Source organism: Vicia villosa, unplaced genomic scaffold (genome assembly GCF_029867415.1).
Source record: "Vicia villosa cultivar HV-30 ecotype Madison, WI unplaced genomic scaffold, Vvil1.0 ctg.000405F_1_1_3, whole genome shotgun sequence".
In the NCBI taxonomy this organism is placed as follows: Eukaryota; Viridiplantae; Streptophyta; class Magnoliopsida; order Fabales; family Fabaceae; genus Vicia; species Vicia villosa.
In genome coordinates, this window is record NW_026705183.1 from 194,713 (window position 1) to 266,801 (window position 72,089).

Below are 72,089 nucleotides of genomic sequence, written 5' to 3' on the forward strand. Positions count from 1 at the left end.
ATATTTTTTGTGTATTTTTTGGATTTTTAAAATTATTTAAACTTATTTTGCAGAGAAATTAAAATGAAAATAGAAAATAGAAAATAAAATAATCAGGTGTGGTATTTAAATGAGGTCCATGTTATGGAGAGTGTTTTGATGCGTTGGATTGAGAGTTAATGAGATCAGATGGCTCAGATATTGAGGACACATGGAAAGATGATGGAAAGTGCACATGGGAACCCAGGATTCAAAAATACTGGCGCGCGCGTTCTATCCAATGAGGTGAGGACACCTCATCATCTTCAACCTCCAGCCAGCACATTTAACGGCGTTTTTATGAGAAAAGCGCTATAATAGATGTGTTCTAAACTTGCAAAATAGCGAATAGGGTTAAACCATAACATAAATTTTTCGCGACATGCTCTTTTGACTGGGTTTTCTCTCCTGAATTCGAATATGGCCTTAGTTTCTTCTAATTTTGCTTGTAACGAAAATCCCTAAATAGGATCTAAGAACCCTAAAAATGGTAACCTCGTATACAAGCATCCAAAACTTAATTAAACTTCCAGAAATGATCAACACATCAAACTAAACTCAAATATATGTCTACATCTTGCTAAGCATGCGTGTATGATCAAATACGAGTTGATTTATGTTTGAACAAACCGTGGCTTGTGGGGCTCGATTTGTGAGGTTTTGATACTTTAAATTTACTTGGACAAGTTCAATGAAGTTCAGAGATGATGTTTGAATGCTTAGTTTGTATTGAAAATGACTTAAACTTAAAATTCGAATTTCAAGTTTCTTTGAATTTTTACAAGTTGTTACAAGAATGATATATGCCTATGGGAGCTTCTAAATTCGTCCTCTCTTTTTTGCTGAAGTGATATAGCCTTTATATAAGCATTGAAGTGCTTATAAACTAAGCTAAGAAGCATTTATGTCTTTGTTGAATTCTTCATTTCTTTAATATATCAAGCTTGAATTTTAAGCAACCATGGCTTAATTTTTCCACTCCTCTTGCCCTAGGCCTACTGTACTTGCTTCTTACTGCAGAATTGAGTCAATTGTGGAGGCTTTAGCTTAAGATTAAAGCTACATCATTATCCTTCCATTTTCCATTTTCAATTTAATTTTAAATGGGATAAAATTAAACCAAAAATGAATAAAAATGATGTGGGCTTTGTCTTGGTCGTGGGAGGCCCATTGTATCATGGTAAACATGTTTGAACTATGAAAACTTGGCCCCATTTGGAAAAAATACATTTTTGAGCAATGTTGGTTTTATGCATTTTCCCAAAATTTAGCCAACTTCAACAAGGTGTAAATACCTCAATTTTTGTCATATGAAGGAGATCTTGCACTTTTTGGAAACCTCAAAGAGTCCTCTAACCAATGTCTTTGGTCTCATGTCAAAATGATTTTTGATGCTCCTTGTGTATCCTTTTGAAAAAAGTGTCTTTTTGTTGACTTTGAAAATGACCTGTAATGTCTTTGTTCATATTTTTCAAATGGTGAACCTAATGACCATGGGACCAATTGCATTTGAAATATAATTGAATTTCCTTCAAAATGAGCTTTGGTTTGAATTTTTTGGATGAAGGATGAGAGAGTTATGACCAGTCAAAGTTCAGTTGACTTTTTAGGAGAAAACCCTAATTTTGAATCTTAGGGTTTTGTTGATTTTTGATCTTTCCTTGATGAATTATGATCATCCAATGATCAAATGATGAATCTTTTGACAAAATATGGATGTTGACAAAAAATTTCATTTTTGACTGTCTGTTGACTTTTTTGGTCAAACGGGTCGTCTGTTGACTGTTTGAGCTGCTGACGGTGCGTCTGAGTGAATTGAAGTTTGAAAATTTGTATGATGGTACTTTGAGATGTATGGAGGTCCATGAAATCCATTTGAGGTCTCAAAAACTTGTTTATCCTGAAAAAACAATAAACCCTAATCAGGGACTGTTTGTGTAGGAGACAGTTAAGCGTACCTGATTTTTGTGCAGTGCTGAGTCTCTGCTAATCATGTGATATTCAGAAGACTTCTAGGACAAAAATTTTGGAATTTTGAAATGCAAAAGTTTGATTTGATTGATGGTACAAAACACGGAGAATTGTACTGTCAGCAGTTTGACTGTCAACTGACTATTCAGGCATGTAACAGTTAGAGTGAAAAATCAACAGTCAAAGTTAATTTTCTTTTTGTTGTTTTTGTTTTATGTGAAAGATGAAAGTTTATTTACATGACTTGTTAAAAAACACAGACATAATAAATAATTATTATTTACTGTACGCGAGCAAAATTACCGATAATAACCCTAAAAATCATTTAATGCACAGAAACATAAATATTTGACTGGCAGAAAACACACAAAATATTATCTGAATAATTAAGCAACAATATGACAAATAGTACAACATTTAATACTGACAGTACAAACATTACATACTATAATGAACGGTACGACGAGTAAACGGTACATTTAAGAAAATAAGAGATGCGGCAAACTTTAAGAATGACGATTAATAACCCATGCTATGACCAACAGAAAATAGATGATCGGGAGTGTAACCATCGCAGGTCCACATTTTTCAGGACTATGCAGACAGAAGAAGGACATGATCACCGTAGCAATCGTGATGACCATAAGAAAACATGTTTCCATCCGCTTCGCCATTTTGCCGGGGAGGAAGAGAGAATGGATATGAAGTAGAAATTTGAGAAATGATTTAGAATTTGATGTGAGATTTTATGGAAAAAATGAGAGGTATTTATAGAATGAAAAGAAGGATAGAGACGTTGGGGAATGAAGTGATTCCGTACAAAAGGAAAATTTGAGTGGAAGTAAGATTTGAAAGAAAGTGTATGATAGTGTTGGGAAAAAGAGAGATGTGTAGAATAAAGTTAAGATTTGATTTTTGAAAAAGAGATTTGAAAAGAGATTTTGAAAATAATGGAATATAGTACAAAAGTTAGTGGGAAACAAAAATTAGTAATAATTTACTTGTTTACCAGTACAGTCTGAATCCCGGACTCTGCGCCTGCAAAAGATTTAACTCTGTACCAATTGTGTCAGTACTATTTATCTGTAAATAAATATCAAATAAATAGCGTGTGTGAAGTAATAAATAGTAACTGGCGTTTGCGTAAGAATAAATTCAACAGCAAGCCAAAATACTGTATAAGAAAAAATTCTAAAAATCAAGTATTCATAAATCAGGATGTGAAAATCCAAGATTATATGAAACTCTTAATTTTTAGATTGAAGTTTTCTTGAAAAAAGATGCGGGCAAATTTTGGGGTATAACAGTTGCCCCTATTCAATCTTCTTAAACCTGAAGAGATTGTCTGAAATCTGAAGGTGGAAGATGATTGAATATTTTAGATGCCCTGAAAATTTGCACTTACCTCCATCGGGAGTGATGTTGGAATTTGTCTTTGAATGTTGTCTGAGAAATGTGGTTGGAAGATTGAAACATTACCTGGGATGGGCTTTCAGATGCCCCCTGGCAAATGTGTTTGATGGTTTGTTCATCAGAATGAATCCATTGATTATATCTTGATGAAGGATTTGAAAGTCTTTGTGTTGACTGTTTCGGAACCGTCCAAGGTTACCGCTTTAAGTCTAGGAGGATGATTGTTATGGAACTGTCCAAAGTTTTTCCGCTTTAGATTTTGAAAGTTGATCGTTGTGGAACCGTCTGAGGTATCAGCTTTAGATCTTCGATGGTAGATCGTTCTAGAACCGTCTGAGGTATCAGCTTTAGATCTTCGATGGTAGATCGTTCTGGAACCGTCTGAGGTATCAGCTTTAGATCTTCGATGGTAGATCGTTCTGGAACCGTCTGAGGTATCAGCTTTAGATCTTTGATGGTAGATCGTTCTGGAACCGTCTGAGGTATCAGCTTTAGATCTTCGATGGTAGATCGTTCTGGAACCGTCTGAGGTATCAGCTTTAGATCTGCGTTGCTTGTTTTTTGAGTTGATAAGTAATTTGAAAAGGAGAGATCTCTTCAGAATGAATCCTTGGCTTGATTATATCTGAGAGGACTGCTTATTTAAATAGAGTTCAAGGGGAACATTGTATGTGATTGAGAACATCTTTGTTGAAGACATCCGTCTGCCTGAAAAATCAAGTTAGTGATATGCAATGGCATGATGTATGTAATGCATGAGATTCTCTAACTAAAGGAGAAATATGCATGTTATGTATGCGTTTGTCATGAAACATTATATGCTATGTATGAATATGCGTATGACGTATGATGTATGATGTATGATGTATGATGTATGATGTATGATGTATGATGTATGATGTATGATGTATGATTGGGAAAATAAATCCCAGCTAGTCAGTCATCTGGAGATGAAGGTATTGTGATTGTTGATGATCTTTTGAGTGGGAATGAGGAAGATGCATAATCCTCCGATGCACTATTTGACCAAGTCCTGGTGTGGAGACCACACCTTCTAGAGATAGTAATCTGGAACAGCCCTGCTGGGGGATAAGATTTCTCGAATCACTTCGTTTGGAGAGAAAAATCTTATCGAGGAATTTGCTGAGAAATGCATCTCTGTTGGAGATTTTCTTCTGATGCTGGTTTCGGGATGATGTCCAAATGATTGGGACATTACCTGAATGTTGTTCCTGTTTTTTTTTTTTTGGTAAACATCAATCATATTCAAATGCACATGTTCATTCAAAATTATCATTGGGACGTTTACATATTCAAAACAGAAAAAGTGAAAACGTTGATTTTGAGCCTAAGCCGCATTGATTTTTGAAAAAGAGCCATGATAGGCTGATTAGTTCAAGGAAACAAAAATCCTAGTAGTAGGAAATTGTCATAAAGCTTTGAAAAATATTTATAAAGTGAAATAGCTATGTGAAAACAATCCAGTCAAGTTTCAATTCTGCTATTGCCAATCTGTCTTCGAGCATCTCATCCCTCACTTGTTGGAAGAAAGTAATTGGACTGATCGGTGTCTTTGATGTGTTGAATCTTGAAGGTGAATAGGCAGCTATATAGAACATAGTTGTACGCTTTATTCCCTAACTTTTGCCTAGGCTGCCTTTTCAGGTTTTCAGCCTACCGGGATAGTATTATTTAGTCTCTAATTTTTGCTTGGACCACCCTTTCGGGTTTTCAATCCACCGAGACGTTCATTTTTTTGCCTAAGTTGCCCTTTCAGGTTTTCAACTTAGCGAGCTTTTCTTTTCAAGCGAAGTATTTTTTTGACTATGTCCGCATTCACAGGGTGTGGGAAATCCTCGCCATCCATGGTGGTAAGCAACATGGCACCGCCGGAGAATATTTTCTTGATTACAAATGGTCCCTCATAAGTGGGAGTCCATTTGCCCCTGGGATCACCTTGTGGTAAGATGATGCGTTTGACAACCAAGCCACCAGTTTGGTATGCTTGACTTTTGACTTTTTTTGTTGAAGGCTTTGATCATGCGCTTCTGGTACAATTGACCATGACAAATAGCTGCGAGCCTTTTCTCCTCAAGCAAGTTTATCTAGTCTAACCGGGTCTGAATCCAATCGTCTTCGTCTAGATCAGCTTCTTTCATAATCCTTAGGGAAGGAATCTGAATTTCAATTGGAAGAACTGCCTCCATACCATAGACTAAGAAGAATGGAGTTGCCCCTGTTGAAGTACGCGCAGATGTGCGATAACCATGAAGAGCAAAAGGTAACATCTCATGCCAGTCTTTGTAGGTTACTGTCATTTTTTGTATGATTTTCTTGATGTTTTTATTGGCAGCTTCCACTGCGCCATTCATCTTTGGTCGATATGGAGAAGAATTATGATGTTTGATCTTGAACTGTGTGCAAAGTTCAGTAATCATTCTGTTGTTTACATTTGTGCCATTGTCTGTGATGATCCGTTCAGGGATGCCATACCGACAAATGAGATTGTGCTTGATAAATCGGGCCACCACATTCTTGGTGACAGAAGCAAATGAAGCTGCTTCTACCCATTTTGTGAAGTAGTCAATGGCGACCAGGATAAAGCGATGTCCGTTGGAGGCAGTGGGCTTGATTTCTCCAATCATATCAATACCCCACATTGCAAAAGGCCAAGGAGCTGTAAGGACGTTTAACGGGACTGGAGGTACATGTACCTTGTCTGCATATATCTGACATTTGTGACAGGTTCGGGAATGATGATGATAGTCCGTCTCCATGGTAGACCAGTAATAACCTGCTCTGAGGATCTTTTTAGCCATTGTATGTCCACTTGAATGAGTACCAAAGGCACCATCGTGTATGTCTTCCATAATCTGTTCTGCTTCCTTCTTGTTTACACAACGATGTAAAGTCGAGTCATGGTTGCGTTTGTATAGGGTTCCATTACTTAGAAAGAATTTGGCGGCAAACCTCCTTAGAAACTTTCTGTCGTTGATGGACGCCCCTTCAGGGTACTCCTGAGTTTCGAGATATCTTTTTACTTCATGGAACCATGGTTTTTCTCCCGTTCCTTCGGCATTGATCTCATTGCAGTAGGATGGTTCATCTTGTCTGTAAATGGTGATCGTCGGCGCCTCATTGTCCCACCTGACTTTGAACATGGATGACATGGTAGCCAAGGCATCAGCTAGTTGATTTTCCTCGCGTGGGATGTGTTCAAAAGTGATTTCTTCGAAATAAGGAATCAGAATCAGCACATATTCCTTGTAAGGAATTAGATTTGGGTGCTTCGTGTCCCATTCCCCTTTGACTTGGTAAATTACAAAGGCCGAGTCTCCGTAGACCTTCAGGAACTTGATTCTTAGATCGATTGCAGCTTTGAGACCCAGAATACATGCTTCGTACTCGGCTATATTGTTAGTGCAGTTGAAGCATAATCTGGCAGTGAATGGTGTATAACCTCCTGCAGGAGAAATGATCACAGCTCCGATGCCATTGCCAAGTACGTTAGAAGCTCCGTCAAAAACCATAGTCCACCGGGATCCTGGCTCGGGTCCTTCTTCTGGTCCTGGTTGTTTGTAGTCATTGACTAGCATAATGTCCTCGTCTGGGAAGTCAAAGTTCAATGCTTGATAATCATCCACTGCTTGATGAGCCAGATGATCAGCTACCACACTTCCTTTGATTGCTTTTTGTGAAGTGTATTGAATGTCATATTCTGTTAGGATCATTTGCCATCTTGCTATTCTTCCAGAGAGAGCAGGTTTTTCGAACACGTACTTGATAGGATCCATTTTGGAGATTAGGAAAGTGGTGTGATTTAGCATATACTGTCTTAGTCGGCGAGCCGCCCATGCTAAGGCACAGCAAGTTTTTTCGAGTAGTGAGTATCTTGTTTCACAATCGGTAAACTTTTTGCTAAGATAGTAGATTGCATGCTCCTTTCGGCCGGACTCGTCATGTTGCCCTAGTACACACCCCATTGAATCTTCTAACACAGTTAGGTACATTATCAGGGGTCTTCCTTCCACAGGTGGTAGCAAGATTGGCGGTTTTTGGAGATACTCTTTGATTTTGTCAAAGGCTAACTGGCATTTGTCATTCCACCTTTCCACTTGATCTTTCTTCAACAGTTTGAAGATCGGCACACAAGTAGTAGTCATGTGGGCAATAAATCTGGCGATGTAATTCAGACGTCCCAAGAATCCTCTGACTTGTTTCTCGGTACGGGGTATAGGCATTTCTTGAATGGCTTTGACCTTGGCCGGATCAACCTCAATACCTTTGCTACTGACGATGAAACCTAAGAGTTTGCCGGATCTTACTCCAAAGGTACACTTATTTGGAATCAGTTGCAACCTGTATTTCTTGAGTCTGTCAAACAGCTTGTGTAGATGACCCAGATGTTCTTCTTCGGTGTTGGACTTTGCAATCATATCATCGACATACACCTCTATCTCCTGATGAATCATATCATGAAATAGAGCTACCATTGCACGTTGATAGGTTGCTCCTGCGTTCTTTAAACCAAAGGGCATTACTTTGTAACAAAAGGTTCCCCAGGGTGTTGTGAAGGTTGTTTTTTCCATGTCTTCGGGTGCCATCTTGATTTGATTGTACCCTGAGAATCCATCCATAAAGGAGAATACCTTGCATTGTGCGGTATTATCAACCAGTACATCGATGTGAGGTAAAGGGAAATCATCTTTGGGGCTTGCCCGGTTCAGATCTCTGTAGTCTACACACATTCTGACTTTCCCGTCTTTTTTAGGTACGGGCACGATGTTAGCTATCCAAGGAGGATAACTTACAACCTTCAGGAATCCGGCATTGAATTGCTTTTCAACCTCGTCTTTGATCTTTTTTGACATATCAGGCCTACTCCTTCGTAGTTTCTGCTTGACTGGAATGTTACCTTCTTTGATTGGCAGGCGATGAACCACAATGTCCGCGTCAAGGCCTCGCATATCTTCATAGGACCAGGTGAATATCTCGACGTAGTCTTGCAACATTTGAATCAGTCTTTGCTTGACACTGTGTTCTAAATCAGCCCCTATTTTGACTTCTTTCTTTTCTTCGTTGCTGCCCAAGTTGATAACCTTAATTGGTTCCTCATGAGGCTGTATAGCCTTCCCTTCTTGTTCTAGCAGCCTTGCAAGTTCTCTTGGTACTTCACAATCTTCCTCACTTTCGTCCTCAGTTTGGTAGATCGGATTTTCAAAGTCATGACGGGCAATAGCAGAATCGTTATCGACTGGATCCAACGTGAATGTGAATCTGCATTTTATTTATGTGAGTGTGTGTAAGAAAACATAGCTATTTGAAAAGAAAAGAATGAAAAAGGAACACAAAATTTGAATATGCAAACGTCCCATGATTTTATTGAATGCACATGCTCATGATATGATAAACCCTTATAAAAGGACCAGTGTGCTTCGGGCAAGGCACACGGCTTTCAAGCTCATGGTTCGATAGTACAGGAACCATTTTTATCTTTGCACAATATACACAAAGAAAATAGGAATTTGCATTTACTCCTGATCGAAGGAGATCACATCCTCAGTTTTCCAGTTGTTCAATCCATTGTTGTGAGCAGGGAGTATCCAGCTGTTCCAGTTGCAGTTGTCTTCTTCATCTCCCACAGCATTGATTTCATTGGTGGGGAAATGAGTCGGTGATCTTTCAGGATAAGTAGGATGATCTGTTGGATATGAGGATCCAGGTTGAGGTACCTCTGTTGGCTGAGCGAGATACTCGATAAGGCCGTCCCATCCAGTCGGGATGATGTCTTTGAGGGAGACTTGTGCAGTCTGCTGAGTAGTGTACTGTGACAGAAAGTAACCCTCGTTATTTGGTGTTTCCTTGGTGTTTTCAGGAGTAAAATTGTCATCATAATGTTCATCCCATCCAGTTGGGACAATGTCTTCCATGGCGATTTGTGAGCTCGGAGGAGCGGAATATTTCACCATAAAGTCATATTTGCCACTTGGCTCTCCTAGCGTATCCCAAACTTCTTTAGGTGGATTTTGATATTGCTGAGTGCTGGGACTTTTGTCATTTTCAAATTGATCACCCCATCCAGTCGGGGAAATATCTTCCATAGCAATAAAAGAATTCTGAGGTGCGGTATATTGATAATTATATCCGCCGCTTGGATCTCCCAAAGTATCCCACATTCCCATGGAAATGGGTGGAATTTCATCTGGATATGGCTGAATGATATGGTTCAAGAACACTCCATCGTCTTCAATGGCGTTTACTCCTTGGCTGATGAAATGTGACATTAATCCTCCAGAACAAGGACTTTGATCATTCTTTTGATTTCCACTATCATAGCCCAGGCCTAGCTTGTCGGACTTGTAAGGTATATCGAGGAGCTGTCCCCATACTGTGCAATCACCTTTTTCGATCACAGCTTTGGCATCTTTGAGAGAAGCCATAGTTGTAGTTGGAGTAGCAGAAATATGCTTGGTAGTAGAGACATCTGGAGAGACCACCTCAAAAGATTGGCAGGGAGTTTCGATGAATTCGTCATCCAACTCGACATATTTGGAATTGCTCAGGTGACTAACCACATATTCCTCTTCGCCATAAACTGTGACAATCTTTCCTTTTACTGGATATTTCAACTTCTGATGCAGGGTAGAAGTTACAGCATTTGCCCCATGTATCCAAGGGCGTCCTAGTAAACAGGAATATGCTGGGTGAATTTCCATTACGTAAAAGGTAGAATCAAAGATCTGAGAGCCCACTCTGATTGGGAGATTCACCTTTCCGTACACTGTTCTTGTTGACCCATCGAAGGCTCTTACCACAACATCGCTTGGTTGTAACACAACTCCTTCAAAGTCAAGCTTTTCCAGTACTGTTTTTGGTAATACGTTCAAAGAAGAACCGTTATCTACCAGCACATGAGATAGAGTGGTGCCATTACATTCAATGGAGATATGTTGGGCTTTATTGTGATTCATTCCAGCAGGGGTTAGATCAACATCAGAGAAACCGAGGCCATTGGTCACTGTTAGATTGGCGACACAATTTTAAAATTGATCGACTGAAATCTCTTGAGGCACATGCGCAGCTTTCAGGAACTTCATCAGAGCTTTGGCATGAGCTTCTGAATACTTTAACAGAGACAGCATTGAGATTTTTGAAGCAGTGTGCCCCAGTTGTTCGACAATATTGTAATCACTCTTGCAGATGATTTTCAATATTTCCTCCATTTCTTGCTTCGATGGATCTTCAACAGTGACCTCCACCGGTATTTGAACTGGCTCAACTTGTGGCTTTTTGCCTCGAGCGTCGATATCTTGATTAGGAACTGGGACCTGGACTGGACCAGTAGCAACATTTGGAGAAATTTCTGGTGAAAAGATCATTCCACTTCTCGTAATCTTACTGGTACCCACAATGTTATCAACAGTTGGAGCAGTTAACTTCGTGGCCTCTTCAGTCGAGGTACCTTACTTAACTCCATGGACATAAACATTAGTGTCGTAACCCCACGGGACAGCTTTATCTGAGGAGTATGGAAATGGAGTTGGACTAGCAATGATTACTGATGCCACTTTGAGTGTAGCGGAAATTTTGAAAGGAGCTTTGGCAGAGATTTTGAATGGTAAGCTGGAGATCACTGAGACATCCTCTATTCTCATCCCGTTTGCAAAGACTTCGCATAAAACGTCCATAGAAGGGAGCCTCTCAAACATAATGATACGGCGATCCATCCATTTTTGAATTCCCATTCTCAGATTTTCACAACCATTGGGCAGGTATGAGCAATAAAAGCAATCAGGGTCACAACCTGGAAAGTAGCCAGCTTGGATTAGCTTTCCTTTGACTTCAAGGAGCGGAGTTGACAACTCCCTCACATCATAGATGTAAACAGTGTCTATGATAGCATTGACGGTATTGTTGTGCTTCGGCATAGGTGCCGTGATGACATTTGGAGTTTCTGGAGGATCAAACTCAATTTCCCCAGCATCTATCATGTCATGTATTTTATTTTTCAGGGCCCAACAGTGATATGCGTCATGTCCTGGACAGTTTGAGTGATACGCACACGTTGCATCGGGGCGATAACTCGGAGAGGAAGTGTTGACATTCTTTGGAGGATCTTTTAATATGATCAGATCTGCTTTTAGCAAATGCTGCAATGCCTGAGAGATCGGCATATTGATTTTGGTGAAATATCTTCTTGGCGCATCTGGTCGACGCGTATATTTTGGCTGTTGATCTTTTTGAGGTGCAGATGTGGAGATCAGAACTGCCCCTACAGATTGGTGATGCTCATTCTTGCGACCTTTCTGAATTTGCATTGTATTGACCTCATTTCTCCCACTGATGGGCCTTTTTGTAGTACCAGAGGAGGAGCCTATTTGAATTTTTCCATTTTGAATGCCACTCTCGACACGTTCTCCAGTCAATATCAGGTCAGTGAAACCTGATGATGAGCTTCCTAGCAAATGACTATAGAAAGGGCCAGTTAAAGTGCCCATGAACATGTCGACCAGCTCGCGATCAGATAAGGGTGGTTGAACCCTTCCAGCCATATCTCTCCACTTTTGTGCATATCCTTTGAAACTTTCTTTTGGTCCCATGGACATGCCCCTTAGTTGAGTGCGGGTTGGTGCAAGATCAGCATTGTATTGATACTGTTTGTAAAAAACAGCAGCTAAATCTTCCCAGGTATGAACTTTGGTACTTTCCAGCTGGTAGTACCACTCGAGTTGTGTACCCGACAGACTTTCTTGGAAGAAGTGAATCCACAATTTGTTATCTGTTGTGTGAGGTTGTATCTTCCTTACATAGGACCTCAGATGTAGTTTTGGGCAAGAAACTCCATCATATTTTGCAAAGACAGGAACTTTGAACTTTGGACGGATAACAACATCTGAGACGAGTCCCAGATCATTGAAATCTAAGCCAGGTATTTTGTGTATCTCCATAGCTTTCATGCGTTCTTCCAACTGCTGGTATTTGTCATCATCCTGTTTGTCTCCAGAATTATAATCCTCTTCATTAGAAGAGAGAGAGGGTTTGGCAGAACCCTGGTTGCTGTGATTGTCTCCTTGTTCACCATCACCGACTATTTCAGGGATCGGTGGCTTTTTGAACTTTTTGGCTGGGATTTTGATCTTTCTTCTCAGTTGGCTCAAGCCTACAGATCCTTTGGGCTTCTTTTTCTTCTTGATCATCAGGGCTTTCAGTTCTTGTTGCCCCTTTGCTAGTTCCAGAATTGCCACTTGAACTTGGGCGTTCTGTGCTTCGAGATTCTTGATGCTTGTTTCAGATTCCATCTCTTCTGACTGAAATAAACAGCGAGGAGATGAGAAATCCGTCATGTGAACTTGTTATGCAATGTGTATGAATGCAATGTATATGCAATGAATGAAATGTATATGCAATGAATGAAATGTATATGCAATGTTTTCAAGGATATTAGAGTTTAGATTTGTTAAAACAAAAGAAAAACAAACATTTGTTAGTCAAACAATTTATTATTATTTTTTCTTCTCTTTTTTTTCTTTTTTTTTTGCCTCATTCGGGCTTACAAAACAGAAATAAATAAAGAAAATGAAGGATCCCTCAGGTCTCCCATGGACGCTTTCTCTTTGCACCCAGGAATGTGTTGATCTGCTGCTCTTCTTGGAGTTGTCCGGTGAGCTCCAATAATCTTCTCTCATAGTCTTGACAGTGTGCTTTGAAGGTATCTCTTTCCTCTTTTAGTTGAACCCAAGATTTTTGCAACTCTTCCAGGTCAGTTGGCATATCCGGATGTAGAATAACTTGAGGTTCGTCTCCTTCGGCTTCCGGCTCAATAGTCACAGGTAGAATAGCGGGATATGGCATGATGAGTTTCTGAGCATGAGCCCGAACCCATCTGAGGTAAGGTTCCATAGGAATAGAATTCCATTGTCCCAAAGTTTTGCTTTCTATTCTATAGACACTTCCCCACGCATGTATGAACCTTCGTCGATGTCTGTGGGAATCATCCTCGTAATCAAACACAATGCCACGGATAATCATGTCATGAGGACCGTTGCTCCGTGCATATCCGAATTGGGGTAAAGCTAAAGAGGGATTGTAAGTGATGCCCCCTTTGATGCCAAGTAGTGGCACATTAGGGTACTCTCCACAATGATCAATGATAGTAATGTCTCTTTGAAAGAAGTTGTTCCACCGGATATCTGAATGAGACAAAGACATAATCCTGCGAGACCATTGCATCCTTTGTTCATTTCTCAACACTGATCGGGGAAGATGAAATGTAAACCACCTAGCCAGTAGTGGTATACAGCACATAAGAGTTCCTCGTTTCTTCATGGTACGAGTGTGTAGAGAATGTAGAATGTCTCCCAGCAATGTTGGTACCGGGTTACGGGTTAGGAAAAGATTGATAATGTGTACACTTATGAACTGGTCGGGATTAGGGAATAAAACCAACCCATAGATCAAAAGAGCCACAACCTCCTCAAAAGCTGGGTAACTTTTGTTTTCTAGTAGTAATCGAGCCTTTTCCATTAAGAACTTAGCAAGCAAACCCTTAACTCCACTCTTTGTTTCCCAATTGGACTCGATTTTTGACTTTCGCAAATGTAAAGCAGCAGCAATGGTTTTAGGTTTTGGAATCCTTTCTAAACCAGTGAAAGGTAATTGATTTCGAACAGGTAATCCAATTAGTTCAGAGAACTCTTCCAAAGTGGGTACTAACTGGTAATCAGAAAAGGTGAAGCAATGATGTTCGGGGTCAAAGAACTGGAACAGGACCCGTATCATGTCTTCTTCAAATTTTGAGGTAACCAAATGGAGTAGGTGACCGTGCTTTTCGGTGAATTGAACATTCCTGGGGAATTCTGATACTAAGTTTTTCAGTTCAGATGGCACCGTTGAGATGTTGATTCGGATGTAATCTTTGGTGGCGGGAGCCATTACCTGCAATAACAAAACAAAGGTAAACTCTTTGATCCTTGAAATGATTAGTGAGAAAATGATATACTTATGATGCTTATGATGTTATGATGTCAAACATGTGGCACACAAAAACAAATCAAACAATAGCCTTAAGTTTAAAGGCTTGCATGAAGTCCATGGGTGATACCCTCCCCACTGAAGTTGAGTTGGTTAAAACCTGTCCTAGAATAGTATTCGGGTTCTATGATCCTTGGAGGTAACATCTCAATACGGCGCTCGGACGGCCGATCAAAATATTCCTCGAGGATAACTAACTTCGATCAACTTCAAAGCTAGCCACTTAATAGGCCACAAGTCAAGTTCAACTAAAAGGTTCTAAGACAAATTAGTGTTTAATGACATTTTGGAAGCCTAATATACTCCTTGATCATTTTCAAGGGACATCAGTATAAACCAAAGTATCGCACTAACGGTGACTACCAGATCAACCGTATCGGTACATGCCGTACAGTTTCCTTGGTTTATTGTCACATACTTAAGGTATCTCGAGATTCGGGTTAGAATCTTTCACACAAGCAAAATACCCAAACAACCTTTTGAAAAATAGAGTAATCAAGTCAAACAATTGAAAACATCGGAATGATCTATTCTCTAAAGGTAACCCCTTTTGAAAACATTTTGTTTTTAGAAAGTATCCCCAGCAGAGTCGCCAGTTCTGTCGCGCGCTCGGTTTTTTGCCATACCTCTCGTGGAGAGATACGCGAACTGACTCTTTTTTGTTTCTGCTTTTGTATTTTTGAAAATCAGAGAGTCGCCACCGACCTTTTATTTTATCCAATTAAGGAAAGGTTTATAAAAGAAACAGAAAAAAGACCTTTAAGAAATTCTGGGTAAGGGGGTAGGTTATACAAAGGGAAGGTGTTAACTTCGTAATGATCCTCGTTTGGATATATACAAAGTATTGTCTTTTTTTGAAAGTTTTATTTTGAAAAACAATGATATATGAGAGATTTGTTTGTTTTGATTTGAGCAAGCAAATTAGGAGATCTACCCTGAGTTATAAGGTCTTTATCCTATTTCCTTTAAAAATCTATCCTTTCACCGGATATAAACAAAATTTCGATTTTGCGTTTGAAATAATAGAATTTAATTTTGATTTTGAAAAGAATGAGAAAGGGATTACCCTAAGAGGTGCAAGTGTGATTGTGTTTGGATTCAAATATTTTATCTTTGAAGTTAGTGATCTAACGATTCAATTTTATCTTTGGCATACACGCAGTTTATATGTGCTGGAGTTTAAAATGCGGAAATGTAAAATGCGAAAAGTAAATCTACGCTATTACATCGATTGTGCAGGAAATGTAAACTACGCTATTTACATGAATTTGACAACCTATACATTTATCTAGGAATTTAAGTTGCAAGGAAATAAAAGAAATGTTTTTGGTTTTTTATGATTGTTTTTAATTATAATTAATGCATGATTAATTAAATTAAAATGAGGAAAAAAGATGAAAATAAATTTCAAACCTAAAAATTAAGTTCAAAATATGTTCAAAATGCTTGTTAATTAATTTTAAAACAAAACTAATTTTTTTGGGATTTTGAAATTGATTTGAAATTTATTAAGTTAATTAACACATAATTATATAAATAATTACACAAATAATTAAAACTTAAAGAGAAAATTATTCTAAATATGTACAAAATTAGCCTATAATATATAAACTATATTTAATATAAAGAACAAAATTTTTTATGATTTTTTGATTGGTTGAAATAATTAAAAAGCAAATATATAAATATAAACTAATTAATTATGCAAAATATTTAAATTATGAAGAAAAATAAAATATTTTTATATCAGAAAATAAAATATTATTTTAGAAGCCTAAAAATATTTTTTGTGTATTTTTTGGATTTTTTGAATTATTTAAACTAATTTTGCAAAGAAATTAAAATGAAAATAGAAAATAGAAAATAAAATAATCAGGTGTGGTATTTAAATGAGGTCCATGTTATGGAGAGTGTTTTGATGCGTTGGATTGAGAGTTAATGAGATCAGATGGCTCAGATATTGAGGGCACATGGAAAGATGATGGAAAGCGCACATGGGAACCCAGGATTCAAAAATACTGGCGCGCGCGTTCTATCCAATGAGGTGAGGACACCTCATCATCTTCAACCTCCAGCCAGCACATTTAACGGCGTTTTTATGAGAAAAGCGCTATAATAGATGTGTTCTAAACCTGCAAAATAACGAATAGGGTTAAACCATAACAAATTTTTCGCGACATGCTCTTTTGACTGGGTTTTCTCTCCTAAATTCGAATATGGCCTTAGTTTCTTCTAATTTTGCTTGTAACGAAAATCCCTAAATAGGATCTAAGAACCCTAAAAATGGTAACCTCGTATACAAGCATCCAAAACTTAATTAAACTTCCAGAAATGATCAACACATCAAACTAAACTCAAATATATGTCTACATCTTGCTAAGCATGCGTGTATGATCAAATAAGAGTTGATTTATGTTTGAACAAACCGTGGCTTGTGGGGCTCGATTTGTGAGGTTTTGATACTTTAAATTTACTTGGACAAGTTCAATGAAGTTCAGAGATGATGTTTGAATGCTTAGTTTGTATTGAAAATGACTAAAACTTAAAATTCAAATTTCAAGTTTCTTTGAATTTTTACAAGTTGTTACAAGAATGATATATGCCTCTTTTTTGCTGAAGTGATATAGCCTTTATATAAGCATTGAAGTGCTTATAAACTAAGCTAAGAAGCATTTATGTCTTTGTTGAATTTTTGATTTCTTTAATATATCAAGCTTGAATTTTAAGCAACCATGGCTTAATTTTTCCACTCCTCTTGCCCTAGGCCTGCTGTACTTGCTTCTTGCTGCAGAATTGAGTCAATTGTGGAGGCTTTAGCTTAAGATTAAAGCTACATCATTATCCTTCCATTTTCCATTTTCAATTTAATTTTAAATGGGATAAAATTAAACCAAAAATGAATAAAAATGATGTGGGCTTTGTCTTGGTCGTGGGAGGCCCATTGTATCATGGTAAACATGTTTGAACTATGAAAACTTGGCCCCATTTGGAAAAAATACATTTTTGAGCAATGTTGGTTTTATGCATTTTCCCAAAATTTAGCCAACTTCAACAAGGTGTAAATCCCTCAATTTTTGTCATATGAAGGAGATCTTGCACTTTTTGGAAACCTCAAAGAGTACTCTAACCAATGTCTTTGGTCTCATGTCAAAATGATTTTTGATGCTCCTTGTGTATCCTTTTGAAAAAAGTGTCTTTTTGTTGACTTTGAAAATGACCTGTAATGTCTTGGTTCATATTTTTCAAATGGTGAACCTAATAACCATGGGACCAATTGCATTTGAAAGATAATTGAATTTCCTTCAAAATGAGCTTTGGTTTGAATTTTTTGGATGAAGGATGAGAGAGTTATGACCAGTCAAAGTTCAGTTGACTTTTTAGGAGAAAACCCTAATTTTGAATCTTAGGGTTTTATTGATTTTTGATCTTTCCTTGATGAATTATGATCATCCAATGATCAAATGATGAATCCTTTGACAAAATATGGATGTTGACAAAAAATTTCATTTTTGACTGTCTGTTGACTTTTTTGGTCAAACGGGTCGTCTGTTGACTGTTTGAGCTGCTGACGGTGCGTCTGAGTGAATTGAAGTTTGAAAATTTGTATGATGGTACTTTGAGATGTATGGAGGTCCATGAAATCCATTTGAGGTCTCAAAAACTTGTTTATCCTGAAAAAACAATAAACCCTAATCAGGGACTGTTTGTGTAGGAGACAGTTAAGCGTACCTGATTTTTGTGCAGTGCTGAGTCTCTGCTAATCATGTGATATTCAGAAGACTTCTAGGACAAAAATCTTGGAATTTTGAAATGCAAAAGTTTGATTTGATTGATGGTACAAAACACGGAGAATTGTACTGTCAGCAGTTTGACTGTCAACTGACTATTCAGGCATGTAACAGTTAGAGTGAAAAATCAACAGTCAAAGTTAATTTACTTTTTGTTGTTTTTGTTTTATGTGAAAGATGAAAGTTTATTTACATGACTTGTTAAAAAACACAGACATAATAAATAATTATTATTTACTGTACGCGAGCAAAATTACCGATAATAACCCTAAAAATCATTTAATGCACAGAAACATAAATATTTGACTGGCAGAAAACACACAAAATATTATCTGAATAATTAAGCAACAATATGACAAATAGTACAACATTTAATACTGACAGTACAAACATTACATACTATAATGAACGGTACGACGAGTAAACGGTACATTTAAGAAAATAAGAGATACGGCAAACTTTAAGAATGACGATTAATAACCCATGCTATGACCAACAGAAAATAGATGATCGGGAGTGTAACCATCGCAGGTCCACATTTTTCAGGACTATGCAGACAGAAGAAGGACATGATCACCGTAGCAATCGTGATGACCATAAGAAAACATGTTTCCATCCGCTTCGCCATTTTGCCGGGGAGGAAGAGAGAATGGATATGAAGTAGAAATTTGAGAAATGATTTAGAATTTGATGTGAGATTTTATGGAAAAAATGAGAGGTATTTATAGAATGAAAAGAAGGATAGAGACGTTGGGGAATGAAGTGATTCCGTACAAAAGGAAAATTTGAGTGGAAGTAAGATTTGAAAGAAAGTGTATGATAGTGTTGGGAAAAAGAGAGATGTGTAGAATAAAGTTAAGATTTGATTTTTGAAAAAGAGATTTGAAAAGAGATTTTGAAAATAATGGAATATAGTACAAAAGCTAGTGGGAAACAAAAATTAGTAATAATTTACTTGTTTACCAGTACAGTCTGAATCCCGAACTCTGCGCCTGCAAAAGATTTAACTCTGTACCAATTGTGTCAGTACTATTTATCTGTAAATAAATATCAAATAAATAGCGTGTGTGAAGTAATAAACAGTAACTGGCGTTTGCGTAAGAATAAATTCAACAGCAAGCCAAAATACTGTATAAGAAAAAATTCTAAAAATCAAGTATTCATAAATCAGGATGTGAAAATCCAAGATTATATGAAACTCTTAATTTTTAGATTGAAGTTTTCTTGAAAAAAGATGTGGGCAAATTTTGGGGTATAACAGGTTGTATGTAGTTAGTGAGTATGTATTTGATGAAGTTAAGATGTTGAGTTGATACTATATGGCGCTATAATAATTTTGTTACCATTTTTAAGATGTTGTTATAGATTTCCGTAACATAGTGAAGAATGATACTCCATAAATGACGAAGTTGATTATGTTGGTTATGTGAATATGTTAACGTCAGTATAAGAATGACACGGCGGTGTGAATAGATTTGTTAATACTTTGTTGATAATTGACATGCATAGATATAAGAATAATATTGTGTATGAGCCTTGATGTCGAAGATGTGGTTAAGATAATAATTTGATGTTGTATATCCAAGGATAAGTGCATTAATGTTACTACTCTAAATGTTGATAAGTCGAAATATTGTTGAGTGTTTAATAAGTTGATAAAAATTAGATCGCGAATTCGTGGAATGATTGGCATATGTGTATTGGATTTGAATCGTATCGAGTTAGTGTTATGTCGGAAAATAGTGATCAAATTGTTGCAAAGCGCGACTTGGGAATCGGAAGGTTAGATGTGGAAGTGAATTTAAGTACGGTTGTGTCGGATAGATTTTCGAGGACGAAAATATCGTAAGTGGGGGGGAGTTATAACGCTCCGAATTTAATTAATTATTTAATTAAATTAATTAAGAATTTAATTATTGGAAATTGTCGAAGTTGGGATTTATCGGTATGGTTCTAAGAGGCGTAATTGGATTAATATGTTGATTGGAACTGTTAAGTTTAAAGTCGGATTATTTAGTCGATGAGTCAGAGAATTAATATTAGAAATAATATTATTATATTAGACTATTTATTTAATTAAAATGGATTTAGTTGTTGTGTGATAGATAGCAATTTGGAGGTGTTGATTAGTAGGCCCAATAAGACAATTAGAATAATAACAATAGTATTATTATTTTAATAAATAAGAGAAGGTGGAGGTTAGGTTTTTTGGTGATGTATCAGAAATAGGAAAAAAAAGAAAAGAGATATAAGAGCTTTGCCGTGAAGAGGAAAAATTGAAGAATTATGCAAAGACCGGGGAAGCTCGGATTCGACCGGAATCGGAGGAATAAATTTTAGAGCGGTCTCCAATCCAATGTTAGGGTTGGGTTCTTGCTCTATAAATAGGGATATGATGAACCGTTTTTTGGGTTTTGGGGTTATAATTTTCATCTCTTTGTTTGGTATAATTTTGGGTGTTTGTTATGCTGTACTTTTTCTGGAAATTTTCTAAGAACTGTTGTTGTGTTGAATATGAAATAATTGCATTGGTTTGTGATTTTGGTGAATGAAATTGTTATGAAAATTTCAATTGATGAATCTCTGTGATGAATGAATTTATGTGTTGTTAATTAGTCTGGAAAGTGAATGATTTTTGGAAATAATTGAATTGGGAATCGATTTTTTGAAAGAAGAATAATCTGGGCACGAACTAGTATCAGAGGAGAGAAATGAGGAAGAAGGAAAAAAGATATGGGGTGGGGGCCACACCATGAGGGTGTGCGACTCAGGTAAAAGAAAGAAAAAAAATAGGAAAATGAATATAGGACAGGGGCCCCATGGATTAGGGATGGGCGCCCCTAAAGCCTTATGAATAGGGGGTGGGTGCCATAGCAAGTGGGGACGGGAGCCACTAATTTTTCCCTTTTGTGGAAGTACGGTAGAATACCACTAACTCTTTTTAAGCACTGTAGCATAATTAATACTTGTTAATACCTCTTTTATTCAGTAGCAGTATAGCATTTAACTGGTATAAATTCCAACTACAGAGAGCATCAAATTAAATTAAATTAGTACATATAATGGATAAATTGGTATAACATGCTACAAATACTTGACATACTAGAAGGAATCTGAATTAGCAGGGTTAATCATTAAGCAGAATTTGAGTAGCACATTCAGTAACAGGTTTTGGAAATAGTACTCTGAACAACATAATATATACTCAATAGCAAAAGTGAAATAACAATATAGAGAGAGAGGTATGTTTGGCAGTGTAGATGTTAAAATGAATGGAGACATGTAGCAGAGAAATACCATACGTAATTCTAGTAATAGAAAGATAATATCAGTAATATAATTTTAGGACGGATCGTTTCGGGGAATATTCTGTTATGTCGCTATTTCTCTGTGCGATATATTGTGATATCGTGATGCTACTACCTTGTGAATATGTGAATTTGCAAGTGATGTGAGTTAGTCGAATTGCCTCTAATTAATGACAAGATAAAGTCATAGGTTTTATAGTTAGTGCTAATTGTCATTGTATTTTTTTTTATGATTTGTTATTGTTGTTGATTGAGTTGTTGTCGTTAATTTGTTGATGTGATGTGTTGATACAAGTTGAAGGCATATGGCCAGTGACGATGTGATGTTACTATTTAGTTGATATTGTGAAGTGAGGGAAATAAAGTGACGATGAATTACCTCTAACTATTGGTAATATTAGTGATATAGGCGTATGCCACGTGACGATTTTGTAGTGAATATATTTGTGATGTTGCATTCATCGAGTCGATATGATTGCATTTTTATGATGACCTGGATTGGAAAACAGTGACGAAGGCTTATGCCTGTTTTGATGCCTCTATTAGTTGGCAATTGGCGATGGGGGCTGAAGCCCTGGGTACCACATGCATATGTATTGTTAGTGTCGCATTCAACATTGCATAGCTGTGATTTATTGGTGATGTGTCGTGACTGGATGCATGACTTGAATTATGACTATGAAATTGTGTGACTTTGAATGTGAATTAAACCGTTTTGGTTGAAATAGCGAGGTGAATTGAACGATAACAATTATACTGTGAAGTGATGATTTTTATGACTCTTGACTCTAATATATTGTTTATCATAACTTTATTTATATGGTTTGATATCTCACCCTTTATTTGTTTCACCGTTACTTTTATACTAGTAACGTGCAGGTGATTTGCTGCGATGAGGATTTAGTTGTCGTGAGTTTGAGTTGGTATTGTCGCTCTGATACGTAGCACTCAGGGGGATGAACGATAAATGTTTAGGTGTTGCCTTTGTTTTACATTGCTGAATTTTGAGTTGAATTTTAATAAGTATCGTGATGTTTTCAAGTTGTCTCAGTTGAATAAAATAATATGTTATTTAAACTTGAATTTTGTGATTCCGCTGCATAATTAAAATAAAGTTGTTTGATGTCAAAGACTAAAGTATGACGTTATCGGTTCATTCGAATGTGAGGTGTTATGTATCTACTTAAATATAATGAGCAGGTTGTTTATGATGTATGTTTTAATGTGAAGTGTGACATCCCGTTTGTTTGATAAAATTGTATAACTCTGATTTTCGTTATAATTACCTGATAGTTTTGGGGTGTTACATTGGTAGTCGTCCGATTGAAATTGGACAATTCTGATTTAAAAGAGGCAGTTTAAAAAATATAATATAAAAATAAATATGTTTTTTAAAACACTGTGATCAAGATTCAATGGCTAAAAGTGTTCCGACTATGTGATTGCGGCATTTTTGCCGCCTGCAGGGGATTCAATTTCACATATTACAAACAGGGGCGAAGCTAGGGACCGACTAAGGTGGACCATTGCCCAGGCTGTGGCCCAAATATTTTTTGATTTGGAGTAAAAAAAAGTAAATAATAAATTAATGAAGGGCAAAAATTAAAAATAAAAGAGTGGAAGGACGGAAAATAAAACGAAGAAAAGAAACATAGAGACACCTAGAGGGAAGTCCACGCACGACTCTGGACGACAGTAGTACGACCTACTGCCACCAACCACCTCTCCCTCCGAGTCTCCGATGACGCCCCCACCTCCCTCCGAGTTTGACTATCCTACTTCTCCCCACTGTCCACTCGCCTTCAAGCTCCAGCCTGTCTGAGTCTGACACGAATCGCCACTCGCAACCTCTAGCAAAACTCTGGTATTCTCTTGCTTTTCCTTTTTATTGTTTAATGGTTGTCATTGTTCTACTATTTGCTTGTGAGTTTGTTGTTGGAAAAGAAATTTTTTATTTTTTATTTTTGATTTGAGGGCGGAGAAGAAAAGAATGCAGCTTATTTTGCACTTGTAGCTTATTTTGAAAGGAGAAGAAAAGAATGCAGCTGATTTTATATTTTTGATTTATTTCTTGTTTGATTTTTATATCAAGTCTAAATTGCGCAATAAGATCAATAATGTATGATTCAATGACTTGATAGTTTGTTACACTGAGTGGGAGATATTCAAGTCACTTGATGATATTGATATTATTCGAACATTCACCGCAAAGAAGTCTCGAAAAGGACATTTGCCTCGTGATTTTATTTTACACCCTATTGTAAGGTTATCTTTCATCTCTTTTATTCTGTTTGATGACTATTTATATATTATATACAATGAATTTGTGGTATTTAAATTTTAGCTCAGGCTTTATAGCTTTTTTTACTTCGCCACTGATTACAAAGATCCCATGAGATGAGTTTTAGATCCTTAGAGCATGATTATCGGTAGTTTTACAAAGTTCCTACACACTTACCAATGTTGTTGTGTCTGAAGCATTTGGATATTTGAGATTCTTAAACATTCTCTAATTTGCAACATTCATAAACAAACACACGCTCCTACAATTAAGATGACTCATATTTTATTATTAAATTCATTTTATCAATGAATGAAAAAAAGTAATGGTAATATTTGGAAAAAAAACTACAATAATAATTATGTGATTTAAAAATACTTTAATATTAATTAATGTGATTTCATCTTGGAATAAGAATTGCAACGGAAATAAAATAACGGTAATATTTTTATTAGTATAAATAGGTAATTTCTTTTATCACATTTTTCATCCACATCTAGTCTAAATTTGACCGATTTATTTTATCTTTTTTTTTTGTCTACACATTTCATTTGAAAATGAACCCCAATAACATATGGTCCAATTTTATATAAAATGATGGAAGTCCTCCTTGTATCCTAAATAAACAAAACAACCCATATTTTGGAAATCCACCTCTTAATCCAAATACACACCATAATCAAAATTTTCAAAACTCTCTATCTAATATCCACAAAATAATCCATCCATTGGAAATTACTCATATCATACATCACCTTATCTATATCAGTATAACCAATTTTTATCTCATTCAACTAACCCACAATATTCCTTTTGTGGTTCTAATAGGTAGTAGTTGTGTGCTTTCAAATGATCAAGAACATGAGACTACACAATTTTGCACTCAAGTTAGCTTGGAAATTACTAACCTTGGTGAAGAAGTTGCATCTGCACCGCTTGTGAATACGCCTACACAAATATTCCAACCGAAAGAAGATGAAATTCTTATTCAATCATGGCTCAACATTTCAACAGATTCAATTGTTGGGGTTGATAAAAAAGGAGATAGTTTCTGGAAGAGAATTGGTAAAGCTTTTAACAAGCAACGTGACATGAATTACAAAGAGAGGAAACCAACGACACTAAAAGGTAGATGACACAAAATTAATCCATCTGTTCAAAAGTTTGTTGGATGCTACAAACAAGCATTATCTACACACAAAAAGTGAGAGCTCCGAGAATAACATCATGCAAGTTACATATAGAATCTAGGGTTAATGAACTTTTTCGTCCCTTTAAATATTTCAAATTTCGTTTTTAGTCCCTCCAAAATTTTCCTTCAAGAAATCGTCCCTTCAAAATTTTTCTTCCGAACTATTGGTCCCTAACGTCAAATTTCGTAGCTAATCGGTGGCTAAAGTCGTAGCTAATCTCTAGCAAATTTGACGTTAGGGACCAATAGTTTAGACGAAAATTTTTAAAGGGACAATTTCTTAAAGGAAAATTTTGGAGGGACTAAAAATGAAATATGCAATATGTAGAGGGACCAAAAGGTTCATTAACCCTAGAATCTATTTCCAAGATGTAGGTGAAAAGTTTACTTTTGAGTCTGCTTAGAGATTATTGAAAGATGAACCTAAATGGCTCGCAGGTTCATCAGATGCTTCTATAAAAAGAACAAAGAATTCAGCTTATGGAGCATATTCTTTTTCTTCTAAGCAACTGACCCCAATGAGCATCGAATACAATCCATCATCACCTACTTTGTTACATCATCCCATCGGTCAAAAGGAAGCCAAAAGAAACGAGAAAGAAAAAATGGTGGAAATGTCTACTCCCAATGTTAACTATGATGAATTCAAAGATTAATTCAAAAATAAAATCGATTTGATGTCAGTGTTTGCACAAGACTATGCGCGTATTGAGAGTGAAAAAGTCGAGATTGAGAGAAAAAATTTGAAGCAAAGATTGAGAAGGCTGAGAAAAAAGAGGAAAGGTTGAAGCTCGATGATCTACAAATCCTCTCAAAGGATACATCAAATATGAATCCAAGAAAACTATAAGCTCATGATTTCTTGTGCGACGTGATTCAGAAAAAATACGGCCTTAATTAATATGATTATGTATTTTGAATATTTTTAGTATGATTATATATTTTGAAACTAGTTGTTATTCTTATAATTGATATGATTATGATTTTTAAAACTAGTTTTTATTCTTATAATTGATATGATTATGTATTTTGAAACTAGCAGTTATTCAAACTAATTGTTATTCAAACTAGTCGTTATTCAAATTAGCCGTTATTCAAATTATCCGTTATTCAAACAAATCCTATAAATAATCATTAGTAACACAGTAAGTCTCACAATCATTCTCAGCCTCTTTCACTTTCTACAAATTGTTGTCATCTTATTCAAAATTAAACTTCTTTTCTCATGGATCCTTCTAATCCTTCCCACATCGCAAAAATGTTCATGGATTATATGAATGATGGTATGGATGAAACACTCGTGAGGCTTTTTTTAAAAGTCAAAATCAAGAAGAAGCCTCAAACTCTAGAAGGCCTAGACATCAAAGAAGGAATATATAGTGGAATTGTAAAGAGGGACATGATCGATTGTTCAATTATTATTTTTCAGAAACTCCAGTATACACAAATGAGCAATTTCGTCGAAGATACCAAATGCATAAACATGTGTTCCTTCGTATTATGGAAGCTCTAGGTTAACATGATGAGTATTTCTGAATGAGGGTTGATGCAACAGATAGATCAAGTCTTTCACCACTACAAAAATACAGTGATGTTATTCGTATGTTGGCATATGGAACGTCTGTTGATAGTGTGGATGACTATTTAAGAATTGATGAAACCACAACACTAAAATGTGTTGATAAGTTTACAAGAGGTGTGATCAGTGTATTCAGAGCATAATATCTGCGAAGGCCAAACAGACAAGGTATTAAACACTTACTTCATATAGGGGAGCCACGAGGATTTCCAGGTATGTTAGGTAGCATTGATTGTATGCATTGGGAATGGAAAAATTATCCTGTTGCATTGAAAGGGCAGTATGTTTGAAGCGATTATGGAAAACCCAGGGTTATGCTTGAACCAATAACTTTACAAGACTTGAGGGTTTGGCATGCATTCTTTGGGGTAACAGGTTCAAATAATGATATTAATGTGTTGAATAAATCCAATGTCTTCAACGATATTCTATAAGGGTCCTGAGGTTCATTAAATAATCAATCATATTGAATACAACATGGGATATTATTTATCAGATGGCATTTATCTTGAATGAGGAACATTTGTGAAAAGTATCCCAATAAAGCAAGGCGATAAGAGAAAATTGTTTGCCCAACATCAAGAAGGAGCAAGAAAGGATATTGAACGTGTATTTGGAGATCTCCAATCGCGATTTGCAATCATACGTAACCCAGTTATATCTTGGCACTTAGATGCACTCCAACGTATAATGGATACTTGTATCATATTACACAACATGATTGTTGAAGATGAATGTTCCACATATGGTGGAAACTTTGATTTTTCTTATGAATATTTAGGCAATACTGATTTTCTAGAGTTCCTACGTAGAAGATTTGATGTTCTTGATAAACAAATTCATCGGTGTCTTCAACAAGACTTGATATAACACATATGACAACGGTTGGGGAATGAGAATAAAAACAATTCAAAATTGTTTTAAATTTAAAGTGTGTTTCAACATTTTCTCACTTTTAATAATGAAAAACTTCTTCTTTTTTAAAATAACTATTTTATTTAAAGAGAAAAACAGTTCCCCCTAAGGATATGCATAAGGCTTTTTTTGCGTTCCCCGTTCATATGTGGGGCTAATCATTCATTATGTCTTTAACAAAAAAAATTATATAACACAGTGCAATGCGAGTTTTTAAAACTAGAGATGTGCAAAACAGAAAAATATTCTTAAAATGTTGGAGAATTTCGATTAATGACTATTTCTCAAAACATAAGCACAAAAAAGTCCTTTTTCAACATAAGGAAAATGCTAATCTAATCTTACTCCCCTATTGTCAACTATAAAGAATATGGGGTTTAAAATGGGAAACTAGACTTTGTCATCAAAGAAGGTGTCAGAAGATAGAGGTAGCAATTGAAAATGAGCTTTAGGAATTTCCGGAGAAGAGAGATTAGGACACAACTTGGGTATGCGCTTTTCAGACATCCAGGTATGGAGATGGTCGATTTTCCGACCATATGTGATGATGGTTTGTTGAATCTTCGTCATGCTTTGGATATGAATGTCACCATGGTTAGAAGCAGCAACAAGATTGTTAGAGGATTTTTTAATAAGATCAAAGTATGGAGAATCCTTGTCGGAATTTGGAGATTTAAATAAAGAGGAGTTAAGGGAGGCAAAGGTTTTAGGTTTGGGTAGCCTGGATGTTGAGGTGTGGGATGGAAAATGAGGAGGAGAGTGATAAAAAATGGGAGGATATAAGAGTGTGATTCCAGCAAAGAAAATGACCTTCAAGATTTTTGGAGAAGAGAAAATGGGAGAGTGAAATTGAGGGAAATAGCACCCAGAGTTTTAATGGTGCAATGGAGCAGTATGAAAAATTGTCTGTTGGGTGTGGCAAAGAAGTTAGATTGAGATTATGATTCAGGATGAAAATCAATTGACAAATGTATTTGTTCAGCATTGGAGAGAAGCTGATGATTAAATAATAGTTCACCTAACAGGTCATTTAGACGTAAGTGGAAAAATTCACTAATCAATTATACGAAGTTAGAACATCAACACTTACTTGATGTATACGTGATTTAGAAATAAGTAGTGTCATCCCTGTCGTCTTTATCCGGAATCCTAAAAATATGAGAGCTCGGATCTTCCTCTGTATCTCACACTCCCCTTCACAACTCTCAATGGGGCAAGTTATGGAGCCATCAGTTATGTTTTTGATTTCGTCATTACAGAGGCGACCTAGCCATATAATATGTATAACCCTAGTCTCTACCCATTATGGGTTAAGGGTTAAAGCCCACAATTTTGCCCACACCAATCAGGTTTCAGATACACAGACTTTAATTAAAAGGATCACTTCATCAATAAAGGCCTACTTATGCATCCTAAAAAACATAACTAAAATAAAAATTGACTGCATCCTAAAAAATATCAGATAAATCTAACATTCTCCCACTTGGGAAAAATCAATTGTGTGATTTTAAATTTTAAAAAACACATTTGAAAACGATTATCGGGTTAATGACTAATTTCTTAAAATGTGGCCGCATTTTAAGAAAATGCATAATTTTAGGTGCATTATCAGAATATGACGTCATCCAACAAAAGCCAAGCAGTACCAAATCATGGCAATTCTTATATCCTTCATTGACATAAAACCTTTCGTGGTTACAAATACTGCGGACTTCGTCAACTAGTCATCATTGTGGAGTGTGGCAAGAAAATAGCATGCCAATGTGATCCTACAACCAACTTTTATTTTCTTTGTCAGTCCTTAACAATTTCTCTCAAATGCATTAAATCCAAAGAAATTTTATGGTTTTACAAACAATAAGGCCTCAGATCTAATATGACGTCGACCACCGACACAGTGGTCCCGACAACGTTGAGCTCAAAATCATACCTCAGCTCCAATATGGCATCGACCACCGGTATAATGGTCCCGAAGATGCCAAGCTCAAAATCATAACTCAGCTCCAATATGGCATCAACTACCGGTATAGTGGTCCCGAAGATGCCGAGCTCAAAATTATAACCATGCCTCGAACTCCAAAATAGTGTCAACCACATGCATTGTGGTCCCAATGACACTGTGTCCCAATTAACATATAAATAAGCAATGATAAATAATAATATTCATTGTATTACCAATTTCTCCAAATAGAAAATAATTAAGAATTTTACACTTAAAGTGTCCAAAATAAAGTACAACGTGATAAGAAAATGACATAAAAAATAAACTCCCATTAACCAAATGCATTAAAAGAACTCACAATGCTCATGTTCTCAACATGGTTTTTGAACACAGTTGGCCTATGTCCCTTGGTTAGGGGATCAACTAGCATGAAATCAGTATTAAACTCAACAACAATGTCATTGTTCTTCACAAGATCTCTAACTGTCAAATACTTCAATTCCAAATGCTTAGAACCACTAGAAGTTTTATTATTTTTATAGTAGAACATAGTTGCGCTGTTATCATAGTAAAGTTTTAGTGGCTTAGTAATGAAATCAACAATGCGAAGTCAAGTCACTAAATTTCTCAACCATACAGCATGAGTGGCAGCAGCATAACAAGCAATAAACTTTATTTGCATAGTTGAAGAGGAAACAAAAGTTTTCTTTTTACTCTTCTAAGACATCGCACCTACAGCCAGCATAAAAATGTAACCAAAAGTAGACTTCTCTTTAGTTCTCTACAAATATCTCATCACTTCCTTAGTTGTAATCCAATGATCATTCCTAGGATTGGACATGTATCGTCCCACGACGCCAACTATAAGAGCAATGTCAATCCCAATGCATACTTAAGCATACATCAAGCTTCCCAATCCATTGTCAAAATGTTTTCCCTTCATTTTTTTCCCGCTCAATCTCATTTTAGGACATTGATATTTACTGAATTTGTCACCTTTAGTAACTGGAACATCCTCTGGCTTATAGTTATGCATATTCAACCTCTCTAAGACTCTATCGATATAAGCCTTCTGGGACAAGTCAAGTACACCATATAATCCTATCTATATGTATTTTAATTCCCAACACAAAGGATGCTTCAGCAAGATCTTTCATATCAAAGTACTTGGTTATCATAAGTTTGGTCTCATGAAGTAGACCAAGATAACTACTGGAAAGTAAAACATCATCAATATACAACACAAAAGAGATGAATTTTCTCCCACTGACCTTAAGATAGATGCACTGATCAACTTTATTTTCTTCAAAACTCAAGGAAGTCACCACCACATCAAATTTCAAGTACTATTGTTTGGGATCCTTTTTCAAACCATAAATAGATTTTCTAAATTTACAAACCAAATGCTCATTACCACTAGTCACAAAACTCTCAGACTACTGCATGTACACCTCATCATTAAGATCACCATTCAGAAAAGTAGTCTTAACATCCATCTGATGTAATTCCAAGTCAAAATGTGCTACAAGAGCCGTGATGATTCTAAAAGAGACTTTAGTCAAAACAAGAGAAAAGTTTCATCAAAATAAATCCCCTCTTTTTGTGTGAAGCCCTTAGCCACAAGTCTTGCCTTAAACCTCTCAATTTTACCTTTTGAGTCCTATGTTTTGAATATCCACTAGCAGTCAATCGCCTTACAGTTTCTTGATAACTCCACCAATTCCCAAAATCAAGCTAACATCTCCCACTAGCTCCATAATTACTTCAAGATCATTTCCTACCTTGATCTTGCTTTCCCTCAACAATTTTAATTAAGGATGAAGATTCGAGGCTAGTCAATCCAATAGACAACCTTTTCAACATTACTGACAAGCACCTCCACAACAAGAGGGAGCAAAAAATTCGGAGGATACATTTAATCAATTTATGTAAGTGTCTATGGCAAGTCACCTTATTAACTTAGGTGCAAGTGTGAATAATATACCATTTTTAGTGGTAGAAAGAATTGAGTATCTGCAAAATAATTTCAAATGGCAAACATGGAGGAAACCAGTGGGAGTAGTCAAAGATGTGTTGATACAGATAGACAAGTTATCATTTCATATAGACTTTGTAGTACTAAATGTCAAGACAGACCCATAGATACTGTTGGATAAATAAATCCAGCGTCACCCTTAGGGATTCGAATGGGCTTAACATCCCAACCCATGGCGCCTAGAGAGAGCTTACAAACCTCGCTTTAGGTGCAGCCCCTGAGGGCTCATACTATAAGGAAATAAAGTTGCGCCCTCACTAACAGCAATTGCTTTTAGCGCAGTGGTAAGCGCTTGATCCTACAAGTGGTATCAGAGCATGGTCATGGGTTCGAATCCCCCCGGCTGACACTGGGGGGGAGATTGTTGGACAAATAAATCCAGCGTCACCCTTAGGGATTCGAATGGGCTTAACATCCCAACCCATGGCGCCTAGAGAGAGCTTACAAACCTCGCTTTAGGTGCAGCCCCTGAGGGCTCATACTATAAGGAAATAAAGTTGCGCCCTCACTAACAGCAATTGCTTTTAGCGCAGTGGTAAGCGCTTGATCCTACAGATACCTCTCATCTTATGAAGACCTTTAATGAAGATTGTGAGGATGCTCCTGGATATTTATAAGGTAATTCGTGTCACCTAACATTCAACACTGTCAAGCTACTAACGTTAAACAAGCACTAGTTGGGAGGCAACTCAACCACATTTTACAATTTTCCTTAGAATTAGGCTTTAATTAGGTAATTTCAATTCAATCACTTTGATGAAAAGAAACATGCCAAGCCACAAAAATATGGGCTCGCTAAACTCATAATTGCCATGCCATTTCTCACCCAGCACGCCTAGGGGAAAGTCCAAAATTCAAGAATACGAGCTCTCGACTAGCAAGGCTTAGCTCGGCTAGCGTGAGGCTTATTTTAGAACCTTGGGAAACGAGAACAGACTTAAATTTAAATTTCCTCGATCAATATTTCTCACACTTTTCACTTCTCCCATTTGAGAAAAACCCTAGCCCACACTAGAGAATATCATCCTAAAGAAAAACTTTACTGATTTGAACTTTAATCCAGTACATAAATTTCTCAAGTATGTCATTCTACTCTATTTTTCTTAAACTTTAACCCAGAACATACTTATAGATAATGGTACAACATCTCTAAAGAATAATTAGACCTTACTAAAAAGACTATTTAGTTGATTTTAAGAATTTTTAGGTAATTATTTTATATGTTTAGATACACAAATAATATTTTAAATTTTTAGTAAAAACTATTTTATTTAAATTTCATGTAAGAATTTTTATCTTTTTAAATAGATAATGCTATAATGATAGTTAAAACAGTTACCAAAAATAAAAAATAAATACTTAAAATCACTATAAATTGTTACGAAATATATATTAATGATTTTTTTTCTTAAATGGCGACGATCACAATGTCCTAATTATGATGGTTACAATCATCTGAATAAACATCCAAAAATAAAACATCTATTGAAATTTATGAAGATTAAAACTGTCTAATTTATTTTGCTAAGGAAGATCCAGAATTATCATAAATATTAAATTCGATTGAAGTGATATTTCATAAATTGTCGCAAAATAAGTTGGTGACACATTTTTCGCAATCATTCAGAAATCGTTGCAAACAAAGTTATAAAACGGTTTAACTACCTAAAATTTTCCCATAATGACTATTTTCTTGTAGTGTATTTCCTAAAATGATTAAGCTTTAAATATGAGTTAGATTCTGATGTCACTTGTTACTCAAGTGAAGGGAGGTGAATTATGATATAAAATAATTTTAAAGACTTGAAAAGTTAAATAAATTTTTAAATTGATTTTAAATGTGGTGTCGAAGAAAAAGAGAATGACAAGTAAATAATAACAGGAAAATAAAAAGATGAAAGATTAGAGAGAAATATATTGGATTTTATCCTTGTTCATCCCAAAATCAGGGGGAGTATTTTAAGATTTCAAATATCATAGATCTTTTAAACCATAATAATTCCACAACTTTCTTAGAATAAGTTTTTGTCTTAGGTTCAGCTTTAAATTTTTATAATATATTAAGTTTCAAGATAACAATTCTCTCTTGTTTTACAATTACATATCTACAATGACTTACACATGCCAACTTTACTTAAGTGTTTTGCTCTTACAATACTAAAATAATATTTTAAGTGCATGTGAAAATTCTAAGAGCAATGGAGTCAGTAGAAGAGAAATTATATTCATATTTTCAATGTGTTTTCAAAAGAACAATTATCCTTCTTTTATAGTAAAACATTTAGCAAAGAAAAAATAATGTTTTTATGTGTGATCGCTTCATAATTGATCCGGCTATGATAATCGATTATGGCCTAACAAAATTATAAAGTTTTTGTTAAAACTGAACTATAATCGATTATAAAGGTTCCTTAAGATATCATTGAGCCATCAGATCCATTGTTCCTATTATGCAATTTGAAATTGAAGACAAACACCAAGAAGAGGAAAAGGACACGGTGCATCAGAATATCATTTGCATTTCCAATTAACAAACTACAAATATCTCAGATTATGTTGTTTTTAAACCTAAAAAAACTAGTACACAGACTTTTATTTAAAAAAACTATTTTATCAAGAACTAAACCAAATACCCACTTCAAACTACAATAAGAAAACTATACTAATTTGAACTTGTCTCATATTTAAGAACATTGCTAAAGAGGTTCTTCAGATTCATAAATGATGATCCATTTGGACTCAAAGCAGCATTTTGTGCCAATTTCTTCCATTCCAAAGCTTTCTCTTTCATCTCTTTCCCCTTTTCCCCCTCCATCATCTCCTTCACAAGACTCTCAATCTTATCCCTCTTAGCATCTTCAATCTCCAAACCAATCCCCCATTCATGACAACAAAATCTACTATTAGTTTGTTGTTCAGCAAAGAAAGGCCAACATATCATTGGAACACCACCGCACACACTTTCCAACGTTGAATTCCAACCACTATGCGTCAAAAAACCTCCAATTGCTGAATGATCCAAAACCTCCTCTTGTGGACACCAACTTGATAACATTCCTCTATCTTTCGTCTCTTCCAGAAACTCTTGAGGCAAAACAGCATTTTCCCCAGCAACAAGATCAGGCCTTACTACCCATAAAAATGGTATTTTACTATTAGCAAGTCCCCAAGCAAACTCAACCATCTGTTCGTTTGTCATAACTGTAATACTTCCGAAATTCACATAAACTACGGAATTCGGTTCTTTGCTATTCAACCATTCTAAACACTCCGGCTCTTCCTTCCAAAGATTAGAACCAAATGAATTCAACTCCTTATTAGTCACTTCCTTCAAGAGTAAATGCAAGGGACCAATAGAATAAACAGGAGGCAAATTAATGGATGAAAATGCTTCCAAAACATTATGCTCCAAATCATCAAAAGTGTTCAGAATAATTGCTGAAGCTTTTTCAGCTCTCTGGCACTCTCCTAATATAAAATCAAGCATAACATCATTTGGGTCTGTAGTTCTAACGAAGCTTGGAAAATCCTTTAAACGTATTTCTTTAATGCCTGGTACCCAATCTATAGAAGTCTCCAAATATCCATTTGTTATATAACTAGAGTCTGCATATCAAACACATTATTTACTTTATTGAACACTAAACATTAAAAATACATCCATCATAACTGAATTCTAATACAGTAAATTTGTGTGTCGGTGAATCATTACTCTTAAAAGATTTCCCATAAAGATATATGAAAGTAGTTGTTGACATTTATTTTTGGCACGTTTAAGTACATTTCTGACAATGATATGTGTATACTCAATCTACTGTGTTCATTTATTATTTTCTATCACATCACAATTTTTTTTTTATTTCTAACTTTCTTGATGTATATACATTTTTTTTTTTGATACGCTTGATGTATATACATTATACATACACCTGCATAGATGTCTCAAAAATATTTTCATATTTTTTAATGCCTATAAATTTTAAAATTTTGTTCTTAAATCCCATAAAATCATGCAAATACTTATTATTTGACTTAAATTTTTAATGTTTTTTGAAAAATATGTTTAAAGTACTATTTTAAATGATTTATAAACAATATAATTAAAATTATATTTACCTTTGAGTGGTACTAAGCCCTTTTCAATGAGTTGACGATATTGCATATATGCCATGAAGCCACAAGCACTAGTTGTCCAAAAAAGCACTTCTGGGACATTAATTTCTTGAGCAGCTTCCAATGTAAAAGTCATAACACCATCAGAAACTATGCAAGTGACAGGAGGGGTGTCTACAGCATTGTTGAGTTTTGCAAGAAGTTTTTTAAAGTGAGGTAAGCAAGTTTTTCTAGTAGATTCACACAAGGAAGGGATATCCTGTGTGACATCCACATCGGACTCAGGTAGACCATCAGGAATGGTTTCAAAACGAAAAGAGGAGAGACCGTTTAGAGAGTTAGGACCTCTAGATTTGAGAAGACGTTTGTGATTGTATTCAGTGTTAACAAAGGTGACATGAAAACCACCTTTGAAATGAAGAAGTTTTGCTAGTTTGAGCATTGGATTTATGTGACCTTGTGCTGGATATGGGATACACACAACATGTGGCATATTCTTTGTTGTATTTAGAGAACCCATTTTGGTAGCAACTAGTTAAGTTTTTCTTTCAAAGCAAGAACTAACTAGAAAAAGAAAGAAATGATTTGAGTTTGTTTTCCAAATCCATTGGATTAGAACTAATATTTATAGGTGAATTAGGAATGGATGTGGCAAATTTAAAAAGAATAAATATTGCTCTCAAGTGGATGGTAGTGGGGGATATATCTACCTGAGCGGTTTGCTGATGCAAACATGAACGCATTAATGTCCACGTGTTTATTTTTTATTATTCCCAAGTGTAATATTATTTTTCATAACTAATTCTTAGGTATTTGGTTGGGTACCTCAAAGCCTTCCTACATGTAGAATGGTATTTGATTCAAATGCACTTGTTCAAGATGGTTCCCGGATGTCGGTTAGTGAATTGCGAAGATGGTTGGTTAGTGTGTGAGATATTTTTAGTGAGGAGAGAATAAAAAAATAAGGATAAGAATTACATTATTGAATTGAATTGTATAAATAATGATATCGGCGACTATTTAAATACAATCTTGATTAGGTTTGAGCTTACACAATTTGGATTATATTTGATATTATATTAATAATATCAATCTTAATAATATCTCAACAAATCTCAATAATATCTCAACATACCCCCTATAATTCAAGTTGTGAAACAACTCTAAAAATAGTCAATCTGAATTATTTCCAATTTTTTTCTCAAATTTAGGAATATGTCGATCTTCAATCTTTTGGTGAAAATGTCGGCCAACTGTGCTTCACTCAAGCAATGTCTAACTTCAAGTTCACATCGATTTAACTTTTCCCTCAGGAAGTGAAATCTAGCTTCAATATGCTTATTCTTTCCATGCAGAACTGAATTCTCCGCTAGATTTATGGCTGACTTGTTGTCTATTTGCAACACAAGAGGTTTCTTCAATTCGAACTCCATTTCTTCAAGTACTGGTCTAATCCAAATTGCTTGACATGTAGCATAAGATCCTGCTATATACTCAACTTCATACGATGATAATGCCACCACAGGTTGTTTCTTTGGACACCATGATATTGTGGCACCAAATATTTAAAAGAAATATTCAGTTGTGCTTCTTCGATCTTCCTTATCTCCACAATAATCAGCATCTGAAAAGCAAGTAATTGTTGCTTCTTCGCCTTCAGAGTCTCGCCGAAATAGAATTCCATAGTCTATCAATCCTTTAAGGTATCTTAGAATTCTTCTTGAAGCCTTCATGTGTGACACTCTTGGTTCACTCATGTATCTGCTCACTAATCCAACTGCGAAACTGATATCAGCTCGGCTGTTGCACACATATATCAAAGATCCAATAATTTGCTTGAACAAAGTTACATCGAATTTATCTTCCTCTATGCTTCTCCAACTTCAAGTTTATTTCGACAGGTGAGGATGCGGGATTCAAATCATCCATTCTGAATCTCTTGAGTATCTCTTTGACATACTTCCTTTGATGCAACACCATACCTTGCTTCGACATTTTAATTTCCATGCCTAGAAGATAAGACAATTTTCCCATATCCGACATTTCAAATCCCTTCATCAGGAGCTCTTTGAACTTCGACAAGTTTTCCAAGCTATTTTCAATTACCAGCAAGTCATCAACATATAAGCAGATGAGTGTTATATTTTGTGCCACAACCTAAACATAGACACCACACTTAGAATTGTATTTGACAGATCCTAATTCGACTAAGTATGAGTCGATCTTCTTGTTCCATGCCCTAAGTGCCTGCTTGGGATCATAGAGTGCTTTGTGCAAATTACATACTTTACTCGCTTCCTTCTAAACCACAACACTAGGAGGTTGTGATACATAGACATCTTCGTCTAAAGACCATTTAGAAAGGCTGACTTCAGATCTAAGTGAAATGTCGACTAGCCTTGTTTGCATGCCAATGCTACCACTAGTCGAACATTCTCTAATCTTGCTACTGGAGTAAATACTTATGAGTAGTCGAGCCCTGCTATTTGAAGAAATCCTCCAGCTACTAATCTTACTTCATGTCTTGATATCGACCCATCAACATTGTATTTTAGTTTAAACACCCACTTTACATTGATAGCTTTTTTATGTGTTGGTATTTTGATTAACTCCCATGTGTTGTTTCTCTCGATTGCCTGTTACTCTTCGACCATAGCTAACTTCCGTTGTTGAATCTTTAAAGCCTCGCTATAGTTGATTGGTTAAGTACCTGCAAGTAAAGCAAAATGAACTAATTCTCCATCTAGTGTGACTTCATCATCACCAGCTACTTCATAGTTTTGAAGTCTTTCTGGAAGAATTCGAGTTCCTTGAGCTCTTTGGCTTATAGCAGCAACACCTTTTTCAACTTCGAATGTGTCCGGAATGTTGGAAACTGCTTCGACTTTGATTGAAGTTTTGATAATTGCACCAACTTCGACTTCAGCAATTTCTTCTTCGAAGTTAGAGCTCATCAATGGCTTGTTGATTGAATTACTTGAATTCCAATCCCAGGAAGAATTTTCATCAGCCATAATATCTCGACTCAACATAATCTTCGCATTAACTAGATTGAATAGCCTGTATGCATGAGTCTAATGATATCCTACCATAATCATAGGTTCACTCTTGTCATCAAGCTTCCTTCTTCTTGCCTCCAGAACATGCTTGTAACACATAGAGCCAAACACCTTCAGATGACTCAATGATGGTCGTTTGCCACTCCACACTTCTTCAAGAACCTTATTCTCAAACTTTTTGGTAGGGCACCTATTCAGGATATAAACTGCAGTCGAAACAACTTCACCCCATGAGGACTTTGGTAGATTCTCCTGCTTCAGCATGCATCGCGCCATATCCAATATGGTTATGTTCCTTCTTTAGGAATTTCCATTATGTTGAGGAATATAAGGAGAAGTTACCTCATGATCCACACCATGTTCGACACAAAATTCTTCGAACATCTCAGATGTGTATTCTCCACCTCCATCTGTTCGCAGAACTTTGATCTTTTTCTCACTCTGGTTTTTGACAAGTATCTTGAATCTCTTACAGATTTCAAATAATTCGTCCTTTCTCTTGATCACATAGAGCTACAGCTTTCGACTAAACTCATCGACAAACGAAACAAAATATTTGTTTCCACCAAAGATACGTTCTTCAAATGGATTACATACATCTGAGTGTACCACTTCGAGTATGCATGATGATCTCATTGGCATAGTCGAAGCAAAAGAATTTCTGGATTTCTTCCCGACTAAACAACCTTCACATAACTTGTCAGGTATCTCAAGACATGGAATACCAATCACCATATCTTGAGTAATTAGTTGATTGAGTGATTGAAAGTTCAAATGTACAAACCTCAAATGTCACAACTAAATATCCATGTGGTCAACAACAGTTTTTAGACATTGTACTTCAGTAAAACTAATCATGGTCTTAAAGTTCTGTTCTTCGGCAAAGGAGATTTCAAAACCAAATTATTCTGGGTGTCAAACAATTTTGAAACTCCATCTTTTATGACAACTGAGAAACCTTTTTCGACCAGTTGTCCAACACTAAGCAGGTTGCACTCCATACCAGGTACATAGAGCACATCTTTGATTATAGCCTTCCCTCCATTACTCATGTGAAAAACTATGTTTCCAGTACCTTCTGCTTGCAACGAACTATTATTAACAAGTTTTACCTTATTCTTATTCGATTCGTCGAAATCTTCCGACCAAACCTTTTGACCAGTCAAGTGATTCGAGCAGCCTGAATTGAGGAACCATATCTTGGATTTGACATGGTTATTTGCAACTGCAGCTATAACCACCATACCTTCATAATCATCTGATTCTTGGCGTGCAAGGTTCGCTTCTTCGTCTTTGCCTTTTGTTGATCCATTGTCTTTCCTGTAACAACAATGTTTAGACAAGTAACACCACTTCTCACAGTGATAGCACTGCACACCTTCACCTTTCTTATCTTTTTATCCTTTCGATAGTTTCCTCCTCCTTTCAAGGATTCAGAAGTTCTATCTTTGACCAGCTGCTTCTGAGAGTTTGACCAAGGCTTTTTGCCCTAAGTTTTGTTGAATTTGCCTTTGAATTTGTTGGAACCACCATTCTTTTTCCATGACTGCAAAGCTTGTATCGAATCTTGAACTCTTTTCCTTTCGACAATCATCATCTCATGCGCCTCCAACGAACCAACCAAATCTTCCAATTTTAGGGTTTCAAGTTGATTAGATTTTTGAATAGCTACGATGTCGTGATTAAAGTGAGGGGTCAACGTACGCATTACCTTCTCAACTATCATCTAATCAGTTATGGTTTCACCATAACCCTTCATGAGATGGACGGGTTTCTGCACCTTCGACACATACTTTGCAACCTTTTCGTCTTCTCACATCGATAACAGTTTATATTGTCGACGCAAGGTCTGCAACTTGACAACCTTGACTTTCTCACCTCCTTCATAATATTTGACAAGAATATCCCATGCCTCCTTCGCCGATTCACCATGAGATATTCTATCAAAATTTGCAGTATCAACCGCCGTTTGAATGCAATACGCAGCCTTGCAATCCTTCTTCTTAGCTTTAGCGTGGGTAGTTTTTTGTGCGTCAGATGCATTTGCAGCCAACACGTGAACTCCATTAGTAACCACTTCTAAGGTTTCATGAAAGCCAAACAGAGAATTCATCTGTTTTCTCCATCGAATCCAATTCTTGTCGTCAAGCATTAGAAGCGAATTCAGAATGTTGTTAGTACCGTTCATCTTTGCAGTGATCGATTCACGTTCCCTGGAAATACGATCTCTGACATGAAATTCTCAAGAACAATAACTGGAAGCTCTGGATACCAATTTGTTAGTGTGTGAGTCACTTTTAGTGAGGAGAGAATAGAGAGAATAAAGGAAATAAGGATTATATTATTAAATTGAATTGTACATATAATGATACAAACGACTATTTATATACAATCCTAATTGGGCTTGGGCTTACACAACTTGGATTATATTTGATATTATTATATTAAATTATATTTGATATTATATTAATAATATCAATCTCAATAATATCTCAACAAATCCCAATAATATCTCAATGGTCCTGCTTGTTGGAGAGGTCGCCTTAGTTGATCATCAAATGACATAAGATATTGTTCGCCTTAAAGACATTTTAGAAGATTAATGAGTTTAGGGCTTATTTATTTGTGTTTTTGTAATAGTTCCAAAAAATAGGATATCTAATTTTTTTAAGAGGTTTTGTACTCTTTTCGTGCCTTATGAATCTTAATTGAATGACATGTTTGTATAGTTTCGTTATATTTTTATAGAATACTTCATTACATGTCTTTAGCTATTTTCTTGGAGAGCAAGGACTTCCCTCAAAGGATGCTAATATTACTTAAGGGCAGAAAGGATTCTTGTATGATGATTTAGTATGTGTGATTGCTTCGAGGGGCAGCAAGGACTCCATCGTGAGGATTTAACTTACGTAATTTTCGCAAAGGGAAACTTGGATTCCTATATAAGGATCTAGCATATATGATTGTCTCATTAGTAGTTTCGATAAAATCTCTCTCACCTCAGTTGCTTGCTTATAGAGCAACAAGTATGGAGGTGAGAAACTTTATATATGTTGTATTTGCGTAATTGAGATTGTCCTTCTCAACTTTGAGGTTGAAGTATTTATATGATTTTTTGGACGTGAGTTCCAGATGCCTAGGAAGTAGCGACCACTTCTAAAAAAACTTGAAGACATATAACTAATCCATTATTAATCAGGAGCTTGGTTAATTTCCCCTTGACTTATTCGATTCTGTTGTGGACTAGATACACATCGTCCCTTTTTTATTTTCCCGCTTAGAGCGAGTTATCCCATAAGTGGACGACGTATTTCGAAAAGGGGTGTTGCATTAAGTAAATAGACTATCGAACTAGAAAACAGATGATCAAGAAAACATTATAGCTGAGGCGATGCATCACTTGCCTCCCACTTTACTCCTTGTGGACCATTTACTTATATACTCATACATATATAATAATTATTATTATTATTTATTATTATTATTATTTGTTTTTCAATTGTTCTTTTTAATATATATATATAGGGAGCATATCAAGTGAGAGCATTTTTTTAATGAGAGATGAAAGGAACAAATATCAACCATTGGATTCATCAAGAGAGAAAAATTAATAGCCACATTAATGCATTAACATTCTCTCTCTTGATGAATCCAATGGTTGATATTTTTATAATGAGAGATGAGAGCATATCAAGTGAGAGCATTTTTTTTAATGAGAGATGAAAGGAACAAATATCAACCATTGGATTCATCAAGAAAGAGAAATTAATAGCCACATTAATGCATTAACATTCTCTTGAAGAATCCAATGATTGATATTTTTATAATTTTTAAATTAAATTAATTTTATTTTTATCATCTCTTTTAATTAATTAATTTTTTATAATAAAATAAGGACACTCGTTAAGAGATTAAAAAGACAAGCTTAATTTTGTTTAATAAAGTAAAAAGATATGTTTTTATTTAAAATATATGTATTCAATGCATTGAAAACATAAATAATTAACTTTTCTAAAGAATCTTGTGTGTATTTAATGTAATAAATTTATAATATTTTTTATGGGTTTTTCTAACCTATGCAACATTGCATAGGATAAGGGACAATTAATACATTGTTTCCTTCCATATAAATTATCATATTCATTATTTTTCTTTTGAAAAGTAATCTTTTATATTTTCTCTCTCCCACCCAATTAATGGATCAACATAAATAATAATTAATATGGAAATTTATATTTAAAAAGTGATGTCCCTTATCCTATGCAATGTTGCATAGGTTAGAAAAATCCTTTTTTTAATTTAAAATGCTTAACCAATTTCTGAAAACACTCATTAGCATGACCCTAAAACAAATAAACAAACAAAATAGTAGGTCAAAAGAAAGAGCATTAGAAAAATAGAAAATAAATTGGAAAGCAGTAAATTTCTGCTATATCTTTTATAATTTAAAATTATTTTGTCCGTCATTTGACTAAAAAGTAGGCAAAGAGTTTTAATGCAATTAAAAGACATCTTCTTCATGACGGGTGCAGTTACCGTGCATAGATAAAAATCTATGCACGATGCATATATTATTATGGACCATTGGATCATTAGAACAAATTCTAGACATCAATTATTATTACTCAATATTCAATACTCACCACTCAATACTCAATACTAGATTAAAAACATGATCCAATGGCTTATGTAGGCTTATGCACGGTGCATAAGGAAAAATCTTATGCATATTAGCCAAAGCCCTTCATGATATTCACCTAATAGACAACTAATACATACACATCAACCAACATTAGCATGAAGTAGTATCTCTTTTAATTTTATTTTCAACTTTTAATGCGTCTTTATTACTTTATTATTGTTCTTTATTATAAAATAATTTTTTTAAAATCTATTTGATTGTACTATTTATAAATTAATGTCTAGATTTTATACTATTTTTTAATATTAGAATTTTGTTTATTCAAAGAAAACAATCGATAAGTTTTGTAGAAGAATTTATTTTTGGTAAATTTTAATAGAAATATTTTATTTGAATTAAGTTGATACTTTCTTTTTTTTTTAAGAGAGATATGACGAAGTAAGAAAAAATTAAATAACCATGTTTAAAAAAAACTTACAAAAAAAAACTATGTTTTCAGATTATTTACCAAAGTGTCTAGGTTTGGAACACAGAAAAGGTGTATGCGCCAAATGAAATGGTGCATAAGTGTATTTCTGGGGTGTATGCGTCAAATCAATTGGCTAGCCCTAATTTTCTAAACGTTTGCGCCAAATGGAATGGCTCATTAGAGTTATTTTTTCCCTTTAAGCCAAACCATTTGGCGCCTAGGGAACAACGAGTCTATATAAAAAATCGGAAATAACAGATTTCAATAATTTTAGGGAAACGATACATCGACAACAACTGATTAAAGAAAACATAACAAAATGCCTAATGATAGTTTTATATTATGATTTGTCTTTCATTATTAATAACACATTTCTTGGCTTTGATATTTTGTATTTACCTATGTGTCTTTGTTAACCAAAAAAATCTAAGTCAATGGCACACATATATAGATATAACAGTTTTGTCTTTGATTTGTCTTTTATTATTAATAACACATTTCTTAGGTTTGATATTTTGCATTTACCTATGTGTCTTTGTTAACCAAGAAAATCTAAGTCAATGGCACACATATATAGATATAATAGTTTTGTCCTTTGATTTGTCTTTTATTATTAATAACACATTTCTTGGCTTTGATATATGTGTCTTTGTTAACCAAGAAAATCTAAGTCAATGCAGAGCCAACCCTAGGGATAGGCAAACTAGGCTTTTGCATAGGGCCTCTAAATTTCAATTTTTTTAACCCTTATATTCAATAGCATTCGTTGTAAAAAGACACTTCAGCAATTACTATTTTGGTCCTTTTCAATAAAGTGATAATAAATAAGTTTAATATACTGTTTTTTAATTATGTTGCATCTCTCTGCTGTAGGTATTTGGCTTACTAGTATTATCCATTAATTGTATTATTTTATAATATTAAGTTATATAAACCTCCTATATATCTATTATTTGTGTTATGAATGTCAATAAATTTATCTATTAATTTGTATAAAATATTATTCTCAAAGTCATAATTGTCAAAAAAAAATTGATATCTTCCACGCATAAATATCAAAGTATTATTCATAAACAAAAATAATTTAATGAAATTATTATCAACAACATTATAAAATTTTCAAAAATCATTTTAAACTCATATATAATATGCTAAAACAATATTTCATTCTATAGCATATTTGAACAATGTAATAATACTTTTTATTTTATGTTTAATAATAAAATATAAAAATCTACTGATATTGAAAATAAAATTATTTTTATCTAGGTCATTCAAATATACTGGCAAATAGAGTTAAAAGGTTTAAGAATAATAATACAAATACCAAAATAATACACCAATTAATATAAGTTTTAAAAACTCTGAAGCATTGAGAGAAGAGAAGCAACTCTTAGATTTGAAACTTTTATCCACCAATCAACTCTATTTATATAAATAGACTTGATTATTTTAAAAATATCTAATTGTTTATAGATTAATATTAATAATTTCTTCTATAAAGACTGTGCATTTAGAAAGAAGTTTTTTTTTAAAAAAAATTAAAGTTAATAAAACCTTATTCAAAACCAACAATATTTCAGAAAAAATTAAATGAATTGACTTTTTTGTCGGATGAAAATGAAATATTTAACGAAATTAATTATGATAATTTAATAAATAATTTTGCATTTTAAAAAATTAAAAAAAAAACTTTTAAATAAAATATCACTTCATAATTTTATAAATATTAATAATTAAAAAAATTTATTGTATAATTCACCTTAGGCCTCAATATATATTGGGTCGGCCCTGAGTCAATGACACACATATATAGATATAATAGTTTTGTCCTTTGATTTGTCTTTTATTATTAATAACACATTTCTTGGCTTTAATATTTTGTTTTTACCTATGTGTCTTTGTTAACCAAGAAAAATGAAAATAAACACACACACACACACACACACACACACACACACACACACACACACACACACACACACACACACACACACACACACACACACACACACACACACACACACACACACACACACACACACACACACACACACACACACACACACACACACACACACACACACACACACACACACACACACACACACACACACACACACACACACACACACACACACACACACACACACACACACACACACACACACACACACACACACACACACACACACACACACACACACACACACACACACACACACACACACACACACACACACACACACACACACACACACACACACACACACACACACACACACACACACACACACACACACACACACACACACACACACACACACACACACACACACACACACACACACACACACACACACACACACACACACACACACACACACACACACACACACACACACACACACACACACACACACACACACACACACACACACACACACACACACACACACACACACACACACACACACACACACACACACACACACACACACACACACACACACACACACACACACACACACACACACACACACACACACACACACATGGTAGTTTTGTCCTGTAGCGAAGATGTCCCACACACACACATGGTAGTTTTGTCCTGTAGCGAAGATGTCCCATACCGTTAGTGTTATGGACAGTAAGATAGGCGTGCGACCCTTTATAAATTAGGGTTTCTTATGTGCAAAAGACTATACACACGAATAACGGATGAGATCTCGCATAAGGCCAGATAACACGCACCGGAGATCAGAGCCTCCACCACCTGTGAAGAGGTTCGACTATCAACCGGAGTATCGTCGAAGGAACGGGCATGTCATATTCTCTCCCGTCAAACCTCCCATGCCGTTTATGTTTTGGAATATCCATTCCATGGATCAACTCAAGAGGACCATCCTGAGGTTTTTGGATGCGGAGTACAATCCTGGCGAAGTAATAAGAAGTATCAAGAGGCTTAGAACAAGGGGTGGTGTTGTTCTTGAAAGGCAACGTTGGTGGGAGACTATGGAGGACGACATCCAATGCACTCAAACCTGGAACGGTATGTAATCACTTGTAAAAATCCAGAGTGTCGCTTCAGACTGTTGGCTTCTTATAGGAAGAGAAGTAATGCATGGGTCATAGGGTCGATTATGCAACAACACACATGTGTCAACCCAAACACTTACCAGGATCATACGAAACTCAGTGGCGATCTTATCTATCATGAGATCTTTCCTCTCATAAGCTCTGATCCGTCTTTGAAGGTCAAAAATATTATCTCGCATATCGTTACAGCCTAAAACTACACTCCATCTTACATAAAGGCGTGGGTTGCAAAAACAAAGGCAATTGAAAAAGTCTACGGCAATTGGGGGAATACTGGCCTGAGTATGATGGGGAGGTAGTTTGGCATAATGACGCAATGCGGCGAAAGAAAAAGGGTCTCCCCAATAGTATGCGGATTAGAACCGAAATGGACGTCCACAACAAAATGGAAAGAAAATGCAGCATTTGTCGTCAGGTGGGGCACAATAAAAAAGATGTTCTAGTCGTGGCTCGACCTCGTCGCAAGTTTAATCTACTTTGTATTTTTTTTCGAAAATGTATCAATTTCGTTTACCACCTCTTGTAACCTTTCCTTAGCCTTTCATCAATAAAGTGTGCTTTAGTAAAAAATCGAAATCGACAATGCAAACATTATTTAGGGTTAATAAGAATTTTACGAACTCGATTTATCAGACGTTTTTACGAAAATAAAAGACCGGAATCAAAAATTTTGCGCGAATATACCCAAAAGGGTTTTTTTTATTTTTAAAATACCCCAACACATAGGAGCCAAATGAAATGGCGCTTATGTGTTGGATCCTTAACTCATGCGCTAAATGGTATGGCAAGAAATGTTTTACCCTAATATTTTATTATTTGCGCCAAATGGTTTAGCTTGCAACACATTAATGTGCTATTTCATTTGGTGCATACACCTTTCCGGTGTCCCAAACCTAGACATTTTGGTAATTAATCTGAAAACATGGTTTTTTTGTAATTTTTTTTAAACATGGTTATTTAAATTTTTTTTCATGAAGTAGAAGCACATTCACTTTTTTTGAAAAATTATTAATTAACCATAAGATCACTAATGATATTTCAAAATGTTGTTTAGTATGATTAGCAACATATCAAACAAACTATAGTTAAAATGACTATAGTTAAAACGTTTGTCTCTCACAATTACCTACACTATATGTATCAAAGAAGAATATGTTAAAGGTGTGAAAGAGTGCATAAATCACTTACGTGGAAAAGTTATAAAAATAAAAGGGGATAAAACAGTAACTAAAGTAAATTATCATCCATATGGACGACGATTGTGAAAATTATTGGTGATTCACCATTGTTAAGAAAACAAGCATAGAAAAGAAGAAGATGAAGAAACAATAACTTGAGCACAGTTCGAGCTCAAATATAAAAAATCGTTTATTGTTCACAAAATCTAGCTATTACAAATTGATGGATTAACATATACACCTTGTATGAGTTAACAGTCAACTCATAATTACAAACATAAAACTAACTAATAACAGAAAATAGTTATGACAGTTATTGCTTAGGAAGCAAGTAACTGAATGGAAATTACTCATAACTGATTTCTTCATCTTTTACATCCCCCTCAAGCTAGATAAGATGTTAATCATTCTTAGCTTGGCAGAGTGTTAAATGGACATGGATGAAGAGGTTTTGTTAGAATATCTGCCACTCTTTTCACGGAACGGAAAGAAAATGTATAAGTCATGACTGTACTTTGTCCCTGGCCACATGGCAGTCTATCTCTATATGTTTAGTTCTTTCATGAAATACATGATTTACAGCTATATGCAATGCATATTTATTTTCACAATAAATGATGATGGCTGATGAATTTGCTATGTGAAAGTCTTGCAACAAGTACATTAACCATTGCCCTTCACAAGTAGTGTGAGATAAAGCTTTATACTCAACCTCTGAAGAGGATCTAGAGACCACAATTTGCTTCTTACTTTTTCAACTAATTAATGAATTGCCAAGAAAAAAATAGAAACCTATAGTTGATCTTATTGTGTTAGGACAAGCACCTCATTCTGAATCTGAGAATCTTTTGAGATTAAGAGGTGAATTGGATCTATAAAATAAGCCATGTCCATGATATTGCTTGAGATATTTAAGGACATGTATGCCTGCTAACATATGCTCAGTGGTAGGTGTGTCAAGGAATTGACTTAACTTGCTGACAGTATAAGCAATGTAATGTCTAGTGTAAATAAGATACAATAGCCTTCTAATAAGCCTTCTATATGATGTAGGGTCAGATATAACTTCAAAAAAATATTTACTTAGCTGCAATTGTGGCTGGATGTGTTGTAGGTTTTTCCCCAAGTACGCCTGCATATTTGATTAGATCCAAAGTGTATTTCTTTTGACATAAGAAATTCCAGCTTGTGTTCGTTCTACTTCAAATCCCAAGAAGTATTTAGGTACACCTAAGTCCTTGATCGTTCACCATTTCTACTTAATTTCGTCATAAATTCGGCATAAGATCGTCATACTTGGTAACACTTTGTGGTTGTTTTCAAGAGTTTTTCATTGATTCCTTTAATATTAGTTAATTGATTGCATTATGTTTTTGTGCCCTTTATCATGTCTTTTTAGATGCTTTTGATCTCTCTACTTGGTGGTTGTAGGTTAATTCTGGATCAGATGAAAATTGCACAAGTGTTGGTGTAAAAGAAGCTGAAAATCGTGACATGCGTGTAGTATTTTGATCATAACCGGAGCTTCGTAACTCGGAATGACGCGGTTCCGGTGGCAAAATTTCGCTAACGAAAAGGGCTACAACTTTGATGTTGAAGTCAAATCCAAAAGAGGCAGAGGCGGACACGGTCAGACCGTGTCAAGTGACACGGCCGTGTCCAACCTGCTGAAGAATTCTCCCCAAAAGTGGCAGAAGCTGACACGGTCAGCCCGTGTCGAGTGACACGACCTTGTCAGCCTGTGCGGACAGAATTTCTGATTTTCTAAGTTTTTACAATTTTAAAGTTCTGGGGGAAATTTGGGTACTCTGGCTGAGATCTGAAAACCTAGAGGGATTAAAAGAGAATTGAGAGACAAGGGGAAGGCACTTTTGATCGTACGAAAGAATTCCAGAAGAGGGCAAGATAGCTTTATCAAGATTTTGGAAGACGAAGAGATTCAACGGTGGACACCATTGAAGATCAGAGTTCTCCTAATCTTTGTAAATGTCTAAACTTTTTAATTTTGGTTTCTTGAATACTATGAGAGGCTAAACCCCCCAATGCCAGGGGGTGTCCCTGATTTGAATTGTAACGACTCTGAATATCGTATTTCTTTAATCAAGTATTCATATTTTGCAATTTGATTGTTTAATGTTTTTATGCTTTCTTTGTCGGCAAAACAAGATTGATCCATGGTTAACAATCTGTAGGACTACGGTTGTTAAGGTTTTTAAACAATTAAATCTTATAGTTATCACCTAGGACTAGGGATACCGTAAGGTTATTTGAACATTCTTGATCATTTACATCTTTGGTTTACAAACCTATGTTTCTAAGGACTTAGGCATTAGGATTGCAAACCAAAAGGTTTTCACTAAGGACTTAGGAAAACACCCTTAAGAACAAATAGTTGCATCATATGAACTTGTTAAAGAGATCTTTTTACAGAGTCATTATAAGGCTGATCATACACCTACCTTGGCATTACTCTAAATTTATACACAAAAGCTTAACTTTAATTTCAGCTTATTTATTTTAATTCAGTTATTATAATATAACAAAAACACCCATATGCTATTTTGTTTAATTGACTAGTTACAATAATTTATATTTCCTACGCAATCCTCGTGATCGATACTTGGGGTAAAACCCATTATTACTACATCGGTGAAAATAGTACACTTGCTATTTTTCCGATTAAGTTTTTGGCGCCGTTGCCGGGGATTGCTAAAATATAAGTGATTAATAAGTCAATTGAAATTTTGTTGCTCTGCAACTAAAATTTTATTTTTCAGCAATTTTTATTTTTTTTCCTCTCAACTAATCATTGTCTAATCTTGTATGCGAGGTAAGGCCTCAGCAGAATTTTGTTTTTTTTGACGCAGAACCAGAAAGATCATTGCGAGCACGACTTCGAGAAGCTAAGCAAAAAAGACTGACATCAAAAGAAGAATCAACCATAGTTTCAGAATCGGAAAACGAAGAAACACTATCGAGCTCATCCAAGCAGTCAGATTCAGAATCTGAAACTATGGCAGAGGATCCACCACCTCGTCCAGAAAGACTTTTAGGTGATTTTGGAAGGGCGAACGCACCACTTGGCCGAATGACAATCGTAAATCAACCGGTCAATGTGGCACACTTCCAACTACATCCCTCTACTATTCGCCAGTTGGAAAGCAAGCCCTTTTCAAGAAGAATCAACGAAGATGTAAATAAGCATTTACAGAGATTCCTCACCACAACAACATCATTGAAGATCGAAGGCCATTCTGAAGAAGCCAAGAGACTTGTGATGTTTCCTTTCACTTTATCCGAAGATGCGGAAGAATGGTTTTACTCACTTCCAGCTGGGAGTATCACGACATGGAAAGAGATGGAAAATGCTTTCCTTAATGAGTATTTCCCTACTTCAGTTTTCATTCGCAAAAGATATGACATTATCAATTTCAAACAGAAAGAAGGGGAATCACTTGGAGATGCATATAAAAGGTTTAAGAGGTGTTTGGTTGCATGTCCTACTCATAACATGGACCCAACCGAGCAAATGCAGACTTTTGTGAATGGTTTACGAGTCAAGACAAAACAACTCATAGACACTGCTGCCGGTGGCTCAACCAATTTCTCAACAGCCACTGGTATCAAAAGGATAATAGAAGCAATTGCCGCTAATGAGCATATTGAGTTGTATGATCGCACAATGAACCAACCAGAAGGAAAAATTGATTTAAAGCTTGCAGATCAGGTTGTTAAAATGGAAGATCAGATTGTGGTTGAGGTAGAAAGAAGACTAAAGAAGATGAATATTGGAGAACAGAAAGTAGCACAGGTTGAGCCAATCACATCAGTTATGTGTGAAATATGTGGTGGACCGCATTTTGCTATGCATTGTGTGGCAACGCAGGAACAGGTTGAACAGATTCATATGTTGAGGCAGAATAATCCATACGCCAACACATATAATCCAGGATGGAAAAATCATCCTAATTTCGCATGGAAAGACCAACAAGGAAATATTCAAAAGCAGGGACCCAACCAATATCAATCTCAAGCTCAGCCACATCAATACATACCTCCACAACAACCACCATACCAACAACAATTCCAACACCATCCACAACAGTTCCAACCTCAAGGTCAACAACAATTTCAACAACAGGTACCGAAGAAAGAAGATTGGGAGATCGCTATTGAAAAAATGGCAGCTCAAAACTCTCAATTCCAGGAAGAAACTAGGAGTAATCTAAGGAACACCAGCGCTTCAATCAAGAATCTGGAAATTCAAATGAGTCAGATAGCACAACATCTCACTCTACAGGCACAATGTACCCTTCCGAGCTCAATTGTGAAAAATCCTAAAAACGAAGAGAAGATTAATGCTGTTACTACAAGGAGTAAGAAAGTGGCAGAACCGGAAAAAGAAAAAGAGGAAATAGATGATCCCTTGGTGATTGAGGTAGATTTGGAGATAAGAGAGAATGTGAAAGAGCCCGAAATTGTGATACCACCGGTTAAGCAACTTGAAGAGAAAAATAAGAAAGATGCTAAATCGGCAATCAAGCTTCCTTTTCCTTCTAGAGTGACAAAGAAGAATTCAACAGAAAAGGATTTTGAGAAGTTTGCAGCCTTGTTTAAAAAATTAGAGGTTAATCTACCTTTCTTTGAAGCACTTGAGCAAATGCCTTTGTACAAGAAGTTTATGAAGGAGGTTATCGGTAAAAAGAGGCCAATGGGGGGAGAACCAGAAATTGCAACAGAAAAGTGTAGTATAGTCTCTCCAGCAAGGAAGATCCCCATCAAGAAGAAAGACCCTGGAGCGGCGGCGATACCATGCACTATCAAGAACAGAATGTTTAAAAAGGTACTCATTGATTCGGGTTCTAGTGTGAGTTTAATGCCACTATCTATCTTTAAAAAGCTTGAATTGGGAAAGATAAGTGAAAGTGAGACAAAGTTGAAGTTCGCTGATCACACCATCAAGAAATCATATGGGATAGCTGAAGACGTACTAGTGGAGATTGGCAAGTTTGTATTCCCTGTTGACTTCCACATCATGGACATTCCTGAAGATGAAGAAACTCCTATCCTTCTTGGGAGACCATTTTTGTTGACAAGTCGTTGCAACTTTGACATTGAGAAAGGGACTCTGACGGTGAAAGCCTTTAATGAAGAATTAACCTTAAAGATGCTAGAAGTCAAGAAACAAAGTGAAGGTGTACATGATCAAGCTTCTGTTGGTATGATCGAAAGTGAGGGAGAATATAAAAGCCCTAAACATCTCCAAGAAAAAGTTTCAAGCATAGCTTCTCAGGTGGAACTAGCTCATGTTTCTATCAAAAGTCCTAAGGTCGCTATAGAAGTTAAGAAGAAAAAGAAAGAAGCAAATCAAAGTGAGAAGATGAAAGTGGATAGTAACTTGAAGAGAAAAACAACCAGGTTTGGAGAAGTGACAAGCAACCAGATTTGGAGGAGGAAGTACCCTCCTTAATAAAGGGTAATGGACCGTCGAGCCATGCGACGTTAAACGAAGCACTTCGTGGGAGGCAACCCACGGTTTTAATAATGCGGTTTACTTTTTGTTTTGTTTTTCAGAAAATAAAGAAAAGTGGGTCTCTCTGGTGAAAGCTAGGAAGCGGAAGCTGGAGTCGCAGTACCCTCTGTGAGTTCACCCTCGCTATCTCGAATTGAAACATTGAGGTCAATGTTTCGTTCAAGTGTGGGGGGGTTTTATTGTGTTCTGTTTTTTATTTTGAGTAGTTGTTTTTCCTAGTATTTCTATGCTATTATGTTTACCAAGTGTTACAGATTGATGAGATTTACCGGATGGTTGATGGAGTGGTAGTAAAAGGATGAAAGATCCAACCCAAACTTGCATCCCATGCATCCCTGGAAGTTGATTCAACCAAAAATAATTGTTGGACGCAACTTGATGACACCGGACCGAGATTGAAAGTTGGTACACACGAACCGAAAAAGGAGCAACATCACACGATAAGTACTATGGATCCTGTAAGCTATGCCCAACATGGTGAGAACACAAAAAAAGCCAAAAATATATCATCATAAGAGAGTAGTCAGGTATGACTTTATCACTTTGAATTTGCGTACATTCTGTTCATATGACACTACATGACCACACACACTGAGGCACGTTGTTTCTGTTTCCCTCTGACCCTTTCTAGCCTTCCCATGTTTATTTTTATCCATTGTAAAACCATTTGAGCCTGTATCCCTTGTTTGTGTTAACCACATATATTAACTCACGGCCAAAAAGAAAAAAAAACTAATTTCTTACCCTGCTCGGCATAAGTGTTGTAATGTTGTGTTATATAAGTGCAAAAATTGTAAGTTTGGGGTAGTACACCTAAAGAATGGCGAGTGCGAAAAAATGAATGAAAAAAAAAAGAAAAGAAAAATGTTGAGACATCAAAGTTCCTTAAGAAAAGGAAGAATTCGAAGAAGCACTCGCCTAAAGAAAAAGACTCATTGATTTATCACACACTCAAAGCAAAAAAAAAGAAAGAAAAGGAATAGAAATAAGGGTGTGGTTAAATCCTATGATGCTATAAGAAGCATGAAAATAAGAAAAACAACATGAATGCTGAGCCTATAACCCTTGTGTATCCTTTTCCTTGTTTATCTCACCGCACCTAAGCCCCGCTACATCCCAAAGACCTCAAAAAGTGTGTGTAGAGTGTTTGTGTATGAAAGTAGAGTTTACTCAAATTTAAAAGTTGGTATTGCATATCATGACTTGTGAGTGAAGTTCATTTTAACCCCGAGAGAATTGGTGAGAAATGTGAAAAAGCTTGCAAGTGAAGGAGTACTTTGACGTGGAAGTGAAGCGGAAAACCCGGTTCGCGAAACTGAAAAAATTGATCGGAAAGGTATAAGTTGAGTTGCGAAAAGCATTGGTTGTAATGTGGTAGCGTGAATTCAGGGGTGACCTTTGTTTTGTTCTCTCATGCATCACTTGAGGACAAGCAATGAGATAAGTTTGGGGTTGTGATCGTTCACCATTTCTACTTAATTTCGTCATAAATTCGGCATAAGATCGTCATACTTGGTAACACTTTGTGGTTGTTTTAAAGATTTTTTCGTTGATTCCTTTAATATTAGTTAATTGATTGCATTATGTTTTTGTGCCCTTTATCATGTCTTTTTAGATGCTTTTGATCTCTCTACTTGGTGGTTGTAGGTTAATTCTGGATCAGATGAAAATTGCACAAGTGTTGGTGTAAAAGAAGCTGAAAATCGCGACATGCGTGTAGTATTTTGATCATAACTGGAGCTTCGTAACTCGGAATGACGCGGTTCCGGTGGCAAAATCTCGCTAACAAAAAGGGCTACAACTTTGACGTTGAAGTCAAATCCAAAAGAGGCAGAGGCGGACACGGTCAGACCGAGTCAAGTGACACGACCGTGTCCAACCTGCTGAAGAATTCTCCCCAAAAGTGGCAGAAGCTGACACGGTCAGCCCGTGTCGAGTGACACGGCCGTGTCAGCCTGTGCGGACAGAATTTCTAATTTTCTATGTTTTTACAATTTTAAAGTTCTGGGGGCAATTTGGGTACTCTGGCTGAGATCAGAAAACCTAGAGGGATTAAAAGAGAATTGAGAGACAAGGGGAAGGCACTTTTGATCGTACGAAAGAATTCCAGAAGAGGGCAAGATAGCTTTATCAAGATTTTGGAAGACGAAGAGATTCAACGGTGGACACCATTGAAGATCAGAGTTCTCCTAATCTTTGTAAATGTCTAAACTTTTTAATTTTGGTTTCTTGAATACTATGAGAGGCTAAACCCCCCAATGCCAGGGGGTGTCCCTGATTTGAATTGTAACGACTCTGAATATCGTATTTCTTTAATCAAGTATTCATATTTTGCAATTTGATTGTTTAATGTTTTTATGCTTTCTTTGTCGGCAAAACAAGATTGATCCATGGTTAACAATCTGTAGGACTACGGTTGTTAAGGTTTTTAAACAATTAAATCTTATAGTTATCATCTAGGACTAGGGATACCGTAAGGTTATTTGAACATTCTTGATCATTTACATCTTTGGTTTACAAACCTATGTTTCTAAGGACTTAGGCATTAGGATTGCAAACCAAAAGGTTTTCACTAAGGACTTAGGAAAACACCCTTAAGAACAAATAGTTGCATCATATGAACTTGTTAAAGAGATCTTTTTACACAGTCATTATAAGGCTGATCATACACCTACCTTGGCATTACTCTAAATTTATACACAAAAGTTTAACTTTAATTTCAGCTTATTTATTTTAATTCAGTTATTATAATATAACAAAAACACCCATATGCTATTTTATTTAATTGACTAGTTACAATAATTTATATTTCCTACGCAATCCTCGTGATCGATACTTGGGGTAAAACCCATTATTACTACATCGGTGAAAATAGTACACTTGCTATTTTTCCGATCAGTCCTTAATATTGAATTTGACATAAAGAATGCTTTGATGTATTTGATCTCATCAACATCAGTCCCCCCTAAAACAGGATCATCTACATATACAAGAATAATTGTGAATTTTGTAGATCTTTGCTTTGTGAAGAGAGAATAGTCGGACTTGAGTTAAATGTAGCCAAAGGAAGTATGAGTATCTGTAAGTTTGGTGTTCCCACAACTACAAAAAAAAATACATTTCACCTTAAACAAATGCATTTAATCTTAGTTACAGAAGCGATGTAATGAAATTCGTTGGATCTTAATCTTTAAACTAGAATTTTTGATGAAGTTGTTGGTGGAACGAGAAACTGGATTTACACTCTGTGTGGAGATAATTTACGCTAAAAAAAATTTGAAATTTTGCAACAAATTTGAAGTAATTAAACACTAAATCCAAGCACACCTCAAAAAAAATACCAATTGGCCCAACATAAAATATTGCAAAGCCTATGTCAACTAGAGGTGAACAAATTATCATACCAATTTTGCAAAACAAAAAAAAAAAGTGCTTTAATATGGAAAAAAATAGACACAACAATTTTGACCAACACACATCAGTAGCAGAACATATCACCAGGAAGTTCAGAGAAAGGGAGGGAACATCTACTATGCTTACTTAGGATGAGAAATACATTCACAAAATGCATGATTATCAAATAGAGAATAATGACAAAGAATGCAACACAAAGAGGGATTTGGATCTTCTCCAGCTTGTTTTCTCCTGTTGCCTATTCTGCTGTGATCCAATGGTGAAAAAAACGAGATAAAAGTTCTGCATTTTAAAATAGACAAAATTAAATATTTAGATTAAATCTAATGGTCAGAAATGAAGCAGAAGGGAGGGTTGTAGAAGAAATGCAGTAGAGGATCCATTTCCCACAAAGAGGGCATTAACAAGAGGCACCTATTATTAAAGGCAGAAAAGATATTTGACCTCAAATACAAAGAAGAATTTGGCTTCAAACTGAGAGGGAATTGGATTCAAATACAAAGGACTCAACAATACCACAAAAAACTATTACAAGATCAAAATAGACAAAAGAATAGAAAGGAGACAAAAGTCATCAAATAAATTACAATCACAAATAAGAAACTAGTCATACCTCACATTCAACAGAGCAAACCGATAATTAAGTAAATATGTTTTCCCACACTTTAGTCCAGCAACTAGTAACAAACTCATGCATACATATGGGTTCTGGTCTGATACGCGCATTTATTTATATAATATATTTATTTTAAATAAAATATTAAAAAAGAAAAAATATTTAGATCAATAATAAATTTTTTCATATAAAATATTTAAATCAATAATTGGATCGTAAATACCATTTTTCGTATATAAAAATATTTAAATTTGACAAAAAGTATTTCTTTTTCTAATAAAAATATAAATTTCATAATTTGTGATTGTTCCAAATTGCAGCGTATCTTTAAAATAAAAACAATAAAAAAAATATTAGCAACAATTTGAATTGTCGCAATTTCACTTTGAACGTTAGCAGCAATTGAAATTGCATCATGGCAAAAGAGTCTTGTCACACCTATATTTATGACGGTTGCAGAACCATCACAATAGAGTCTCGCGCCACAGATATACTCATAAATACCAATGATGTAGTTCAAATCATCGATTAAAATTCAAGGCATGGAGATATCAGCAAGACTTATGTAAGTACCATTGAATACAAAATGAAGAGTGTAATTTGAATGTTTCAAGTCATTAATTTTATATTTTAAAAAAAAACTACTATTATGGATTGAATGAATTGAAAATATCCGGTGAGTTATAATTACTAACTCATCATATATGAGTTATAATTGTTTTGCATCTATATTATTATTTTATATTTTGATTAAAAAAATATCTAAAAGTATAACTAAATAATGAAAACTTTTTCTAATAAAATAGACTCAACGTGTGATCAAACATTCAGCAGGTCAAACTTACGAGTCCAAGTTGGTTTTCGGGTTGATATCATCATAGCTAAGGCCTGACGACATTACAGAAAAAGATAAAATATTATAAAATGATGAGATCTAATGGAGATGTATATTTTAATGTCAAACTTCCCATGATGAGGATTATTTTTTTTTTTAAAGCAAGATGGATTTAAAAGAGAACTAAGAGTTCTCAAAGCCTGTTTACACAATATGTCGAACAAAAACAAAAAAAAATCTACCGAAAAGAAATTACAAACCAAATACAGTTATGAGAGAAAATACAAAGGATCTTTTATAAACTCATAAAAACTATATATTGGATGGGTAATTTCTCCAAAAAACAACCACTTCCATAACAAAGACTTGATATTCCAAACTGTATTATCAACAACCCAACCTTCATTTCGGAAGCAAATAACAGTACAGGGCCTCACAATTTTGAGCCACAGCACATGTGTTAATTTTATATATTATTTTGTGAAAGTTAAATTGTATGGGTTGATAGATATAGCTGCCCAACCGTCAAATATTTTACTTATTAAAATAAGGATAAGGATTGTGGGTTTAACATACCACCACTACCTTCCTTTTTAAATTATTTTTTTAGTTTTTTGCACGGTGGTAAAATAGATCACACACTATTATAAAAAATTTAATGTATCATTGAGGAATAGAGTTCTTAATATATTATTATATTATTATGATTAAATTAATAATATATTAAACTATTAACAAGTTGTTTTAATTCAGTTTAATATAATATTTATAATGTTTTATAATTATTTTTACTAATTCAATTTTCTTCATAACTAGCTCCTAGTAATAAAATATACATTTATAAATTGTATATATTATAAAGTTTGCTTAAATTTTGTATGATAAAAGTGAAATAGAGTTCTTAGTAGGTTATATCTAAATTTTGATGATATCATAAATATAAAAAAAAATCTAAATTTTAAATTTGTGAATTATTATATTATAAGAAATGTGAAATCTAGAAAAAATTATTTGAGACAATTTTATATATTTTTTGTCATCATTTCTAATTAATAAAATTTTATTTTTATAGGCCCATATTTTAAACTAACACAGGGCCTCCGAATTGATTGGGTCGGCCCTGACAAATAGCATTCCTAGTTAACCAAAATATCCACACAATAGCTAACCAAATCACGACACATTTCCCCTCTTTAACTTTCTTTTTTTTACAAAAAAATGTACCATTCCATGAAACTGGATAAACCATCTTCTTCTATACCACCCACCGGTTTTCCAACCCAAAAAGCCAACTCTCTCCAAACAACCTTCACCATATTACACTTGAAAAAAGAATTATCACAACTTTCCAGAAAACAACCACAAAAAGCACCTTTAAATTCTCTACCGATAATGGAAGACCCCTAACCGTTAATAAATTCTTTGTTGGAAGTCTATTCACAAAAATCCTCCAACCAAACACTTTACTTTGAACGGCACATGATGAGGATCTAATTAGATTTAGATATCTGCTGTTGGAAATAATTGCACAAAATTTCTACGACAATAAGGTAGACCTAATTTTAATTATTTTAGTTTTTAATTCTTAAAAATTACTTTTTGAATCATTTTTAAAATATTGTTTTGAAGATTTTTTTCTTTTGGTAATCTTGCTTTTAAAAAATGTAATAAAATTGTACAATACTGTCATCAATGGAAAAGAGTATTGTCTTTTCCCTTCTAATTTTTAAAACTAAAAACAGAAAAAATTAAAACATCTAAAATATTTTTTGGTCTTTTAATTTTGAAAAACCTTAAATAGAGAATAATTTTTAAAATTAATTTAATAAATTTATACTATCAACCAAGTTTTATTATTTTTAAATTTTAAAAATCAAATCTAATAGTCTCTAATAATTTATTTTGTTTAATTTTTTTTATAAGAAATTTTATAATAGGTAGAATTGGCTAAGAAAATAAAATAAATTGTCTTACTGTAAAGGTGCACTTTGAAAAAGTTTATGACTCACTCAGTTGGCATTTTCTTCATTATATGTTTATAGATAACTGGATTGTTTGGATGTTTACTTCTATTTTCCTTAAAAATCTCCTGATTTTGGTTAATAGTTGTCTTACTTGAGAAAATAATATTTAAAAGGGGTTGAAGTAAGGTGGTCTCTTTGCTCCCTTCCATTTCTTGTTTGTGGTTAAAGGCCTGTGTGGGTTATTTTTTTATGGTTATATCTCTAAATTTATTCTCTCCATTTCGAGTTGGCTTCTCAAATCTAAGTGTCTCTTATCTCTCGTATGCAGATGACATGATTATCTTTGCAAAGGTCTCGATTGATAACCTTTTGGCCTATCAAGGCTATTCTTTAGAGTTTTGAGTTAGTTTCGAGTCTTTGGGTTAATTTTGTTAAGAGTTATCTCATATGGGTTAATATGGATCAAGCTTTCTTGGAACTATATGGTGACTTTCTCCATTGCAAGCACGGGTCCCTTCCCTTTAAGCACCTTAGTCTTCTGTTGGGGGCCAATCTTGGTCTCGAGTCTACTTGGGAATCTTTAATTGGACTATCTTCTTCTCATTTTCCTTAAACTGTCATCCATGGTTTGAGAGAAGATTTTGAGGATTTAGATAAGATTTCTTAGGGGAGGGTTCAAAAGCGAGTCGAAGGTTTCTTGGGTTAAGTGAACTGATGTTGCTCTAGGGAGGTCTAGGGGTCTGTAATCTTCGTTTGGGTAAATTTGGCCTTTTTGGATAAGTGAAGATGGCGACATATTTTGGACATTACTGGTCTCTAGTATGATATTCTTTCAGCTAGATATATGATCGGTCACCAATTCTACTTAGTTTCCATCAACTATTCGGCAAAAATCTGTCATTCTGGTAACACTATGGTATGTCTTTTTACCGTTTTGTTTAAGTTATTTCATATTTCGCAAAGTTGTCTTTGTATATTTTCTTTATTTGAATCTTATGTCAATTAGATGCTTTTAATATCTTGGTTTGGTAGTTGTTTGTGATTTCAGAGGCACGTAAAGAACCCCAAAGAATTAGCATAAAGGCGGAAGATAGAAAAAGTGAATCAAGCGCCCAAATGGCAGCATCTGACATGGGTGCCCGTGTCACACGACATGGCCGTGTTAGCTCAACTGTAACAAAGGAGTGTTTGGAGGCCAGGGCAGAAGCTGACACGGGTGCCCGTGTCACACGATACGGTCGTGTCATCAAAGGTGCTCAGAATTTTGAATTTTTGAGTTTTTGAATATCCTGGTTCATTAAGGGTATTTTGGACATCTTGCATCGCTGAGGAATGACCTAACACTACTTAGACCTGGTTTTTGAAGACATTGGAGATCTTGGATCATATTGGAGAATTACAAAAGAAAGGAGAGCTATCAAGGGTTTTAGAGAAGTAAGATTTTCAAGAGCAATCGCAATTGAAGATCAAAGGAATCTAGAATTTTTGTAATTTTTACAATTCTTTTTGTTATCTCTTTGAATATTATGAGTAGCTAAACCCCCCAATGCTAAGGGGTGTCTCTGAATTGCCATTGTGATAAACCTTATTTCTATTGTTTTATGTTATTGAAGTTTTTATGAGTTTATTTTATTGTGCAAAGTTCTTAATGCCTTTTCTATCGGACAAGTAGTCATTGATTTATGGTTAAGGTTAAGGTCGGACAAATCAACTTAACGCTGTTTGCACAATAATACTACGGTGAAATCGCTTAGGAATGAGGATTTAACCGTAGTAACCGTTTAATTCTTGGTATATATATATTGCTTGATATCATCTTGAATATCTAAGGAATTAGGATTATTAAAGATGAACAGCAAAGGTTTTCATTTAAGGAATTAAGAAAAACAACTCTTGAGATTCGGCAGTGGATCATTCTAACCATATTTCATAAAATAAGGATTAAAGGTTGTTACAAGGCAATTCATACATCTAGCTAGCCCTAGCATGCTTTCTCATATTTTAATAAACCCTAATTTTATGCGTTGATTTAATTTGTTCTAGTTTAGCATTATTTCCCAACAAATAACAAAACCCCCATGATATTTTGTTCAATTTAGTCATCCTAACAACTTATTTTTCCTACGCAGTCCTCGAGATCGATACTGGGGATAACCTCTATTATTACTACTTTGGTGAAAATAGTACACTTTCTAATTTTCCGATCAATACGCAGCCCATATTTTCTCTTCACCCTTAGGTGGAAGGTCTGTTGGCTTTCGTTCTTCTTCTTCTTGGTGGAAAGGAATTTATCTCCTTGGTTTCAAAGTTGAGGAGTCCTCGAATTGGTTTGTGTCTAGTTTGACTAAGAAAATGGGATCTGGTCTTCTCACCTTTTTTTGGAATTACCTGTAGGTTGGTCTCACCCTTTTTGTGTTAAGTTCCTGAGGCTTTTTAGCATCTCTGATCAATAGGAATGGTTGATAGGTTAGATTAATATGGTTGTGGACGGGAACTTTACCTGAGATTTGAAATGGAAGAGATCTCCTTTTATCTACAAGCAGGAAGTGGTTTCTAACTTGTTATTAGTTATTCGGGATGTTACTCTCTCGGACTCCCAATAAGTGGTGGCGAGGTAAGTCTAAGGATGACCAGCTCTCTATTTCCTCTGCGTATTTAGGACTTTTGGAGAAAGATATCCAATGTTCTTTCACCGACTTCGATGAACTTATCTCTTGTTGAGGCCCCTCTAAAGTGGTTGCTTCACTTTTAAACATCTTCAACAAAAGGATCCTACTAGAGATAATTTTTTATAGCGTAGGGTTTTAATCAATCCTGAGAGTTTGTATTTCTCGATATGTAAAGGTCCCATAGAGTTGATTATTAATCTCTCTATGACTTATGATCTTGTAGAAACCATTTAGTATATAACTTTTAGATGATTGAGATGAAATTTATTTCTTCCTAGGGATCTCACTACTATTTTTTTTAGACTGTTGGGTGATAGATATAGAGGGATGGGTAGGTTGTCCATGATATAGGACATTGTAGTTTGTTTTACTAGAAAATATCTGAATGATAACAATTCATTTCTCCACATTTTACTATTAGTGTGAAGGATGTGAAAGATAAAAGTACATTTCTGGCTTGGAAATGGTATCGATGTAGGTATACGGGAAACTCTTGTACTTTCTTTGAATGGCTTGAGAATCCTATTCCTATCTTGACCAATAGAAAGGAAGTGTTGTTGACTCTTAGAAGTTGATTTTCTATTGATGATGGTTTTGTTTGACTGAGGTCTAGCCTTTCCTCTCTTGAGGTGGGCCCTTGTAATAGCTTTTATTGTACATCTAGTGATTGGGGTTTTTTCGGTTATAGGGTTGGTCTCTTATTTAGCTTTGTTTTTTATTTATGAATTTTGGATTATATCTTGGCTCTTCTTGTGCCTATCACAATCCCCATTGTTGTTGTGCAATCTTTAGTTGCCCGAAACTTTATTCGTAGTGTTTTTTATTAAAACATAATTGTCTAAAACTTGATGTATTTATTGCACATGAATTTATTTTGTATAAATCGTATATCCTCTACACGCAATTGCATAAACTATATCTTGGCTCTTCTTATGCCTATCACGATCCTCATTGATGTTGTGCAACCTTTAATTGCCCGAAACTTTATTCATTTATATAATAGTGTTTTCCTTTTTTTTGGTAACTGTCGCGGGCGAAAAATCGTTTTGTCCTCTTTTTTTTTGGATGAGACACCTGATGCCTTCTTTGGGCTCGAGTGCTCATAAAAAAATGATTTTTCTTTGTTTCGACCAAACTTTTTATTATTTCCAAAGTAGGAAAAGGAAAAAAGTTGCAATAACCTAAAAAGTGGGGGAGAGATCTTGGGTAAGAGGGTTGGTTATACGAAGGGAAGGTATTAGCACCCAACGTATCTATAGTACTCTATAGGTTTCTTTGTTGTGTTTGTTTCAATCCATGTTATGGTGGAGGTTCTGTTATGAAATAGGTGGGAGACTAAGGTGTTTGTTTGATTATGCTCGCAAAGATCATCGCGATCCTCTGCATACATATCCCCTAGAGGGAATCAGAGCATATGTTGCTCGGGGTCTACGGGTGCTAAGGTTTGAGGGAGAAGTTTTGCTCGCCAAGGATACGACCTTGTGCCTACGTATTCTCAAAGGGATGTTGAGAAAGTCAGAGCAATCGTAGTTCCCACTTATGCTAGTGGAAGCAAAGGATAAGAGACAAATGTCATCTAAATGTTCGATGTATCTAATCTATATCATCACATACATCTGTTTGTTTTTTGTTTGAAAATCTTTTCATTATAAGCCCTGGGCCATGCCACTTATGGTGCTTAGAATGATAAAGATGTTTTTTAGCCAGCCTTGTGGCAAAAACTTTCAATGAAGTCAGCCTTGTGACAGAAAGTTTTGATTAATCAGCCAGCCTTGTGGCAAAAGTTTCAATGAAGTCAACCTTGTGACAAAAACTTTGATTAATCAGCCAGTACGGTGGCAAAAAGGTTTGATTGATTAGCCAGCCTTGTGGCAAAAAGAGTTATTTGATTGATTAATTGTTTGCAATGATATAGAAGAGATACTCCTATCATAGAGATGATAAATGTCTAATCTCCTAGGGTATTTGATTTGGATATTGGGGATGCTTATAAGAAGCCCGTGGGTCCTTGTACGAAGCCCAAGAGGAGGCTATCCGAGGGTCCTTGCATTGTAAGCCCAAGAGGAGGCTATGGGAGGGACAATCCAGGGTCCTTGCATTGTAAGCCCAAGAGGAGGCTATGGGAGGGTCACTCGTTTGTACAAAGCCCAAGGGGAGGCATGGTATAGTTAGTTTGAGCTCTTAGAGCGATTTCACCGGGAAACCATACTCTATGTCCTAACCTAAACTAGGGAGATTCTTTGCACGAAGCCCAATAGGAGGCTATGGGGAACCTAGTGTTATACTAAGTTGAACAAGCATATATAACATGAACAAACATATGAACAAGTATGAACAAACATGGACAAACATGAACAAGTATGAACAATTACGTATATGTGACAAAGTGTGTGTATATAATGGAGTTTATGAAGGAAATATACCTGTAAGCATGATCCATTTGTATACACGGGGGCTCGGGACTTATACTCGGGGGGAGACCCACTTGAGTTTATTCAAAAGCTATGTAAACAAGTATTTACAAAAGGGCTCGGGACTTATACCTACATCGAGGCCCATGGTATTTTTGGGAAGATTTAAAGAAAAAACCTTCATTTTTGATTAGTTATTCAAGGTTAAAAACAAATTGATTGAGATATGTACAAAAGGCGTACAATGAAATACCTAATTTCATGTACTGGAATGAGACTTATACCTATGTGGAGGCCCATATTTTATTTACAAAAACATGGTTGATTGTTTTATTTACAGACGCGTCGTTTGAAAAACTGTTTGAAAGTTGTTTTGAAAGAAGTTTTCTGTTTGAAGAAAAACTGTACAAAGGCAAAGGTCTGCACAAAAGGGGCTTGGGACTTATACCTACATGGAGGCCCATGTTTTATTTGAAAAGTTTGAAGTTTTGTTGTTTTGAAAATGATTTGAAAACTGTTTTGAAAAGATTTTGTTAAGAAGTTTTATTGTTTTGAAAACTGTACAAAAAAGAAAAGAAATGGGACTTACACTCTCTAATATTCGAGAGGCCCCACTTCGTTTTGAAAATCAATTGATCAATTCAAAAAGATTCAATCAATAGTTTCTTTTGAAAAGAAAAATCAAAAAGAAATGGTTTATCGTTTTTGAAAAGAATTGCGATCGCTTGTTTTAAAACGATTTGAATTTGAAAGAAATCAACTTAATTAAGTTAAAACAAGTTTTAATACTTAATTAAGACCTAAGTGATTAGGGTTTGATCACAAAAATATTTACAAGTGATTAGGTTAAAAATTAAATGAAAAATAATATTTTTAAAATATTAAAACACTTAAAAATACATCATTTTGAACCTAATTAAAAACATATTAAATAAATCTTTTTTTTGTGATTTTTTTTTATTGTCAAAATATATATATTGAATAAGAGGTGTGTAAAAAAAATGAAATTAAAATGAGTTAAATTGAATGGTTAATTAATTAGATGAAGTTTGTTAAAAAATGAAAGAAAATAGGTTGCAAAAAATTGGTTTTGTCTCCCCTAGGGCTTGAACCCACGCCCTCTCTCTCACAACTCAAAAACTTAACCAACTGGACCACGCGCGTGGTCTGATTATCATTTGCAACGAATCAGTTATATTTTGAATCAAGTTTCTAATTTCAGTTTCAAAATTTGGCGCCAAGAACACAACCCCCAAATTAAATTTGAAAATTCTGTAAACTGAATTGTTTGGATCAAGTGGATAGCCTAACTTGCTCGATTTTTCATAAGGAACACAATGGTACCATTTAATTCCATTTATTTTCACTCTAGGGCCATTGATTCTCTGATGAACACGAAGAACCCTAATTCTATGATTCATTCTGAAATTGTGTATAGCTGATGAATTATGAAATTGATTGAGGGCTATTGATCAGTGATAGTGCAGAAACAAGATGGTAAACCAGTTTTTCATTTATGATGCATGTATGTATGAGTTTGAAGTTGATAGCACTTACCTTCAAAAACGGCCAAACTGGAAATTGAAATCGAGCCTGGAAGTGTTACAGATGTTGTTGCTCAATCTGGACAGCTTCAATGGACCTTAGGGAAGGTGTCTGGCTGCTTGGAACAGTTTGAATTCATTTGAGCTAAACTATGGAACCCGATCTGCAGAGCTTTGGAGAGTGAATCGAATTTGATGATGAAGGTGTTTCAGATCATGGATGATGGTTGGGACAGTTCATATGAAGTATATGGATGGTGTTAGAAGTGTTAACTTGGACAGATATGACCTGGAATTGATTTTGGCATGATAAGGCTTAGGTTATGCATATTTGAGAAGTGAGGTAGTGATTTTGAGTTTTAGGTGTTTTTGGGGTGTATGGATGGATCAAGCACATCCCATATGATGTTTGTGGCTTGTGGGAATCATCACTTTGCTCAGAACTTGCAAGGTTTAGAGGTTGAGTTTTCTACCTCTTTGAAAACTATGAAACTTGTAATTCAAGAAAGAAAGAGAAAACCTATGCTTTTTGAGGTTTTGGTGTGATTTGCAATGAAGTAATGACCTCTATTTATAGGCCAAACTTTCTGAACTCAGAGCTTTGCAACTTGCTTCTTCTTTGGTGATTTGGCACTTAAGGGATAGAAAGGAATCTTACCATTAAATGCATATGGTTAAAGTTACTAAACCATGGTTAAAATTGGCTATGCTTCTTATCTCTTTCCCATCTGTCTCAAATCAGAAAATATCTTCCAATTATTGCCTCTATGTATCATTACTTGGACCATTTGGCAATTTGGTTCATAACTTAGTGAAAATGGCTTGAAATTTCAAGTGAAAATAATCACTAAATGCATAATTCAAAACCATAGCTATGCTCCATATTTTTTCATGCTCTTGGACATTTTGGAAAGCTTATGTTACACACTTCAAAACCCTAATTGAAAGTTTCTTCAAGACCTTTAAGGAAATGGGTGAAAAGGGTCCATGAACTTTGAAGAAAGTGAGATTTTAAGTGAAGTTTTCAAAAAGTACCAACTTTGAAGCTCCATATCTCTTAAATGGTTGATCTTATGGAAAAAAATTATATTTGTCAAAGTTGTTTATTGGATCGAAATCTACAACTTTCATGTTGGAAGTTTTTTTCAGTTTGTAGGTGAAATTTTGAGAAATTCCCTTCCAAAGTTTGGAAAAAAACCATTGAAAAACACTTAGAAAATTTTCTAAGTATGAAAGTCAAACTTTTGACTATTTGATTCTTGATTGGTTTTCTTGATTTTTCTTGATCAAATGACTTCATATATCATATATTGATGATTCAAAACTTCAAAAGTCATGGTTGACCAAAATTCTCCAAAAGTCAATGGTGATCTTGTACAGTTGACTTTTTCAGACGAATCGCGTTTCTGGAGATTTCAAATGAACCAAGCTATCCTCACCAAATGAATGGTATGAATGGATAATATTGAAGCATTATAGGATATTGAGCCATGATTTGAGTTGTGGCACCATGTCCTGATTAAAAAGGCAGTTGTTTAGTGAATTAGGTTAAAAACCCTAATTGTCGACCTGATGAAATTGATGACTGTGGATCTTGAATTGAGATGTAATTCCCATTGGATGTTGCCATAGGGATTATTTGAAGATTATTGAAACCTTTGATTGACTTCCTGGGGATTTTTAGGGTTTCCCAAATGTGATCCCTGATTTTGGTCCCTGATAGTTCAAAACCCTAATCTGATGATTTGAAATTTCACTGTTGATCAATCTTTGTGTAGGAGATGTCTTGAGCCAATGGATTAGGTCAAAATGATGCCCTTGGGGTCTTGAGGTCATGTCCCAAGTCATTAGATCAAATCCTGAGCAAAAGTCAGGAGTATGCTATCTTCAGTCAAAACCCTAATTTGGTTGATTCAGTGCCTTTGAGCTTGTTGAAATGAATCTCTGAGGACCAAATGTTGATTGTTGATGAAGATGGTTCATTTGAGATGAAGGGGTAACAAAACCCTAATTGATTTTTACTTGTACTGATGAGTGATTTCTTGATTAAACCCTGCTGAGTCACAAGTAACAAACACAGGCTATGCAATTTGTTAGAGATGCAAATGATGCATATGCTATGATATGAGGTGGTATCTTAGGTCAAAAATTGGGGTATGACAGATGCCCCTATTTAAGTTTCTTCAACCTGAGACATGAAGATTGAAAATCTTCGTTTTGATAGGGTGGAAGAGACTTAAATATCAGAAGACGCAAATTTTGGACCTAAGATACCAAAATTGCGAATGATGCAAGGATATCTTTACCGAGGGATATCAAACTGACTCCGCTGGGGAAAAGAGATTGGGAAAGATGCCTCAATCCGTTTTAGGAAGAGAATCCGTTTTTTTTCTTTTCTTTTTTTTTTTTTGGGAAAGCAAGTGTATGCTTTACCGGGGAATGATAGCTTTGTAAGAAAAGCTTACCTATCGACATTATCGACTATCAGCATGGGGATAGACTTGTTTAATAATGCGAAGGTGAAAGGTATGAAACTATATTACCGACTATCAGCATGGTGATAGACTTGACAAGGTAAAAAGAGTTTCAAAGGTTTGGTTAATATTACCGACTATCAGCCTTGTGATAGACATGTTAAATAATATAACCAGAACAAAAGGGTACCGACTACCAGCCTCGTGATAGTGGCTTTGAAGACATGATCAATTATCAGCCGAGTGATAAAATGATCCTGGAGACTTTGTTAGGGAAATTACTGGTTATTCAGCTTTGTGAACAGTAATAGGGCCCTGATTGTCAAATGGTCTTCATGATTGATTTCCTTGAGAGGAAAAATCTTTTGAAAGAGAAATAAGCTGCTCAGGCGATGAGGCTATTGCTTATTGTTTGTTTTTCACGACTCTGTTTGAGGAATCGGAATTTGAATCTCTGGTAAAGACAAGGTTCTATCCATGAATGAATTGGAAAGAGATAGTCAAACAAGACTTTGTACCCAATGAGGGATGAACTCAACTGGGATTTTCTCCTTTGTTTTGAGAGGAGAAACTGAAGCAACCTTCTTCCACGAGGAATGATCTCAGTGGGGAACCGGAGAAAGAGGATGTTCTTTCTGCTTATGGGTGACAACCTACTGGAGAGATGACACGCCCGTACCTGTTTCTTTTTTCTTTTTTTCTTTTTGGGATAGATATATCCTGAACAAGTGATTTTAGGCAGACATTTGAAAAATGCAATGATGCATAAATGATGCAAATATGTATGAATGATGAATGTCATGAATGTCGCTTGCATGCTAACAATACTGACAGACAAAGAAGTATATACTGGAGAGGGACCGACGTCGCAATACAACCAGATACTTGGCAAATGTTCTTCAACACGGTGCATATAGTACAGGTGATGAATGGTGCTGCATGCTTTAAACTTCTTTGGGGAAGATGAGCATCCCTTCTTATGGAAGAACCTCTTCACTGGAGATGGAAAATCTTCGTCACTGGGGATAAAAGACCTTCTTCACTGGGGATAGAAGAGCTTTTCCTATTATAATCTTTGATTCATCCTATGGAGATAGCTGTTGATGTTCCTTCTGTTGTTCACAACTCAAAGGAAAATTTTGCTTTTATTTTGAAAAAGGAAAGTAAATTCATTTAAAACTTTTTTTCTCTTTCTCTTTTTTTTTTCAAAAGTGAATAACACAATTAAAGCATCATTTTGCAAGCTAGAAGAAATCAAGAATTGCAAACAAATGGGCACAAGGCTCAAATTTATTTAATAGGATGGTAACCAGCTAAAGGCGTGATTCCATGGAGTATTTACAAAAGTTGGAAATGGTAATTATGCGGAAAAGGCTACATTGAAAGCAATAATCACTATTCCCCCTAACAACTTTGAGTTCCAACTGTGCTTGTCTCTTCAGATTGGCGATGATTTGATCGTAGATCCTTTGATGGAAAAGACGATTCAGGTGACGAAGTACAGACTGATGCAGTTACTTTGTCATAAATCCTTAATTTTTGCCTAGATTGCCCTTTCAGGTTTTCAATCTACCAGGATGAATTTTTTTCTATTTATTGTCTCTAATTTTTGCCTGGACCGCCCTTTCAGGTTTTCAGTCCACCGAGACGCTCATTTTTGCCTAAGTCGCCCTTTGCGGGTTTTCAACTTACCGAGCTGTTCTTTTGTATTTTTTAGACAAAGTATTTCTTGACTGCATCAGCATTCACAGGATGTGGGAGTTCATCACCATCCATGGTTGCAAGAGTCATGGCGCCGCCAGAAAATGTTCTTTTGACAACATACGGGCCTTCGTAATTAGGAGACCATTTGCCCCTAGAATCTGGTTGAAAAGACAAGATCTTTTTAAGCACGAGGTCGCCTTCTTGAAATTCACGAGGTCGAACCTTTTTGTTGAAGGCTTGTTTCATCCTTGCTTGGTATAACTGTCCATGGCATAGAGCAGTCATACGTTTTTCTTCGATTAAGTTCAACTGATCGTATCTGCTTTGACACCATTCAGCCTCTGATAACTTAGTCTCCATGAGGACTCTCATTGATGGTATTTCAACTTCTACGGGGAGCACAGTTTCCATGCCGTATACTAGAGAAAAGGGAGTTGCCCCTGTTGAAGTACGCACTGAAGTACGGTATCCATGTAGAGCAAATGGCAGCATTTCGTGCCAGTCTTTGTAAGTGACGACCATTTTCTGGACAATCTTCTTAATGTTCTTGTTGGCAGCTTCAACGGCGCCGTTCATTTTTGGTCTGTAAGGAGAAGAGTTATGATGCTCAATCTTGAATTCCTCACATAATTCTTTCATCATCTTATTGTTCAAATTTGAACCATTGTCAGTAATGATCTTGCTGGGAACACCATATCGGCAAATGATGTTATTCTTGATAAACCTCACAACCACTTGTCTTGTAACATTGGCGTAAGATGCTGCTTCGACCCATTTGGTGAAGTAATCAATTGCTACTAAGATGAAACGATGACCATTTGAAGCTTTCGGTTCAATCATTCCGATCATGTCGATACCCCACATGGAGAAAGGCCATGGAGATGAGAGAACG

The 72,089-nt window shown here is 35.3% G+C and overlaps 1 protein-coding gene across 1 annotated transcript; it reads right to left on the bottom strand.

Moving 5' to 3' along the window:
- Positions 1 to 34,000: 34,000 nt before the first annotated feature.
- On the bottom strand, positions 34,001 to 36,176 carry LOC131627851 (7-deoxyloganetin glucosyltransferase-like). Its single transcript, XM_058898714.1, has 2 exons — positions 35,590 to 36,176; positions 34,001 to 35,079 (listed from the first exon to the last, which is right to left on the bottom strand). Exons 1-2 carry the CDS (start codon positions 36,104 to 36,106, stop codon positions 34,136 to 34,138), a joined length of 1,461 nt encoding a protein of 486 aa, XP_058754697.1. The 5' UTR covers positions 36,107 to 36,176; the 3' UTR covers positions 34,001 to 34,135.
- Positions 36,177 to 72,089: the final 35,913 nt, after the last annotated feature.

Coding starts and splice junctions, on each gene's coding strand:
- LOC131627851 (XM_058898714.1), bottom strand. CDS start 36,106: ATGGGTTCTCTAAATACAACAAAGAATATGCCACATGTTGTGTGTATC. Junction 35,080..35,589: donor GGGCTTAGTACCACTCAAAG/GTAAATATAATT, acceptor TTTGATATGCAG/ACTCTAGTTATATAACAAAT.